This window comes from Xyrauchen texanus, chromosome 19 (genome assembly GCF_025860055.1).
Source record: "Xyrauchen texanus isolate HMW12.3.18 chromosome 19, RBS_HiC_50CHRs, whole genome shotgun sequence".
In the NCBI taxonomy this organism is placed as follows: Eukaryota; Metazoa; Chordata; class Actinopteri; order Cypriniformes; family Catostomidae; genus Xyrauchen; species Xyrauchen texanus.
Genome location: NC_068294.1, coordinates 7,883,284 through 7,955,372, shown reverse-complemented (window position 1 = coordinate 7,955,372; position 72,089 = coordinate 7,883,284). Strand labels below are relative to the sequence as shown.

The 72,089-nt window shown below is 42.3% G+C and overlaps 1 long non-coding RNA gene across 2 annotated transcripts; it reads left to right on the top strand.

Moving 5' to 3' along the window:
- Positions 1-34,691: 34,691 nt before the first annotated feature.
- Positions 34,692-65,427, top strand: LOC127659485 (uncharacterized). Of its 2 annotated transcripts, none has more exons than XR_007972544.1 (3): positions 34,692-34,742; positions 63,173-63,303; positions 65,283-65,427. It is a non-coding gene; the product is annotated as an uncharacterized LOC127659485 (long non-coding RNA). The 2 variants fall into 2 exon arrangements; XR_007972543.1 differs by lacking the exon at positions 34,692-34,742 and adding an exon at positions 42,399-42,449.
- Positions 65,428-72,089: the final 6,662 nt, after the last annotated feature.

Here is a 72,089-nt window from a genome sequence, read left to right as displayed (position 1 = left end):
TTCTAATAAGAAATGTTCCTACTATTGGAACAATTCAAGCTTGATGTACCACCTTGTTTTTTTTTTTAAATTGTGGCAGTTGGGGGAAGTCAGCACAACTCCAGCATTACAGGAACAATGTGATCACTCGTTATGTCGGCATGCTGTTTCCGAGAGTTCCAGTAGTATCGGACACATCACTGACTAGCGGCAACCAAAGTGAGATGCTCCAAAAGCATTCGTGAACATGACAACATAGACCAACAATTAAAAATAGAGTAGAAGGAAGTTGAACAAAAATAGAGTTATGTTAAATTATATGGAAAATAACCAAAAAATATTTTGAATTTAAAGCGATTTTTGTATTGTGTGAATGTTTTACTTGTGTTTTTCCACAATATACAGTATGCATATTATGTAATGTAATTAAATTATCTGAGTTATAATATTTATTATATATTTATAATTATTTCATTTAGTGTGGTCTATACCAGGAGTATCAAACTCCGTTCCTGGAGGGCCACAGCCCTGCAGAGTTTAGTTCCAGCCCTGCTACAAAATGCCTCCTTGTAATCATCAAGCACTCCTGAAGACCTTGATTAGCTGCTTCAGGTGTGTTTAATTAGGGTTGAAGCTAAACTCTGCTGGACTGTGGCCCTCCGGGAACTGAGTTTGATACCCCTGGTCTATACTAAATTTTATTTATTTGGGAAAGTTTCTCAGTAAATATTGATGCAGTATATGCGAATAACTCGATATATGCAAAAATGAAAACCTTTGGCTTTTTTCACATTCAGGAGATTCACATTGACCAATCACTGCTCCATTAAGAATAAACTGACTAATCGCTGCTTTCATACATAGTTAACTGGCCAATCTTTGCTCACATTCATGGTAACTGACCAAACTCACTTCTCACATTGTGCTCTTCAATGTCTGTGAGATCAAACACTCAGGCCCAGTGAACGCACCCCTGCCTTCCACATTCATGCAAAGAGAATCTTAATTCTCAGAAGAGAAGGGGACTTTTACAAACCTTTTGTTTGGGTTTTGTCTTCGTGAGGATTTGTCTCTGTCTGATGGTTCGCGAAATCCACCGCTCTTCCTCTGATTCTCAATCTTCCTTTCTTTTTCATATTATAATTGAGTGGCGCCTCCCTCTCTGGCCAGAAGGCAGGCTTAATTGTTTTATCATTTAATAAGGCAATCGTCTAAATCAGCTGTCAGACCTTCTCTGAGACTCTTTTTCTTGCTTTCTCTGTGGCTCTGTTCCAAACTCTAGTGATCTTTCTTCCTGTCTACTGCCTACATAGGCATCTGCTTATTACGGCAGCATCCTAACCGAAAGGAATCTTGTAAAGTAAGTCACTGATTTAGAACTCTCTACATAGGTAGCAACTTAGTCTGTCATACAAAGATAGCGCTCCTCACATAAAGCACACAGGATATTTGACTCACTATTGATTTCAATAGTGATGTTATGTTTTTCTCAGACTATTATCTGTCCTGTGACAGATGGATTTGTCTCAACTATGCTAAGATCCAGAGAAAACTGAGTGGGAAAATCGCATTAAAAAATATTTGGCTAGACATACAAAACTTTTCTCTCACCTAGTCTGCCATCTTGAATTTTTTCTCTGAGCTCATCGTAGTGCATTATGTAACTACATATGATACATGCAAAGAATGAATGCTATGCAGTCTTTGGCCAAAAGAACGCATTAAAATTGTGCTGCCTACGTTTTGAAACCACCTTTGTTCTGGGCCTGTATCTATGAAGCCTAAAATGCTGCCAACCTAGACAGCTCACTAGATTTTGGAACAGAGCCCGTCTCTTTCTCTCTCTATCTCTCTTTAGGCATTGGAGTGATCCAGTACTTAGATTCTCCGTCTAACCAGCCATGGTCCCTGGGGAAGCTTTATTCCACTTCGTTCTATCCACAGTCAGTTAAAACCTGATAAATGTAGGAGGGAGAGAGAGAGAGAGGCAGAGATGGAGAACAGAAGGAGACAATATAAAGCTTTTAATATGTTAATGGAGGGATGGTCTGATTCATTTAAGAGCTTAAGCACAGATATTGTTTGGGTTTATATTAAACATTTATGTTGCTGATGTTGCGGAAGATGATAGTGCAAACTTGACATTAGTTTACCCATTCTGAATTCAGACTTCAAGCTGATTCACTTTCAGAGCCACAATACTAGGGTCCGGAATAGGGCACCTTGTAATACTAGACTGCATGCCAGCCAACTGCTGTTTAAATAATGGTAACCAACTAATCATTTAAAGTAATCTGACCAATCACTATATTCTCAGTAACCGACCAATCACTATATTCTCAGTAACCAACCAATCACTATATTCTCAGTAACCGACCAATCACTATATTCTCAGTAACCAACCAATCACTATATTCTCAGTAACCGACCAATCACTATATTCTCAGTAACCAACCAATCACTGCTCACACTTAACATTTAACTAAGAACTTAACTCCCAACACCCATGCAGAACGTGGTAACGAGGTAACATCTGTGGAAGACCAGTTGTCATACAGAAATACTGGCAGGCAACCAACAAATACACGAGACAGGACTAACTAGGCAGAGAGAGTGAGATTAGTACTCAACATCAAACAACAATCTAGTCAAGATTCTGAGAACACGACAGGCTTAAGAAGGGAGTGAATTAGGGGAGAACAGGTGTTGCTTGACACGCTAATCAGTGGCATGATCAGCATTTCCCCGGGAACAATCAGCGTTCCCATGGAAACACAGATTACATGAGGGAGAGAAAATAACAAAACATACAAAACAAAATGACAAACTCACTAGAGCCATGATAAATGACTGCTTAAATTCACAGTAAACCATTCAATCACTGCTCACTTTCACAATAAATTGACTACTGCTCACATTCAACTGACCAATGACTGCTTGCAACTGTTAACTGGGCAATAATGTCTCATTTTCACAGTAAACTGACTGATAACTTTTAACTTTCACATTTAACTGACCAAGGCCTGCTTACATTTACAGTAAACCATCCAATTACTGCTCACATTCACAGTAAACTGACCAATCACTGCTCACTTTCACAATTAACTGACCAATGTCTGCTTAAATTTACAGTAAACCATGCAATCACTGCTCACTTTTACAGTGAACTGACCAAACACTGCTCACCTTCATATTTAACTGACAAATGACTACTTACATTTACAGTAAACCATCCAATCGCTGCTCACATTCACAGCAAACCATCTAATCACTGCTCACATTCACAGTAACCTGACCAATCAATGTAACTTTCACAGTAAACTGACTATTGCTCACATTCAACCGACCAATGACTGCTCACATTCACAGTAAACCATCCAATCGCTGCTCACATTCACAGCAAACCATCTAATCACTGCTCACATTCACAGTAACCTGACCAATCAATGTAACTTTCACAGTAAACTGACTATTGCTCACATTCAACCGACCAATGACTGCTCACATTCACAGTAAACTGACCAATCCCTGCTAAATTTCACAGTAAACTATGACTATTGCTCATGTTCAACTGACCAATGACTGCTCACATTTACTGTTAACTGGCCAACCATGGCTCAAATGTAGAGTAACCTGACTGATAACTGCTCACCTTCACATTCAACTGACAAATGACTACTTACATTTACACTAAACCATCCAATCGCTGCTCACATTCACAGTAAACCATCTAATCACTGCTCACATTCACAGTAAACCATCTAATCACTGCTCACATTCACAGTAAACCATCCAGTCGCTGCTTAAATTGTAGGAATGGGCACGAGTACTCGAGCACTCTGAAGCGACAGCAATGATCGATCATGAAAACAACGATCAAAAATTAAAATGCTTGACGTGACTTTTCACTGAATTTACTTCGCGTCACCTGATGACCTGTCAGGTAAACAGGAAAAGACTTTGAGTTTCCATATAAGGAACCGGTATGCCGGTCTTCGGGAGGGCGTACTCTCATTCACAAACTTTTCCATTCATTGTTGGAGTTATTGCTGACTGACTTGGAAGCACGGGGTCGCCGTTCCTCAGAGGAGTATTTCCGTGGGCTCACAGCCTGGATTACTTTTATCGGAGGACTAAAGACAGTTATCTTCTTCATTTGATCATGCTCACGGACTACACAAAGTTACCGGTGAGGCTGATCTGAACTCTGCCATTAACTCTGTGCCTGCTGGATTATACTTTTACACACACCCAAACCCACATACAGACACATCATTTACATGCGATTGTCTTGTATTATTGTACATTTTCTTTTGTTTTGTAAATACACTTGGGTTGGTTGTTTATTTATCAGTATTGAGTAATACTTTTTCCTACTCCGTAGTTTAAATAGAAACGGAACTTTTGTTCCCATTATTTTGTTAGTACTCTACATTTTAATATTGTGGAGTGTTGCAACGCTAACATTTGTTCTACAGGTTTATGATAATCAAAAGAAAGTTTAATCCACTGTGTTTTGAACATCTGTCTCTGCACACATTTGCTAAACAGGTTTTATTGCCATATAATGTAGAAACTTGGATTCATTAATATATATATATATATATATATATATATATATATATATATATATATATATATATGCAGTATGCAGTTTAAAATTCCAAGTTAAATGGGAGGACGCATGAATCATCACAGCAACAATCTCCAACAGAGTGCAGCGTGACTTTCTGTCCATTACAGAGATGGCGCTCTACGCTCTGGAGATTCGTGCACACAAGGCAAACTTTTTCTTTCAAACATCTAGATGAAGCACAGCTGAATGTAACAGAACACAGGTTCTTCCAAACTATTTTCAACTTAACACTGTATTTTAAAAATGCAATGATTATTGCATCGGGGAAACCACCGTTTGCAGATACACTGTTCAAAAACAGTGGTGCTCATTTACTAAACTTATTATAATAACCTGAAGGAATGTTACGATCCCTGTGTTCTCTGTTTTCACTGTCACGTTTATGTCACCTTTCATTGTGGTCCGCCCCGCGTTTTCCGTTAAGATCCCTGTGTTCTCTGTTTTCACTGTCACGTTTATGTCACCTTTCATTGTGGTCCGCCCCGTGTTTTCCGTTACGATCCCTGTGTTCTCTGTTTTCACTGTCACGTTTATGTTACCTTTCATTGTGGTCCGCCCCGCGTTTTCCGTTTCACTCTCGCCAGTCGCGTCCCAAGTCACTCTTCTTTGTTGTCCGTCCCGTGTTTTCCGTTTCACCGAACACGCTCCCTGTCAAGTCTTCCTTGTTGCCCGCCTGTGTTTCACTGTCTCTGTTAGAACTACACTTCCCTTTGTCCTCACTCCTCATCACCGCTGTCACAGCGTAATTGTCCGCACCTGTTCGTGATTCTGTTATCACCGAGTCCGGTCTATTTTAACCCATTTGTTTTCCCGTTCCCTTGTCGTTTGTTGAATGTTTATGTCGTTTCACGTTCGCTGTTCCCGTTCCCTGATGTTCACTCTTGGTCTTCTTATTCCCTGGATGTTAATTCGTGTTCGTTCTACTCTTCGTGGATGTTTCCCCCAACCCGTGTATCTTCTTTATGTTCGTCCGTGCTTTAGTTGTATTTTCCCATCGAGGACTGTTCTTTTGTTCATGTGTTTGTTTATTTTATTCAGTTTCTTAATAAACCCGCTTTTGGATCCACACCCCTGTCTACCTTATCCTACTTCCCATCATCACAGAACAAACGACCACTAACATGGATCCAGCGGCTTTACGTGCAAGCTGCAAGCTGCTAAGCCTCAAGCAGGAAGACCGTTCGGTGGAGGACTACACCCGCGATTTCCTCTTGATTGCGGGTGCCACTGACTTCTCTGACTCCGACCTGGTGGCGTTTTTCCAGGCCAACCTGAATGGTGCGCTCCAGGAGCGGTTACCACCGACGACGCGCGGCTGGACGCTCCGCGAGTTCATTGAGGAGACTCTGCTGGTCTGCGCTTCGCCGTTCACTGTGGGCGTCATCGAGGAGAACCCTGCCACTCCTCCCACATTGGTAAGCCTCCATTCGCCTGTGGTTCGTCCCTTCACGCCTGCCTTGGTCAGTGAGCCTGCACGGTCCACTTCATCTGCCCGGAGGAGGAGGAGAAGACAGGCTTCCGCCTCCCGGCCCACGCCTGCCATTGTGAGCGAGCCAGCGCCCACGCCGGCCACGGTCAGCGAGCCAGCGCCTACGCCTGCCACGGTCAGCGAGCCAGCGCCTACGCCTGCCACGGTCAGCGAGCCAGCGCCTACGCCTGCCACGGTCAGCGAGCCAGCGCCTACTCCTGACATGGTCAGCGAGCCAGCGCCTGCAGCCTCGACCGTCCCTGAGCCAGCGCCTGTAGCCTCGACCGTCCCTGAGCCAGCGCCTGTAGCCTCGACCGTCCCGGAGCCAGCGCCTGTAGCCTCGACCATCCAGGAGCCAGCGCCTGTAGCCTCGACCGTCCCCGAGCCAGCGCCTGTAGCCTCGACCGTCCCCGAGCCTCCGCCAGTAGCCATGACCGTCCCAGAGCCTCCGCCAGCAGCCATGACCGTCCCCGAGCCAGCGCCTGTAGCCTCGACCGTCCCCGAGCCAGCGCCTGTAGCCTCGACCGTCCCCGAGCCAGCGCCTGTAGCCTCGACCATCCCTGAGCCAGCGCCTGTAGCCTCGACCGTCCCTGAGCCAGCGCCTGTAGCTATGACCGTCCCAGAGCCTCCGCCAGTAGCCATGACCGTCCCAGAGCCAGCACCAGCAGCCATGACCGTCCAAGAGCCAGTGCCAGTAGCCATGACCGTCCCAGGGCCAACGCCAGTAGCCAGGACCGTCCAAGAGCCAGTGCCTCTCAGGTCTCTCGAGTCTTCCAGGGCTCCTTCTCCTGAGCCACCCAGGGCTCCGCCTCTCAAGCCTCTCGAGCCTTCCAGGGCTCCGCCTCTCAAGCCTCTCAAGCCTTCCAGGGCTCCGCCTATCAAGCCTCTTGAGCCTCCAAGGGCTCCTCTAGAGCCTCCCAGGGCTCCGCCCCTCAAGTCACTCGAGTCTCCCAGGGCTTCGCCCCTCAAGTCACTCGAGCCTTCCAGGGCTCTGCCTTTCAAGCCTCTCGAGCCTTCCAGGGCTCCGCCTTTCAAGCCTCTCGAGCCTTCCAGGGCTCCGCCTATCAAGCCTCTTGAGCCTCCAAGGGCTCCTCTAGAGCCTCCCGGGGCTCCGCCCCTCAAGTCACTCGAGTCTCCCAGGGCTTAGCCCTCAAGTCACTCGAGCCTTCCAGGGCTCTGCCTTTCAAGCCTCTCGAGCCTTCCAGGGCTCCGCCTTTCAAGCCTCTCGAGCCTTCCAGGGCTCCGCCTATCAAGCCTCTTGAGCCTCCAAGGGCTCCTCTAGAGTCTCCCGGGGCTCCGCCCCTCAAGTCACTCGAGTCTCCCAGGGCTTCGCCCCTCAAGTCACTCGAGCCTTCCAGGGCTCTGCCTTTCAAGCCTCTCGAGCCTTCCAGGGCTCCGCCTCCCAAGCCTTCCTGGCCTCCGCCTCCCGAACCTCTCGAGCCACCCAGGGCTCTGCCCCTCGGGCCTGCTACGGCTCCTCTCCCAGAACCTCACGAGCCGCCTACGGCTCTGCTTCCAGAGACTCCAGAGCCTTCCAGGGCTTCGCCTCTGAAACCTCCCTCGGCTCCACCTCCAGGGCCTTCCAGGCCTCCGCCTCTAGAGCTGCCTACGGCGCCATCTCCCCCGGCTCCACCTCCAGAGCCTCCTTCAGTTCCGCCTCCTGAGCCTCCCCTGGCTCCGCCTCCTGAGCCTCCTTCGGCTCCGCCCCCAGAGCCTACTACGGCTCTGCAACCAGAGACTCCAGAGCCTTCTAGAGCCCCGCCTCTAGAGCATTCCACGGTTCTGCCTCCCGAGCCTCCTACGGCTCTACCCCCAGAACCTTCTGAGCCTTCTAAGGCCCCGCCTCCCGAGCCTCCTACGGCTCTGCCCCCAGAGACCCCAGAGCCTACCAGGTCTTCGCCTCTGAAACCTCCTGTGGCTCCGCCTCCTGAGCCTTCCTCGGCTCCGCCTCCTGAGCCTCCCACGGCTCCGCCTCCTGAGCCTCCCATGGCTCTGCCTCCTGAGCCTCCCACGGCTCCGCCTCCTGAGGCCCCCGAACCTTCCTCAGTTCTGCCTCCCTCGGCTCCGCCTCCCGAGCCTTCCACGGCTTCACCTTCCACGGCTATGCTTCCCAGGCACCCCGAACCGGTCCTTGCCCTATGGCCACCTCCTAGGCCACCTCAACCAGCCCTTGTCCTGTGGCCACCTCCCAGGTCCCCTGAACCGGCCCTTGCCAAGTGGCCAGCTCCCGGGTCATCTAAACCGGCCTCTGTCCTGTGGCCACCTCCCGGGCCCCCTGAACCGGCCCTTGCCTTGTGGCCAGCTCCCTGGCCACCCAAACCTGTTCCCATAGCGTGGCCGCCTCCCAGGCCACCTAAACCGGCCTCTGCCCTGTGGCCAACTACCAGGCCCCCAGAACCGGCCCTTGCCTTGTGGCCAGCTCCTGGGCCATCCAAACCTCACACACCCCCAGAGTCTGCCTGTCTGCCCCTTGTACCCCCATGGACTGCCTAAGTGCCCCCGTGAACTGTCTCATTTCCCTTTTTTTCCCCGTGGACTGCCTAATTGCCCCTTGTGCCCCCATGGACTGCCTATTTGTCCCTTGTGCCTCCTTGATCTGTCCCTGTGTCCCTTGTGCCCCTTTTGGTCTGTCTTCCCCCCCCTCTTCTAGCCCCCCTCGCCTGGAACATTTTGTGTTTTTTGTTTGTAAGTTTGTTTAGACCGTCTGGAATCCGGTCCTTTTGAGGGGGGGCTATGATATGATCCCTGTGTTCTCTATTTTCACTGTCACGTTTATGTCACCTTTCATTGTGGTCCGCCCCGCATTTTCCGTTACGATCCCTGTGTTCTCTGTTTTCACTGTCACGTTTATGTCACCTTTCATTGTGGTCCGTCCCGCGTTTTCCGTTACGATCCCTGTGTTCTCTGTTTTTACTGTCACGTTTATGTTACCTTTCATTGTGGTCCGCCCCGCGTTTTCCGTTTCACTCTCGCCAGTCGCGTCCCATGTCACTCTTCTTTGTTGTCCGTCCCTTGTTTTCCGTTTCACCGAACACGCTCCCTGTCAAGTCTTCCTTGTTGCCCGCCTGTGTTTCACTGTCTCTGTTAGAACTACACTTCCCTTTGTCCTCACTCCTCATCACCGCTGTCACAGCGTAATTGTCCGCACCTGTTCGTGATTTTGTTATCACCGAGTCCGGTCTATTTTAACCCGCTTGTTTTCCCGTTCCCTTGTCGTTTGTTGAATGTTTATGTCGTTTCACGTTCGCTGTTCCCGTTCCCTGATGTTCACTCTTGGTCTTCTTATTCCCTGGATGTTAATTCGTGTTCGTTCTACCCTTCGTGGATGTTTCTCCCAACCCGTGTAGCTTCTTTATGTTCGTCCGTGCTTTAGTTGTATTTTCCCATCGAGGACTGTTCTTTTGTTCATGTGTTTGTTTATTTTATTCAGTTTGTTAATAAACCCGCTTTTGGATCCACACCCTTGTCTACCTTATCCTACTTCCCATCATCACAAGGAAGAACAGAGACACATGTTCTGAGCATTGTTTCATTTAATTGACCAGCGAGTCTTCGCATAATGACAAAATATTATGCATTATATTTTGTCATTATGCTCTCTTTTGTACTTATTGTAACAGACTACATTATTACAAGATACTGTAACAATGACACAATGCAGCAGCCAAATACATATGACATATATGTACATACTGTATTTGTACACATCTATGTAATTACATATTCGTGTATTCCGAGCAGACAAAATGACCAAAATGTCCATCCCTATTACATTAAATTCACAGTAACCTGGCCAATCACTGCTCGAAATTAATTGAACTGACCAATCACTGCTCACTTTCACATTTGACTGACCAATGACTGCTTAAATTTACAGTAAAACATCCAATCGCTGCTTACATACACTTTAACCTGACCAATCACAGCTCAATTTTACAGTGAACTGAACAATCACTGCTCACTTTCACACTTAACAGGCCAATGACTGCTTAAATTTACAGTAAACTGACTACTGCTCACATTCACAGTAAACTGACCAATCCCTGCTAACTTTCACAGTAAACTATGACTATTGCTCATGTTCAACCGACCAATGACTGCTCACATTTACTGTTAACTGGCCAACCATGGCTCAAATGTAGAGTAACCTGACTGAAAACTGCTCACCTTCACATTCAAATGACAAATGACTACTTACATTCACAGTAACCTGACCAATCACTGCTAACTTTCACACTTAACAGGCCAATGACTGCTTAAATTTACAGTAAACTGACTACTGCTCACATTCACAGTAAACTGACCAATCCCTGCTAACTTTCACAGTAAACTATGACTATTGCTCATGTTCAACTGACCAATGACTGTAAACTGACTGATAACTGCTCACCTTCACATTTAACTGACCAATGACTGCTTTCATTCACAGTAAACCATTCAATCATGGCTCACATTCACAGAAACCTGACCAATCACTGCTCAAGTTTACAGTGAACTGACCAATCACTGCACACATTTACAGTTAATTGGTCAATCATGGTTCACATGAGATGACTGTATTAGCCCACGGAATTCTGCTGTGCGAAGGTAAATATGATTACATTTTAAGTGCCAAGCATGGCTCATATTCATAGTAAACTGACCCATTGCTGCTTACATTCAAAGCAACCAACAAATCACTGCACACATTCATAGTAAACCAACAAATTGCTGTTCACATTCACAGTAAACTGTCAAATCACTGTTCACATTAATGAGCCGAGTAAATATGTTTCTATGTGCGACTGAATCAACAGGTTTTTCTAGTAGAACAGACACTTGTCCAAGACAAACTTTTGTGCTATTCTGGAAAAAAGGTCCATTTTTACTTAATAACCCATAAAAATATCCCAGAACTCATTAGTTTTCTTGAATAAGTGATTTTGTTCCATTTTTCCTGAGGACGCTGTTTTCATTCTTCTCACACAGGGATATTTTTAGAAAATGCTGAAACCGGAACAGTTGGGCTGTTACAGAAATGACTTGCTGACAAATTGGTGCTGGCTTATATAAAAAATTGACTCTGATTAGTTCCACATCCATCACAAATCTTAAGAGTCAAAAGGTCAATTGGAGTCTCCTAAAACTCATACAGGAAGTCTATTTACCTCCCTCAGGTGAATTTTTAGGTGTTCTCTTTTGGCTTTTTGCATGTAGCAAAATTTTCCCATTCCATTTTTTCCTGCCCCGTGAAATTAACTAACACATATAATTTTTTTTCCCAGGTATCATATTACCCAAAGCCTTAAAGTCTGAGAAATGTATCTATTATCATAAGCAAGGCTTTACCTTAAGCAAAAAGCCTTTGTTGTGGAGTGGTGGCCAACTCTTGGGAAGAGGATTATGAGGTGGGAGTACTCTCTGGATTGTTGAGTCATGCTTTTTGAAAGCAGAGCTTGAGGCTGCCATGCTTTTCCATGGCTCATAGATTTGAGTACACTGATAGGTTGTCACAGAAAGCACAGAACACTGCACTAGAGAGTTGTGTTATCAATACTGTCTACAGAAGCATATCATAATGTGTTCTTTTATGGTACTTTCTGTATTAAAACCCTTAATTAAGTCACACAATGGAAATGATGCACAGTTTCCCGCTTGACAGAGGTCAAAGTGAAGCATTTCATTGAACACAATGAGACCAATGAAATACAGAGTTGTAGATAGTTATATCACAGACTGAATCCATTTGTCTCTTCTGCTGAGGGTAGACAGTTTAGTACGTAATTTCATTTTAGTTCTGTATGACCCAGTCTAGTCAGGGAGGTATGCTTGTGAGGTTCTTTTTCTATAAGGTTTGGCCAGAGACAAGGTGTAGTCACACCAAGGAGGTCTATAATATCTGAAGAAAGCTCTCCTGTTCATTTTAATGGCAGTTATTCGGCTGGTGCAAAAATGTTCAATTCATACTTTTTAGAGCCATCCAAAAAAACAAACAAAAAAACTCTGGCACTGCCAAATCATCTACATAATATAATTAACCCTGTGTTGCATTCTGTCAGAGTATAAAATGTACTTGATGAAGGACACACTTCTCAGCCAATGAAAGAGTATGTTCTCTATTTATGCATGTGAGTAGTATGATTGGAATTTGGACATACTTCATGAATGAATAATTTACTCTAGTTTTGTTAAACAAGCACCATTTAAGCACAAGGAACAACTTTCTTGGTGTGTTTATATATACATACAGGTATATATCACTAACTGTTGAGAAGAGCCGTCCGACTCGTGGTTCACCACCTGTCATGTTCACTGTTGTCTTTTGTTTTTGTGCTTTTATGTTGAAGTTTAGTTTAGTTCCTGTTTCCTGTTTGGTTTTTGTAGTCCTTTGTAGTTTCTTTTTATGATTGGTTTTCCCCTGATTGTTTCCCCAGGTGTCCCTCATTCCCTTGTTTGTTCCTTTCTGTATTTAAACCCTGGTTGTTTGTTCAGTCTCTGTCGGTCGTTGTTTGTGAAGGTTGATGAATGTTCATGTTCCTTCTTTTCTGATGTTTGTTGATGCCCGGATCCTGTTGTTTTGCCTGCCCTGCCTGCCCTGCCTGCCCTGCCTGCCCTGCCTGCCCTGCCTGCCCTGCCTGCCCTGCCTGCCTGCCTGCCTGCCTGCCTGCCTGCCTGCCTGCCTGCCTGCCTGCCTGCCTGCCTGCCTGCTCTGTCTTGTTGTATTCATCCAGTTTCCGTGTTTCTTCGATGTTCTCCTGTTTTAGTTTTGTTTTACCCATCGTGGTTATTTCCTTTGTTGCTGTCTGTTTACCCTCGCCGTTGTTTAATAAAAAAACCACACTTATATCCTCACTCCTCGTCTGCCTCCTTCTGCTGAATGTAACACCACCGTTCTTTTAAATTTTGCATTTTGAACATGACATTTCCTCAGCTCCCGAGGGATTATGGGATCGTAAAGTGTCCAGTTGATCTTTTCAGAACCTCACCGAAATAGTAGGTCATCCAGGTATTTCTCGTTTACTGTTTAATGAATTCTGAGGGTTCAGCATACTACTTCATTGGCATACTCTTTTTTTTTTTTTTTTTTTGCATGCTATAGATTATAGTTATTTGGACGCAGTGTAAATATTTGAGATTTATATGTTGCTAGCAAAAGATGTTATTTTGTCAGAATACATGGCTACTTTCTAATGATCATCAATGGAGAAAGATGCTTTCAGGTGTAAAATGTGTAGTTATGGCATCTGCCATAAGGGGCTAACTGGGCCATGCTAACCAGCCAATTCAGTAGTCAAGTCAAGTGGTTTTTATTGTCGTTTCAACCATATACAGTTAGTACAGTACACAGCGAAACGAGACAACGTTCCTCCAGGACCATTAAATTGGTTAATTATTGACAAACCTTTTTTTTTCTTTTTTTTTTTTTACTTGTATTGCTTTTAAAAATGCAATATAAGTCTTTGAATTGCACAAGTCACCTCAATAAGTCATTGAGATGACTCGTGCAATACTTTCCATGATGAGCCATTTTACGTCACACGTTATAAATGCTTAATAACACATATTTAACATTAGTAACCTCTGAAAATGTACCTTAAAGAAAATTGCACACCTATTAAGAATATAAGGAGTTGCCATCATTAAAAAGTTCAGTATGGTTTAATGATCATCAGGCTTTGATATATGTATAAGTTTTTGCCCCATCCTGATTTCTTTTGTTTTTGTGTATACCTCATTCTAATTTTTTTTTTAAATGAATTAAAACAAAATCTAACATAAAACAAAGGCAATCTGAGTAAACAAAATACAGTTTTTAAATGATCATGTTATTTATTGAAGCAAAAAGTTATCCAATACCAACAGGGTCTGTATGAAAAATGATTTGCCCCTTAGTTACTAAATCCCCAAATCTATGAAACTGCATTGATAATGGGGTTCAGCTGGACTAGAAACACCCAGACCTGATTACGGCTAGCCCTGTTCAAATCAAATCAACACCTAAATATAACCTTTATAGCAGCACGAAGGTCTCACCCAGTAGCACACTATGCCAAGGTCGAAATAAATTCCAGAAATGACAAGGGAAAAAGTGATTGAAATACATCAGTCTGGGAAGGGTTACAAATCTATTTCAAAGGCTCTGGGACTCCAAAGAACCACAGTGAGAGCCATTATCTCCAAATGGAGAACACTTGGCACAGTATTGAACCTTCCCAGAAGTGGATGAACTTCCAAAATTCCTCCAAGAGAACAGCAATGACTCATCCAGGAAGTCACAATAAAGCCAAGGACACCATAAAGGAACAGCAAGCCTCTCTCGCATCAATAAAGGTCAAATGTTCATGACTCAACTATCAGAAAGACACTGGACAAAAATGCCATCCATGGAAGAGTGGTGATGTGAAACCCACTGTTAACCCCGAAGAACATTAAGGCTCATCTGAATTTTGCCAAAACACACCTTGATGATCCTCAAATCTCGTGGGAGGTTGTTCTCTGGACTGATGAGACAAAAGTGGAACTGTTTGGAAGACAGGTGTCCCGTTACATCTGGTGAAAATCAAACACAGAATTCCACAAAAAGAACATCATACTTACGGTCAAGCATGGTGGTGGTAGTGTGATGGTGTGGAGATGCTTTGCTGCTTCAAGGCGACTTGCAATAATTGAGGGAAACAGGAATAATGTTTCTCTACCAGAAAATTCTAAAGGAGAACATCCGGTCATCAGTCCGTGAGTTGAAGCTCGAGTGCTTATGGATTATGCAGCTAGACAATGATCCAAAGCAAAGGAGTAAATCCACCTCTGAAAGGCTCAAAAGAAGCAAAATGAATGTTTTGGAGTGGCCTAGACAAATTCTTTTTCACAGCACTGTATTTTTGATATATTTTTGTGACATAAATCATGAATTAGATAAAGTTTAAATAAGTGTATTTTTTAAGCATTTATAGCATTTATAACCTAGTCCTTTTTATTCATGTTGTTATAGCTACATATAAATGATTTATAATGCATTTGATTTGCAAATCCCTGTCAGTGTGAAAGGAAGTACAGCCTTTCAACTAAAAGACCCAGTGGCCTTATTGGAAAAGGCACGACTGCTCTGATCAACAGTCCTTCCTTTAAAATGCCGTGTGTATTAGCTGGACTAACCTAAAAATTACTTATAATTTTTTTATTGATTATTGGCTAATAAAATGTTATGATTTTTAAACATTTTTGCAGATTTCAGTCTTTTCCCATTTAAATCTGCAAAATAGCTGCTCGGAAGTACTTTGGTTCCAGCGTGTGGAGCTGGTCCAGCTTGTGAGCGGTTTGTTCTGTGAAGATCCCTGTTGGTGTCCAGAGTGCCAGGCATCATTCCAGAACATCTTTATTTCATTACTGTAGCAGCTCAGCAGTCGGTCTGTGTCTCTGAGGCTCCGTCTGTTTCTGCTGCTCTTCCTACATCTGATTAAGAGATAGCACAACAACAACATGAGTCTCTCCCTCTCTTAATTCAACACAATGCACTGGATTCTGAATGGTTATTGTTGACTAAAAGCAGTGGAATTTCTTAATGCTGTAATATTCTCTATTGAACTATTCTGAATGCAACAAATTTACAACCAACTTCCATTTTTTTGCCCATAGGCACATATTCTGACCTCATTAGTTGACTTTATGTACATCATCGGTTCATTAGTATTTAGCTTTCCTTTAGCTAGGCTGCAGTCATTTGGTCTTGGATATAATTCACTCTTTCTCAGCTTTGCATCTCTGAAGGTAAAGAGATATTTTCATTATCAGATTCATTTCTAATTTGCATAAGACTATTTTCAATGCTCTCTTTCTTTCTTTTCCTTCCTTCCTTCCTTCCTTCCTTCTTTCCTTTCTTTCTTTCTTTCTTTCTTTCTTTCTTTCTTTCTTTCTTTCTTTCTTTCTTTCTTTCTTTTGTCAAGACCAAATTATATATTATATGCTATCCAAATTAATTTTAGAGCCGCATATTGACCATACTGGAATGTTTGGAGAAACATCTCAGACAAAGTCCATATTAAATGAAATAAACAGAGCTCCATTATGTCAAGCTATGATCAAGCTTCAAAAATCACATGAAGGCATCATTAAGGTAATCCATATGGCCCTGTGGTTTAATCAATGTCTTCTGTAGTGATCCAATTGATTTTGAGTGAGAAAAGACCAAAATGTAACTCCTTTTTGACTATAAATCTTGACATCAACAGTCACATTGGCGATTATGATTTCAAACTACATTACACTTCCTATAGTGCCATCTAGCATTCTGCGCTTGCCTCAAGCATTAGGAAGTGTAATTGATCTTGAAAGCATTATTGTACATAGAGATTGCAATGGAAAGATGTACAGTGAAAAAGGTCTGTTCATTTTGATCTGTTCTCACCCAAAATCGATTGGCTCACTTCAGAAGGCATGGATTAAACCATGGAGTTGTATGGATTACTTTTATGCTGCCTGTTTTTTGGAGCTTCAAAGTTTTTTGCATCATTCACTTGGATTGTATGGACCTACAGAGCTGAAATATTCTTCTGAAAATCTTAATTTGTCTTCAGCAGAAGAAAGTCATACACATCTGTGATGGCATGAGGGTGAGTAAATGATGAGAGAATTTTCATTTTTGGGTGAACTATCCCTTTAAGACCTACATGCCAACAATCCAGATTTGACCGGGTTTGTCCCATTTTTTCATCCCTCATCCCACTGTACTCCTGATTTATAATTTGTCCCGATAAACTCAAGATTTTCTGCATCCACAATTTGCTCATGAGAATGTATTAGACCTCCAGGTAGGGTTGGTTGCCACCCGTCCCATAAAATGCGGGATCGACCCGTATTTAAATACGAAATGAATCAATACGAGATGCGATTTGTCCTGTAAAGCTGGTCAGAGGCGAAATTGTTCCAGATCATTAATTTAACACTGATATAAGTTAGACATTTTTCAAATGGTGAGCAAGGGGTTGTCTGAAAAGTCCACACATTGTGCTGAAACATGCTGATACTGTGAAGGGTGTGGTAAGGGACCATCTGAAAAGTCCACACATTGTGTTAAAATGATGGATATTTTTATTGAAATATAGAGGGTTAAAAATGACACAGATCCAACAAAGTATCAATACAATAACTGAGTCATAAAGACAAGAAGTACAGATGAAGAAAATAAATACAAATACATTTAAACCAACACAGATGTATACATAAATAATATAAAGAAGATAAATAATCAACAAAATTAAAATAATCGTATTTTGTAAAAGTCATTGGTCAGGACGTTCCAGCGTATGAGAAAGAATATACACCTTTTATAATTAATAACTAAAAAATCATTTATTGCTAAAACTGTCAAGGATGTGAAAAGGGACTATCTGAATACATTTCTTAGTATTATTCATCTTCAATGTGGAATTACTACCACTTCCTAAATGCATATTATGCAGTCTGCGTAGTGCACCTACTCTCTACAGAGGCACCATTTTTCCCTAGGTAGGCAACAGAAACTTCACCGGCCACGTACCCCCACCACCAGAATGATTAAGATTTTTATTACTATAGTTTTAGTTTTCCTGTATTATTACTATGGTTTTACCACAAATATTATGGTTAAAATATGGTTACTGTAGTAAAACCATGGCACACTTTGTGGTTACTATGGTTTTACAACAAATATCATAGTTCATCTAAGGATACTGTAGTATAATCACGGTTAATTTTTGTAAGAGATGGATAAATATATTGCGAGGGAATGTAAAACTTGTTGCAAGAGAACAGAAACTATTTGAGGGAATGTTCTCCATTTAACGTCTTTGCTTTCTATGAAAACCAACTGAAATATTAAGGAGATCTCATTTGTGATTTTTTCCTAAGGGTGGCTGAACTTGGGCTGCACTAAAACATATGATAGGAAGATGCGTGTGGAGCTTGTGGATTTGAAAAATAGTGTTTTAAACAGTATGACAATGTCCAATTATGTAATACCTGTCTTTTTCACTCTGCCTTTTTCATTCTTTCACTGTGTTTGTGTGTGCTTTTTTAAACGGGTAGTTTGCTCTCTAATGGGGCCTGTGTTTTTAATGAGCACTAAGCTCTTGCCGTTTGCAGACTCTCATATTCGGTCCCCTTCATTACTTCTTTACCCCCCCCATCACCTGAACAGCACTTTGGCACTTCTACTAGTTTAATTACACTTGTTCCTTCTGTGGGTGCATTAGTATGGGTGTGGGGTAGTAACTGAAGTCTTTCTATACTTCGATGCTCTTTTGCTGCACTAATAACAGGAGCTGCAGTAATTTATAGGCTGTTGTCTGTTTTAAAGGCATCAGCATGTTTAATACACCTGCTCCACACAGTCATGCTCGTCTGGGCATTCTCTCCTTCTGAGCATCTCTCTTTGTCTCTCTCTCTCTCTCTCTCTCTCTCTCTCTCTGATGCTCACTCATGCCTTCACCTAGGGCGCTAAAATTCTGTCTTGCTGTTTTTTTTTCTTTTTTCTCTGCCTCACGTCTGTTCATTCCCTTATTTTGCCACCCCCACCCTCCTATCTTCCCTCCATCTGCAGAACCTTGTGCAAATCTGCGCTTTTTATCTTTTCGTCTCACCATCCATCACTCTGTATTTGTGGGCTGCTTCCATCCATTTTTCTAATTCTTTCCTTGTCATTAATTCAAGATGACATCAGATCTATCGTTACCAATTTCTCTTGCTCTCCTCCGCCTTATTTCTTCTGTCAGGGGGGTCACCTCTCTCTCCCTGGGAACGTTCCAATTAGCCTGATAGTGCCTTGCAAAGTGGACCTCACAGAGTGTTCGGCCATCTTAAGTGAGATTCAAAATTGTAGGGATGTAAACTGCATAGGGAGCATAATGTATATGGATAAAGCACTTCACAATAATCTTAAATATATACACATGGATGCATTCCATACATTTAGATTAAATTTAGATTTGGGCAGAAAATAAGTTTTAAGTATATAATCATAATATTGTTTATATTTATTTGCACCAGTATAGACATTTTCAAAGAATATACACTCACTGAGCACTTTATTAGGTACACCTGTACATCTACTTATTCATGCGTTTATCTAATCAGCTAATCGTGTGGCAGCAGTGCAATGTATAAAATCATGCAGATATGGGTCAGGAGATTCAGTTTATGTTCACATCAACCATCAGAATGGGGAACAATTTTGATCTCAGATATTTTGACCGTGGGATGATTGTTGGTGCCGATCTCCTGGAATTTCCTCCTGTGTGTCTGGGTGCTCACTAAATATCTGGAAATAATGAAAATGAAAGTGTTTTGATTTCAGAAATACAAAACCCAAATGGATGCTTGGATTGCAGCAGTGAAGGTGGCAGCTGGATATGTACTAACAACTGAAGGATATGTAGCACATTTACCTTTGGTAAATTAACTAAAATTGTATTTTTATTTTTTTTTAACCAAAGCTTGCATTTAGCCTATGTCCATTAATAAAATGTGCATTGACATCACTGGCACCAAAACAGCTTTTATTTTTTGGGATTCTGTTTTTTCATTCCTTTTGTCACCATGTGATGAGAGCCCGCTTAAGAGCTGCTTTTGTGTTATATATAAAAAAAAATAACATACAGGTTTGGAATGACAAGAAGATGTGTAAATAATGACAGAATTTTCATGTTGGAGTGAACATTTTCTATAAGTGAACTTCTACAAATATCTTCTGCTCAGTGAACCCATTTTAGGGATCTTGTGAATCTGAAGAGAGCTTCTCTCTCTCTCTCTCTCTCTCTCTATCACACATCTACACCTGGTCCTGGACTGCTGCGGTGTCTCTCTCATTCTCTAGTCTCAGTAATGGAGTCCTTGAACTCGTTAGCTGTGAACAGTCTAATCCCACATGCTTTCAACCCCCAACAGGTGCGGAGTGAAATCAGACACTCGTTTGTGCAGGATGGAGGGAAAGAACGCTGCAAAGAAAAGAGAACAATCTGGAGGGCTGACAGGAAGAAAGAGGGGGCCGGTCCTCATGGGGAAACGAGAGAGAGAGAGAGAGAGAGAGAGAAGAGAGAACTCCTCTTCAGTACAATTAATCCCTCACAAAGTTCTCACAAAAGGCTTCTGTCATGACTTTTGCCACTTGTTTTGCTATTTTCTCATTGTTATTTCCTGTAGGCATTTGTTTGGATCATTAAATGTGAGATTTTCTTTTCAGTAAAGCTTTATTAGTAATGTTTGGCTGAGGCTACATCATTTTACTGCAGCCTGAAAGGCACATGCAAATATAATTTAGTTTAGACTAGATACTTTATTGTCCACTACTGTGATTTATCTTTGACTTCTAATAAAGATGAACAATTGCAGCCAATAAAACTAGCCAAAATCAACCCAATGACCAATCAGAACTAGCCCACAACCCGCCCAATGACCAATATATCTAGCCCAAACAAGCCCAATGACCAATCAGAGCTAGGCAATATCCAACCCAATGATTAATCACCAAAACCAACTCAATAGCCAAACAAAACAAGCCTAAAACCAACGCAATGACCAATACAACTAGCCCAAAGCCAACCCAATGACCAATTGGAACTTCCCAAAACCAGCCCAATTAACAACAAGAACTAGCCCAAATCAGCCCAATGACCAATTAGAGCTAGACCAAAACAACCCAACTGCCAATCAGAACTAGCCATATAACCAACCAAATGGCCAATCACAACTAGCTCAAAACCAGACTAATGAACAATACAACTAGCCCAAGCCAGCTAAATGGCCAATCAGAACTTGCCCAAAACCAGACCACAGACCAACAAAAACTAGACTAAATCCAACCCAATGACCAACAGTAACTAGCCCAAATCCACACCAATGACCAATCCGAACTAGCCCTAAACCAACCAAATGGCCATTCAGAGCTAGCCCAAACCAGCCCACTGAACAATACAACTAGCCTAAACCAACCCAATGACCAATCAGAGCCAGGCAATAACCAACCCAATGATTAATCAGAACTGGCCCAAAACCAACTCAATGGCCAAACAGAACTAGCCCAAAACAAACCTAATGACCAATAAAAAAAAGCCCCAACCAGCGCATTGACCAACAAGAACTAGCTCAAAACCAGCCCAATGACTAATAAAACTAGCCCAAACCAGCCCAATGACCAACAGGAACTAGCCCAAAACCACCCCAACGACCAATCAGAACTTGCCCAAAACCAACCCAATGGTCAATCAGAACCAGCCAAAAAACCAGTCCAATTAACAACAAGAACTAGCCCAAACCAGCCCAATGACCAATCAGAACTAGTCCAAAACCAACCCAATACCAATCAGAATTAGCCATAAAATGCAATGGCCAATTAGAACTAGCCCAAAACTAGTCCAATGATCAATCAAAACTAGCTCTAAATCAGCCTAATGACAATACATCTAGCAAAGACCAGCCAAATGGCCAATCAGAATTAGCCCAAAACCAGCACAATGACCAGTGAAACTAGCCCAAACCAGCCCAATAACAAATCTGAGCTAGACAATCACCAACCCAATGATTAATCACCAAAACCAACTCAATATCCAAAAAGAACTAGTCCAAACCAGCCCAATGACCAATCAGAACTAGTCATAAAACCAGCCCAATGACCAAATAGAACTAGCCCAAAACTAGTCCAATGACCAATGAGAACTAGCTCAAAACCAGCCTAATGACCAATACATCTATCCCAGACCAGCCCATTGGCCAATCAGAACTAGCCCAATACCAGCACAATGACCAGCGAAACTAACCCAATTACCAACCCAATGATTTATCACCTAAACCAACTCAATAGCCAAACAGAACTAGCCCAAAAACCACCCAATGACCAATAAAACTAGTCCAAAACCAACCTAATGGCCAATCAGGACCATCCCAAAACCAGCCCAATTAACGACAAGAACTAGCCCAATCCAGCCCAATGACCAATCAGACCTAGCCCAAAAACAAACCAATGGCCAAAAATAACTAGTCATAAAACCAACCCAATGACCAATTAGAAATAACCCCAAAACAGCCCAATGACTAACCAGAATTTCTCAAAACCAGCCTAATAACCAATAAAACTAGAACCAAACCAGCCCAATGGCCAATAAAACTAGCCCAAACCAGCCCAATGACCAATCAGAACTAGCCCAAACCAGCCCAATGACCAATCAGAACTAGCCAATAAACCAACCCAATGGTCAATCAACACTAGGCCAAAACCATCCCAATGGCCAATCAATACTAGCCAAAACCAACCTAATGCCAAATCGGTATGCAGCTTTTCCTTTATATATAGGCTTATTACCCTTGTTACCTTATTTCTGCTAATATATTTTTCCATCTTTAAATGAACTGTATTGTCATGATAACCGCAGCTGGCCAGTCTGTTTCTTTAAAGAATGTTATCCATCTTAATTGTTTTGAAGAGTGTCAGTTGATTATTTAAATATCCTTATATTCAAATGCAATATATTGATATGATTTTTCATTGTTAAAATACTTATGTTTGTCTCTGCTTAATATGCAGAGACAACTATTAGCAAGCCACTTCTTGGCTGATTTCCCAGAAAAGAGTAAATACTGTGGGTCTGGGGCAAATTCAAACTATTGCGCCCGACAAAACAACATTGGCTCAACCAATGGTGGAAGTTTGGGTCTGGACTACTTGTTTGTCCAAGCATTGTGGTAGTCTAATTGCAGAGATTATTAATACATTTTGTATATTATATTCCGATGGAACAACTGAAAAATTAGGGTAAAGTGTAAGGTAACATTCCTTGCTGTGTTCAGAACTGCACCTTGATACTGTAAGTGCTAAGCTGCAACTGTTTTACAATAGCTGGATAGTTTTACATTTTTCAATGTAAAAAAAGAATTTTTTTTTTTTTTTCAGATTAATCTTTTAAAAGAGCGAATTCAATTGAAAGAACTGCAGTTGCGAACCTGAGGATGACTCATAATTCTCAGATGGAGTGATGAGCTTTGTGAAGAACATGCTTTTCATTCTGACACAACAGGAGTCAATCTCTGGGGCTCTATTTAGATACCTCTCCCTCTGAGAAACAATCAGGAAGGAGACATTCGCTGTTCAATAGAACTTTGAGAGGTAAATGGACTGTCAATCCTGGGCTTCTGAATAAAACACATTATCCATCTCTTATGTTCTGTCATTGTCCATCAATTTCTCTCCCTTGTCATCACATATAACCCTGATCATGGAGTAGATGAGATTGTGACTTATAATGTATCACACACACACACACACACACACACACACACACACACACACACACACACACACACACACACACACACACACACACACACACACACACACACACACACACACACAGTTGTGTTTCCATGTTTTATGGGGACTTTCCATAGACATAATGGTTTTTATACTGTACAAACTTTATATTCTATCCCCTAAACCTAACCCTACCCCTAAACCTAACCCTCACAGAAAACTTTCTGCATTTTTACATTTTCAAAAAACATAATTTAGTATGATTTATAAGCTGTTTTCCTCATGGGGACCGACAAAATGTCCCCACAAGGTCAAAAATTTCGGGTTTTACTATCCTTATGGGGACATTTGGTCCCCACAAAGTGATAAATACATGCTCACACACACACACACACACACACACACACACACACACACACACACACACACACACACACACACAGCAAACCCTTCTTTCTGTCAGAGGGAAGTGCCTGAGTGAATCTCTTAAAGTTGTTCAAGATCTTGTCTAGGTCAAATTAAATAAATAAATAACAAAATCGGATTCTCATTGCAGTAATGCAAAGAAAGCTCAAATTTAAATTGTATTCAAATTGTGTATTGTATAATTTAAAGTTGTAGTGATATATCATTTTTCTTGTACTGTATATATATTTAAATTGTGCCTCCTTATATTATGCATATTTTAATAAAAAAAATTATGTCTGTATTACATAAATAAGAATCACCATTGAAGAAGAAGCACCCTTGACAATAGTGCTGTGCATTATGGACAAATGTATTTATTTGTAATCATTATTTGCAATTTTTTGATAGATATTACAATTGCGATTTTGAAATGTTTTTCCTTATTCACACATTTTACATTCAAAGGTACAGTTTAGTGTTCAAAAACACATTTAAGGAGGGACACAATTGCTTTGCATATATCATAGAGTCTGTTATTACTTTGTGCCATTTTTTTCATTTTTTTATTAACCTTGCCAATTTATGTTCTGCTCTCTCTCAACATGTTTTGTGCACTGCATTCTGATCTCATCATTGTGCATATAATGTGAAGCAAGAAACATCCTGTCACATTACAATAATAAAAATTGGGGAGAATAATAGGTTTTACTTTCCATAAGTATTCCCTTTGTTAAAGGTTTATAAAGGTGTTTATTAATAGCTAATGATTAATTTTCAAATTCATTATAAATAATTGATATGCGTAATAAAAACATGAACAAAATGCCCAAATGTCATGGAATACTTGACAAATAGTAAGCCTTTTTTCTGGCATGCTTAATAACACTTATTAGACTTATTAAACTTAAAGTTTATGTACTGGCCTCACATTTTCTGCTTTTTTTAGATTCTTTTAATTTTCTTCTGGATAATATTGAGGCACCAGACACTTACAACACTAGTGAAGCTGACCTTTAGCTCTCTGTCTGACTGCATATTCTTCCTCCCTCCATCAGCTGGTGTGTTGGAGCTGACAGCCTGAGATGGAGGTGTAGTTTCTGTTAGACCTGCATCACTGAGGATTGATAACAGCTGATGGTTCGAGGACGGTGTGTGTGTGTTTATGCCTGTGCGTGTGTGCAAGTTTAATGTCCTTGGACCAAACATGCAGTCATGTATAGATTTTGCTGAGATTTTGAGAGGGTTTGCATACGTGTTGCTTCGGTTTATCCCTGCGGCAGAGATTTGGAGAGAGACCTGTGAATTAAATATGTAACACAGTGAAAGTTAAATGAGAGAGACAGAGACAGTGAGAGATAGAGCGAGAAGGTACCAGCTGGGAGGAGAACAAAACAAGTTAGTGCAAAAACAGTTGTGATTAAAAGGAAAAATTTACCTGAAAATGAAAATTGGAATTTTCAAGCTGCTCTTTTACATACAATGACCATTCACAGTTAAACAGTTAAAAAAAATTGAGCATGTAAACTCAAAAAAGGACAAAAAACAAAACCATAAACCAAAAAAAGCTGGTCTTCTTTTTCTTATATTATGTCAAATGCTGGGCTTCACGTTTATCAAGACATAGTAAAAGTTCAAGACAAGCTTAAATATCTTTGCGGGAGGGCGGGGCCGGGTCATGATCCTGCATTGTGTGTGTTAGGGTAATTAAGCCTCCGAGAGGGATAAAAGTCGACTGCAGAGGATCGTGCGGGAGAGAGAGATCGTTTACGGAAATGTCTGTCGTGTGTGTTTGTCTTCTGTTTTAGTTTATTATTAAGCTATTATTTATGTTGAAAAGCCTGTTCTCGCCTCCTCCTTTCCATTGATCCCTTTACACTGGTGCTGAAATCCGGGAAGGAGGAGGGATACGCCGTAGTAGAGTTCTCGCCACTACCGTCCACCCCAACGGAGCAGCCGCGGCCGTCTGCCGGGGGACGAGGAGCCCAGCCTTTCTGGAAGAGGACGATGGTCGCTGACCGCAAGGGGAGAAGGCGGTCAGGGCCGCTGCCAGGGGCGCAGGAGTCGCCTACCGGCTGCTGAAACGCAGCGGGTTTTGAGACCGCCGACCGCGAGCGGGGAGGGGCTCACTGCCGACCGCCTGGAGCGAGAGAACCGCCGCCAGTGGCGGGGGAGACCCCTTCTGTTCCCCGAGAATGCAGCGGGGCGTTCCGTCCACCAGGGGCTGAAGGTCTGCCTCTGATCCGCCCGGAGATGCGTGGCTGTCGTCTGATAGAGGGTGGAGGAGTGGCCGAGGAACAAGCTGTGGCATATCGGAGAACTGGCGAGTTTTTTTGTTGTTGTTTTTTAATCTCTCTCTCCTCTCTCTCTTTCACTGCCGCTCTGCGTTGGTCTTTTCCCTCTCTTTTAAATTTTACATTGTTTTTTTGGGGGGTACTACACTGTCACAGGAAGTACCCCCGCAGTTTAATTATTTCTGTTTCCCTCCCCTTGTCCCCTCCCTCGTCCAGGTAGACGGGGATGACCTGCAGGCAGATGGGGCTTAGGGCATGTGTGTGTTTGTCTTTTGTTTTAGTTTATTATTAAACTATTATTTATGTTGAAAAGCCGGTTCTCGCCTCCTCCTTTCCATTGATCTCTTTACAATCTTACACTGCATAACATTCCCATTCTTAATTCATTTTCATGCTATTTTAACTGGTCTTCAGTCATTTTTACACATTCATAAACTGGGGATTATGTTCTGTGCATACCTATAAACTTGTCTTAGCGCATTTCATTTCACCTCTTTCTCTCTTTCTCTCCTTGTTGAACGTGGTTTACTCACATGCCGAACTGAACAAATGACATGCCTCCTATCATTCAGTCAGTCAGCAGAGCCTCGTTCACGAACCAGATGATCGAGTCATTCATTTAGTTCACGAACGAGTTTGCCAGCACATTTAGTTCATTCATGAACAAGATGTCTCATCTCATTCAGACTCAAACGACCGACTCGACTGGTTCAGTGAAGGGTGTATTCGTTCAGTGGGTGAAACCAGTGATATGCTCCCTTACAGCCCTCACTCGAATGCTATAGTCAGTCTTTATAGGCATGAAAAGCCACCAAAGCAGTCTCGCACTTCAAACAAGACCTCAGTGGCTTTAAAAGGAAGAGATGCCAGTGAATGAGAAATATAAGTCAGTATATGGAGGTAAACGAGAACGATTCGTTTAATTAAAAGATTCGTTCAAAAAGACAAATTTGTTCACAAATGAAACATCAGTACATTAAACCTAAATCTAACTGATGTAGTGATACATTTAACATTCTGCTAAATATCTCCTTTCATGTTCCACAGAAGAAAGACAGTCATGCGGGTTTGGAACGACATGAGGGTGATTAAATGATAAAGGAATTTTCAATTCGGGGTGAATTATCCCTAAGGCAGGGGTAGCGTGAGTAAGCTGTGATGTGTTTGTTTGTGTTTTCCTTAAAGAAAGAGTGACAGAAGAGGAGAAATGTAGGCCATGAAAAATTCGCACCCTGCAGAGGAATCTACACGATCGATTGTCATATTCATTTAATGTCAGGCACAATACCAAAGTTAAAGGCCTGTATAAATAATCATAATTACAGAAAGCCCACAGATTGCTTTCCAATACACCGATCATCCGCTCCCTTCCGCCGGGCTTTGACGATTGATCTCTTCAGATTATTTGTACGCTTTCTCTGTTTGTTTTATTTTCTTATGCTGTTGTACATCGAGCTATATATTACATTTCCTGCAATATTACAGACCTTTGAGTAATGTGTAATGAGTAATGTGTGTGCATGTGTGTGTGTGTGTGTGTTTAAATGAGAGCTGGTGTATCGCCAGGGGGTGTGAGTGAGAACAGGCTGCTGTAATTGAATCTCTGTCTCTGTGTCTGATATAACCATTATAAAAGTATCACACACTCTCTCTCACACACACACTTGCTCATCTGCACACAAACACAGATTCAGCCTAATTAAATTTCTAGCACACATCACTTGGTTTTGTTCGTTTTTACTCCTCAAATGTAATTTTTCCCTGAGGACGATAAAATAAACATTAAACGTGTCTAACACACACAAATTGCTCCATTTTATAGGACATTTTGTCTCTGTGTTTGCAGGAAAGAGAGACTGCAGTAGAGGACACAAGAGAAGACTGGGATGAAGCGGCGCAGTATGGCTGTTGCGTGCTTGCAGTCTTGAACGTGTGTGTGTGTGTGCGTATTTCCACAGGTGTGTGTGCTGTCTAAATGTGTTAGTGTAACAGGTTTTTGCCCCAAGTGGGTTTCAAATCTTTGAAATGGCATGTTAAACCAAAAGATCTATCAGGAGCCCTAAAAATCTGTCTGCCTGTCTCTGTCTGTCTGTCTGTCCGTCCGTCCGTCCATCCATACATCATCAGCCAAAAATAAATTAGCATTGGGAAGTCTGATTCATTTAACCAAATTGGTTTGTTCAGATGGTTTGTTTCATTAAACAGTTTCAAAAAAGGATTTAGTACTCACTTAAATATGTTCTCAGACGTCCTGCACGTTACCTGTATTTTAAATTTTATCATCCCAGCATTATTGTTAACAATATTCTTAAGAGCATTACTAACAATTCTGCATTAATTGGTCATAAAATGTGATCTTGTCTTCATCAGAATCACAAGTGTAGACAAACACAATGTGCTTAAGCTAACAACACACAAACAATTAAAATGTTATGTCTTTAATAAACATTCACAGTGCTGTGGAAACAAATAAGTGAACCCTTGGGTTTTATAACTGGTCAATTAGGCAGCAATAACCTCAAACAAGCATTTCCGGTAGCTGCGGATTAGACCTAGACAACTTTCAGAAGGCATTTTGGACCATCCTTCCTTACAGAACTGCTTCAGCTCAGCCATATTCTCAGGATGTCTGGTGTGAACGGCTCTCTCTCAAGGTCACTTCACTGCATCTCTATTGGGTTATGGTCTGGGCTCTGACTGGGCAACTCCAAAAGGTGGATTTTCTTTTTTTAAGCAATTCTGTAGTGGATTTCTTTCAATGTTTAGGGTCATTGTCCTGCTGCATCACCCAACTTCAGCTGAGCTTAATGCTGGTGTACAGCAACCCTGACATTATCCTGTAGGATATCTTAATAAACTTGGTAATTAATTTTTACTCAGTGATGGCAAGTGGTGCAGGCCCCGAAGCAGCAAATAGGCCCCAAATCATGATGCTCCTCCGTACTTCACCATTGGGATGAAGTTTTCATGTTGGTATCAAGCGTGCCGCACAAGCCCTCAAATGCGAAGCCAAAACGTCTCGATCGCCCCCCGGTGACTGGTCCTAGTATAGGTCATAAACCCCGCCTCTCCATTTTATTCAACGGGACGTGAGACCAACTAAACAATTAAATTACACTTCACATATCTTTTTTCCAAAGATAGTTTCTGTCATTTACTGTAGTTTCTATCACGTTGATGTCATTTCAAGTGTTTGTTTTCAAAATAAGTTTGTTTTTAGTTAGTTATTTGATGCTATAAAAACGGTGCTGTGACATCATGATTGACAGCTGTGATTGACAGGTTCTCTGAGTGAAGTAGTCACTGAAGCACCAGCTGACTTTTTTTCGGGATCTTCGGAGGACTGAGGAGATTGGAGCTTTAAATGTAATATCTAAATTTGGATAATTAATTATTTCATAATTAATTATGAAAGTCAAAAGTGCAGGGGCGTGTGCTTGCGATTGATTCAGCGAGAGTGAGGGCAGGGCCTTGATTTCGCGGCTTTACTTCCTGTTCACTACTGCGCAGGTCTGGTCCCGAAATCGCAACTGTGCAGACTCAAGTCCCAAGATGTCAGCGCCATATCGGGACACTGGCGGCTTCAGTTCTCACCAATGGAAAAGAGCGAAGGGGCGTCGTTCATCTTTTTTTACAGTCTATGTTTGGTATGCAGTGCCATTTTTACACCATACATAGTGCTGCGTGTTCTTCCCAAACAATTCAACCTTAATCAGTCAACAAAACATTTTCCAAGTAGCGTTGTGGAGTGTCAAGGTGGTCTTTGGCCAACTTCAGGTATGAAGCAATGTTTTTGTTGGACAGCAGCGGATTCCTTCATGGGCACCATGCCTGTTTAATATTTTCCATATAGTAGACTCATAAACAGAGATGCTAACCAATTCCAATGATTTCTTCAAGTATTTAGCTGTTACCTCATTGAGCATTCTGCGGTGTGCCCTTTGAGTCATCTTGGCTGGACGGACACTTCTAGGGAGAGTAGCCACAGTAGTATATCATTATATCATCTCCATTTATAGACAGTTTGTCTAACTGTTGACAGATGAATAGCTAACCTTTTCAAGATAACTTTTTTAAACTTTTCCAGCATTATGCAAAGCAACAATTATTGATCGTGTGTCTTCTGAGATGTATTTTTTGTGAGGCATGGACCATGTCAGCAGATGCTTCTTTTGAATAGCAAACTCAAAATGTTTGAGTGCTTTTTATAAGTCAAAGTAGCTCTAACCCACACCTCCAATCTAGTTTCATTAATTGGATGCCAGGTTTGCCAACTCCTGACTCTAATTAGCTTTTGCTGTCATCATTAGCTTAGGGTTTCACTTACTTTTCCCTACCCACACTGTCAATTTTGGAATAATGAATTCAATATGTACAAAATCAATACAATAATTTGTGTGTTATTAGTTAGAACCGATTGTGTTTGTACATTATTGTAACTAAGATGAAGATCAAACCAGATTTTTAAACAAATTCATACATACTGTAAATGCAGGAAATTCCAGAGGGAATTGTAGCAACAAAAGCTAACACAGTACTTTCATTAACACCTGTTTGTCAGTATGCACTGCAAAATGTTCCTGATCCATATTAGGGCTAATGGGCAAATATCTACTAGTGTCCATCGTTTTTGCTTAAACCGTTTATGACCCTTACACTGATAAGGGAACACTTTTAAGTTGTTTCTGTTCATCATGAACAGAATGAACAGAATCTACTTAAACGAGATTATTATATTACGTAAACGTGATTATATGCCTTTTACTATTTTCTGTTTTGCAATTTGCTATCGCTTTAATCTAAAGTGGCAGTCCATTTAATAGAAGGACAGACCTTTTGAGAAACCTGGGGTTATGTTATTCATGCATGGGCATATTTAAACATGGCACATCAAGACACATCGCAACAGGTGTGATGTCAGTGACAACAAACGGCAATAGTTCTGACATGTCTCGCACACCAAATTTGAATATGTGGAAGATCAATTTGTCTATCCCTAAGTATCAATACTTCAATACTGATGTATTTTTATATACATATATATATTTTTACCCTCACATAAAAATATATATTCTAAAGTTGGGAGAAGTGAGTTTATCATTTATTTACCATGAAAATCAATGTGTATTATAAGCTTCAAAATAATTATATTAGAAAATAGTCACAAAGTATACAAACTATTTCTCTTTCCTCTCATCATAAAGATAAGTAGTCACAGACAGCGGTCAATGCTCGTTCAATCGAGAGCAGTGTTTGGCTGATGTAATGACTGAAAAGTTTTACATAAAAAGCTGCTAAAACATTGATAATGTTCTGTAATTGTTGTTAATAAATGATAAGCAAAAAACAGAAGTCTAATAATTTTCTGTTTAGTCCAATACATGTTAGAGATATTGGTATCCAAAATAAAAAAAAAATATCTGATTTTCAGTGACTGTTCTGTGTTGACAAGACCAGCTTAGACATGAGTTATCATGCTGGCTTATGCTGGTTTGGAGCTGCTGAAGTAGGTTGGCCAACGAAACCTTGCTGGTTAGAGGTTTGGTGGAGATACCAGCACCCCAGCATCCCAAGCTGGAAATATATAGTGTACAAACTGAATGGACTAGGCCAGGGGTTTTCATGAAATGTACAAGATTTCATTCTGGACACTTATTTGAAGTTTTATCAGGTATTGTCCTCTAGTGTTATATTATTAAAAAAAACCATATTTCAGGCGTTAGAGCAATTCACCATTAATGATCAATAATCTTAAATTCAATCTGACACTCATTCAGCAATGTGTCATATGCAGGATGAGTGATAAATATTTGGCAATAAATATTTATATAATAATATGAGTTAACATGATGAATGAGTTTTTATAAAAAAAAAAAATAGCCTACCTGTTTGTCTTTATGACAATGGGATTATTTAATTTTTTCACCACAATTTCAGATTTTCTACGTCCTAGATAAACTTGTGCAGCAAAGTTTTCCACTGTGGTGACAGAAGACGTGAGTCGCAACAGATGTTCTTAGTTGACTGTTTATGTCATTTGATTTGCTCAAGTCTCATCAGCGATCATCAGAATGTCATTCTCATTCAATACCAATTTAACCATGTATTATACTGCATTTCTTGTAATCGTTACCGGCCAAATGGCGAGTTGATTCCTCAATATCCGGTTTGTTTCTTCCTCAATATAACACGTCTATAGACGCTGAATATTTGGATGAATGAACAAAGGCTTTAAAATAGATTTGTTGAGACTATTAAGCTGGACTATGGTCTATTAAGCCAATAATTTTCATTAATCTTCACAATACATTTTTATTGTATTTATCTATTTATCTTTTATTTTTATTGGTGAATTTATCATAATTCTCAGAGCTTCCCCTGACATGCCCTGGCGCCCACCTGGGGAGGCGCGCCTCCCGGTTTGAAACAATGGGACTAGGGCAACTAGGACCCCTTCTGTATGACCCCTGGTTATTTTTGGTTTGGTGATGGGCTGATCAGAATTGTTTTCTGATTAAGCTAGTTAAGAAACTCAGCAAATCTGCATCCAAAACATTACCAGCGATGCAGGTCTTTCCAGCAGGGACATTCTGCAAAATTTCTCCTTTTGTGTTCCTTGGAAGAAAGAAAATCATACAGGTTTTGTACAACAGTAAATAATGATAGAACTGCAATTTTAAGGCAAAATATTGCTTTTAGTAGACTCCAACCACATCACTCATACCAAACTCTGGAGTTTAGTCGTCCTGCCGCGATTCCCTCATCCAGCACTAGAGCATTCATCTCCTTTCAGTATGAATAGGGAACTTCCCCTGGGCCTGTGTCAATGCTGTGAACTCTACGCCAAACCAGAGCACAACTGTCTGTAAAAACCACAGCCTTTTATTCCAAACCATTTCCATTAAGGCACAATCTCACATCTTTGAAAGAGAATTTAATCAACTAGAACACAAACCTGAGCTCACGCTGGGGCTGAACCAGAAATATAATGCGCACTGATCAGAGATCCATTGGTGTAGACTATTCATTAATGACTGGATTAGATACAAAGAGAAGAAAACTGATCCCAGGTCAGGACTGAGGGAGAGACAGTCAGACAGGTGCTGCTCATTAGCAGACTCGTTAGATGCTGACACAGAGGAAGTAAGGCACAACAAAGATTCTCACAAATCAGGTTCAGAGCTCCAGGCAGGTGGCAGATACTGGACAATCACTCAACGTCAACCTCATTTCTGTCATGACTGAGATGGATGCCTGAGGATTTGATAAGTGTTCTCGATATCTGTACAATGAAAATGAACTTGAGTTAGTTACTTTTTAGAAGTTTATGTGACATTGTGAAGAGTCTGCAAAGGGCCGTTTTAGTACAACAGGGACACTGAAACTAACGCTGTCATTAGATACAATGAGGCATAATGACAGAAATTAACGATGGCTGGATACTGCAGTGTGTGTGTGTGTGTGTGTGTGTGTGTGTGTGTGTGTGTGTGTGTGTGTGTGTGTGTGTGTGTTGTTCTGTGGGTAAAACATTTCTGAAAATGCCCTCAGAGGAACATCAAAATGTGACAAAACCACCTTGTACAAAAATTTATTGATCTGGCAAACTTGCAAATGAGCTTTGCGGCAAACTCTTCATTGTCGCCAAAGGTTTGCTGCAGGTTCACCATTACCGGTGCAGAGTAAATCACAAGCTCAATTGGAAGTGAAAATAATGAGTGGGAAATTTGTTGCAAGTTTGTCAGAACTCACAACAAAAAGGGTTTATGAAGAGACAAAACAATCGTATCGTAAAATGTGTATTCTGCGGCTAAATTCAGTGGGTGAAATACAGTCACCTCTATAGGAAAACACACGATTGTGAATTTTGAGCGATGGAATTTGGGTGGTGAAGATTTTTCCCTCACAAACTTAGCGTGGAGTTCAAGTTTGGTGAAATTTGACAGGCGAATTTGCGGCATTGACCAATAGGAAGTTGCTTGGCTCGGCATTGACATATGTGTGAGCGGTGTTTCAGCTACACTGAATATTCACAATGGACAACAATATAATTTTGTGGCAAGTTTTTTAACTTCACTCTCACAGAGTATAAAGTGCAGTATTAAAATTAGGCTGCTTGGCAATTAGTTTTTGCTAATTATTTTGTTGTTTTTGTTGATAGTTTTTGCAATTAGTTTCACACACATGCAATCACAGAGAAAATGTCAGAGAGAAGCGAGACGAGGGTGTCTGACATAAGTGAGTGTGTGTGGGTGAGTTAAAGCAGTGTTTCTCAACTGGTCTATTCGGACTGGGTTGCGGACAGCAGGGAAAGAGCAATGCCATGGTAACTTCTTCCACTGAAGATATTTCGGCGGCCGCCCACGTGATAGACTATTTAAGACTGCTGAGGCAGATTGAATGATAATCTCTGTGATGCCCAGTAAATTGTTATCACATTTGTGGTAGATTTTTTTGTAATTTTATAAAGAAATGTTTTTGAATTTTGTGCAGGGGTAATTAACCTGTTTCTACCATTCATTTGCACTAATATATTTTATATAAAGGGCAGGAGTAATTTTGGAGTTCGTCAGCAGTGGGCAGTGTAGCGCTTATTGTGTTTCCGGGGCGTTACGTCAGTTTGTCCCGCTTTGCGATCTTTCTCTTTCTGCTGAGCTGAGATGAAAGACGGACGCAGACTTTGCCCTGTCTCATTTATTTCTCCTGTTTCAGGTTGGTAGATTTGTAAATTAAGTTAAATAACTGAAATCTAATATGTTTACATGTCTCTGAATGTTTGAAGGGCCATGTAACAGGGCTGTGTTATGAAAATGTGGACATATATGGATATAACGTTACAACAGTGTTTGTATGTTCGCGCCCAGTGACGCCATCTGTGATTACCAAAGTCACGTCGAACGGAGTTTTATTTTTAGTTCTTTGAACATTTTTGTAAAGTTAGATAGTTTGGAAATGTATGAGATTGTGTAATGTGTGAAAAGCTAGTGTTAAAACCAAACGTTTTATATTCTAAAAGTGGTTTTAAAAACAAGTTAGAAGTCTGTCAGCTCATGCATTGTGGAAGAGTAAAAAAATGATGCTAGTTGAAAAGGCATTTAGGAATTATATGCAAGTGATAACATAAGCTAGGTTTTATATTAAGTTGGAAAGAGACAACTTACAAGGTAACAGAGGTTTTTGTCATTTTGATTTATTTGATCATACACAATTTATATATCAGTAATTGCTGAAAGATGAAAAAAAGACATTGTATTTTATTTTTGAAACTGTCTATTTCATGAGAAAACATTGTGTGTTGGTAACCAAGTAGGATTTTAATTGTGATTGTGTAATAAATCCTCTTGGCTCTCTTTCTGCTGAGCGAGATGAAAGACGGACGCAGACTTTGCCCTGTCTCATTTATTTCTCCTGTTTCAGAGCGAGAGCATATAAGCCGTTTACATGATACCAGCCGGTACCTGTAACAGTTTATTGGGGGCTCGTCCGGGATCACTCCCACCTGGTGGCCGGAAGCTGATCCAGTGATACTGCAACCTCGGACCAAAAGGTGACCTGATGCAACCAGCGAGCTGCAGCCAGTGAAAGAAATCTCCAAATAACACCGATCCTGTCTACTAATGAAGAGGTTACCGGTTATGAACAACGAATGGTAACTGTGCAGTGCTGAAATCACTACTCGTCAAGAACAGTGCGTGAATTGTAATCCTGGACCAAGTGCGTGGAATCGGGAAGCAGTTATGGCGGATAATGAGAGGAAAAGGTTGGTGTGGGACATCAAAAAGACCCTGCTCACTCGTTCCGTAGATGAACTGTTCCAGATTGCCAAGTCAGTGGGTGCAGTGCCAGGAACGGATGAGTCTCGCGTCAATCCTACAGACGAGGAGGGTTGTTTTGAGTACATTTGCAGTTTCATGTCCAGTGGGCTTTTACTAGAGTTAGAGGATTCTGGGATGGCACATTTATTAAACTTAAAGGAGGTAATCAACACAGTCATTCAGGGTCATGCTTCACAAGTTGCTGTAGCAATTGATGTATCGGACAGTGAGGATGTAAGTCATTCTAATGATAATGTTAACCCAGCTGACGATAGTGATGCTACTGATTTTGGGATTGCTAGTGCAACCCACATGGCACTTTCTACGGCTAGTGACACACATGACACAGAGCTGCAGAAACTACTTACTAGTTATGAGGAGCTGAGTCAGAAAATTATGCAGTGCAAACACACACCCCCTCCACGGTCTGTACCTCAGTCATCTGTAAAGATAGGACTCACCTCACAGAGTAGTAATGTAGCAGGCCCCAGAGGTTTAAGTGAAAACTCGACACCATTAACACATGACAAGTTGCTCTCCTTAAGAGAGTTGTCTTACCTTCATCGCAGGGAATTGAAGATTCAGGGGGTCAGATTGGGGACCAGGGTCAGATCTCAGCTATAACAGTGTCTGTCGGCAGATGGAAGACGGATTAAAGGAGCAGTTCAGTGATGCAGAGATTGTAAGAGCTGTCCTCAAAGTCATCAAGCCAGGAACCTTTAAAGACATGTTGATGAATAAGGATGATCTGACTGTCGAAGAACTGAAAGCCTTTCTCCATTCTCACCTGGGTGAGCAAAGCAACACCGAGCTGTTCCAGGAGCTCATGTGCACCAAACAAAAAGACAGTGAGACACCCCAACAGTTCCTATACAGAGTCATTGGACTTAAACAGAAGATCATGCTAGCTTCTAAACATGCTGACACAGGTGTCAAGTACAGTGCAAGTACAGTGCAGGATGTGTTTCTTCATACCGTGTATCAGGGCCTAGGTCATAAACATGATGATGTCCGCAGAGAGCTGAAGTCATTGCTTGGGGACACCGGAGTATCGGATGAGGCAATCCTGAAACAGATGAAGAAAATAATGTGCGATGAAAGCGAAAGGCAGCGAAGGCTAGGTCCAGCCACCCGCCAAAGACCAACAAATGTGCACAGTGCTCAGTCTGAAGTCAACGCTGCACAGTGTCCTAGTGTAAAGGAGAAGGTACCAAAAACAGATACGATCCAGCAGTTAACGGAAAAACTTGAACAGCTTACAAGTATGGTTGAGCTCATGAGACAGTCAATGCAGACACAGGTGGCAGGACAGTCCAACCACAATGGGAAAGGCAGAGGAGACCGCAGGAGAGAGAAACCATATGGCTGTGACAAGTGTGTGGAGCAAAATCGTCCCGACTGTCCTCACTGTTTCCACTGTGGTGAAGAAGGCCACCGGGCAGTGGGCTGTCTAAAGAGACCAACACGTCAGGGAAACTGGAGCCGGTCCCTGCCGAGGGACAAACAGTGACCGGGTCTCAGCGATCGTCCCAACCTGACACTTGTCATACTGTTCAATCTGAAAATGAAAGACTGGCAAAAGACTCAAACACTCACACAAAAGATAGAATCACGGAAAAGAAACAGAAACAACCAAACAAGACAACCAATCCATTCACTCAGGACTTACCTCACAGCAAAAGGGAACGCCTAGCCAAACTCATTGGAAGGAGGGCTCTCACCCAATGTAACCTAAATGGATTAGCGGTCAGTGCTCTGCTAGACACTGGTGCTCAAGTAAGCATGATTGATAGAGACTGGAAGAGTAGATATTTACCTGACACTCCTGTAAGGCCCCTCAGTGACATTACTGGTGACGAAGACGAGTTAAGGGTGTATGCAGTAAACGGTGATGTCCTCCCATTTGATGGCTGGGTTGCCCTTACAGTCAATTTGATGGGGAATGAGGACCCTAATCTGTCAATCACTGTGCCTTTTCTTGTCAGCAGTCTTGTTCTGGAGAGACCACTGCTGGGTTTCAACGTGCTGGAAGAGATGATAGAAGAACAACCTGAAAAGTTGATTTCAACCCTCGTCGTCCTACTCTGTAATGCCTTGTGTATACCAGCAGAGAAGGCAGAGCTAATGGTGAGCTTCATCCAAGCCAGCAAACCCGCTGTACTGTGCGGACGCTTACGGACAGGCATACAGGACATTGTTGTCCCAGCAGGTCAGGTAGCCTGGGTCAAGTGTCAACTTCCTCCTCACATGAGTACATCGGACACAGTCATCCTATTTGAGCCTGATGACAACAATGTGCAGTTGACAGAACTGGACGTGGGTGAAGGTCTGTTGGAGGTACAAAATCCAAGAAAACCCTATGTAGCTGTACCTGTGGGTAACAACACTAAACATACAGTAACTCTGCCGAGAAAGACAGCACTTGGCAGCATCCACGGTGTTAAAAAAGTGATCGCGACAGACTCACCTGAAACACCCAAGCCCACAGTGATTGTTAACAGTACTGTATCAACACCTGTGAACGCCCCTCCAACGCCATGGCAACCTTCCATCGACCTCAGTCACCTTGATGGGACGCAAAGGGAAAAAGTCAACAAAATGCTGTGTGAAGAAGCCGGAGCTTTCGCACGTGACAGCAGTGATATTGGATGTTTACCAAGCCTACAAATGTCGATCACCCTCACAGATGAAATTCCTGTGCAGAGAGCATACTCAGCAGTCCCGAAGCCACTGTTTAAAGAGGTAAAGGAATACGTGCAGGAGTTGCTGATGAAAGGTTGGATAGTTAAGTCCAAGTCCCCATATGCTGCCCCAGTTGTCTGTGTTAGGAAGAAAAATGGCAGCCTACGGCTTTGTATTGACTATTGCCTCCTGAACAAAAAGACTGTACCTGATCGACATCCGCTGCCCAGAATACAAGACCTGACAGATACACTGGGGGGCTATACCTGGTTTAGCATCCTCGACCAGGGAAAAGCTTACCATCAGGGTTTCATCGCCGAGGGTTCACGTCACTTGACTGCCTTCATCACCCCGTGGGGCCTCCACGAGTGGGTCCGTATCCCATTCGGACTCTCAAACGCCCCAGCAGCATTCCAGCGGAGCATGGAGGAGGCGCTAGGCACACTCAGGGATGAATGCTGCATCCCATATCTGGATGACGTGCTCTGTTATGCCAGAACATTCAATGAGCATGTGGAGGCTCTCCGTAAAGTGCTCCAGGCTCTTCAACAGCACGGAGTAAAACTGAGGCCTGAAAAATGTGAACTGTTCAGACAAGAAGTCAGGTACGTCGGGCGCCTTGTGTCAGCTGATGGTGTAAAGATAGACCCAAGGGACTTTGAGGCAGTCAAAACCTTGACAAACAAGACACCACAGACAGTTGGTGAGGTAAGGAAACTGACTGGTTTCTTAGGATATTATCGCTCTTACATCCAGGATTTTTCCAGGATCGCAAAGCCAATCTATGAGTTGCTCCAAATCAAGCCAGGGAAAGCCCAGATTCCAGAACGTGGGAAAACCACCAAACGCCCACAGCTGCCTTCCCGAGAGCCTGTTGACTGGACTCCTCAACATCAGGAAGCCTTAGAACAACTGGTAGATCTTCTTATAACTCCACCTGTTTTAGCCTATCCTGACTTCAACCTACCTTTCACGCTGCATACAGACGCCTCAGACCAGGGCCTGGGGGCTGTCCTCTATCAGCGCCAGAATGGAAAGCTGAGAGTCATTGGCTATGGCTCGAGAACGTTGACACCGGCTGAACGTAATTATCACCTGCACAGTGGAAAACTGGAGTGCCTCGCACTGAAATGGGCTGTGTGTGAAAAGTTCCGGGACTACCTGTACTACGCTCCCCATTTCACTGTGTACACGGACAACAACCCCCTGACCTATATCATGAGTACAGCAAAACTCAACGCTGTTGGTCATCGGTGGGTGGGAGAACTCTCAGACTTCCGGTTCGACATCAGGTATAGGCCTGGAAAATCAAATGGAGATGCAGACACACTGTCTCGGCTCCCGTTGGACATGGGGAAATATGAGGTGGTTTGTACGGAGGAGTTCTCGAACGAGGCAGTACGTGCTACATGGGATGGGAGTCAGGCAGCAGCACGGAAGGATGTGGCCTGGGTTGCAGCACTTAACATGCGTTCCCCGGAACCTTCTCCGCAACCTCATTGTCACCTGCCAACCATCAGCCATGATGATCTTGTAAAAGCTCAAAGAGAGGATCAAGCAATAGGCAAGGTTATAGAGTTAAAGGAGTCAAACACAAAACTGATGGATGACATACGCCAAACTGTAAGTGGAGCCACCCGAAAGCTGCTGCATGAGTGGAGTAAGTTGCACCTTGAAGACGGACTCCTGTACAGAAGGACGACCCAGCGCAAGCAGTTAGTCCTCCCTCTGAAACACAGGTCAATAGCTCTGAAGTACCTACACAATGAGATGGGTCATGTAGGCACAGAAAGAGTACTCCATCTTGCTCGGGAAAGGTTTTACTGGCCCTTTATGGCGAAAGAAATTGAAGACCATGTCACCCGAAAACGTCCCTGTATCAGATCTAAGAAACCCACAACACACACTCGAAGCTCCTATGGGCAGTATCACATCTAATTTCCCTTTAGAGATTGTGTGTATTGATTACTTGCATCTGGAAACCAGTTGTGGAGGATATGAATATATCCTAGTAGTAATTGACCACTTCACTAGATTTGCTCAGGCATACCCCACGAAGAACAAGAGCGGAAAACAGCTGCTGAGCGCATCTTCAATGATTTCATACCCCGGTTGGGATATCCATCCAAACTACATCATGACCAGGGTCGTGAATTTGAGAACAAGCTATTCCGATCATTACAGCGGTTGGCAGGGGTTGGCCACTCGCGGACGTCACCCTACCACCCACAAGGCAACCCAGCCGAGCGGTTGAACCGCACCATCCTCCAGATGTTGAGAACATTGACTGACAGTGAGAAACTACGGTGGAAGGACCACCTCCCGCATGTTATACACGCATACAATTGCACCATACATGAATCCACGGGCTACTCACCGTATTTCCTCCACTACGGCCGTCACCCACATCTCCCGATCGACTTGCTGTTTGGATTGGATGGAGAAAGGGAACCATACTCACCTAGAGGATTTGCAGAGAAATGGGCTGAAAAGATGACAGAAGCCTACCGCATTGCTAGCGAGAATAGTAGAAAGTCCAGTGCCAGGGGAAAAGTGACGTATGACAAGAAGACAAGAGGGGTGGTACTGCAACCAGGGGACAGAGTTCTGGTCCGGAACCTTAGCGAACGTGGAGGACCAGGGAAACTAAGGGCGTACTGGGAGAAGACTATATACATAGTCGAACGTCAACTTGGCGAGAACCCAGTGTACATTGTCTGCCCTGAAACTGGAAACAAACAGAAGAGCAGGACACTGCACCGTAATCTCCTGTTGCTGGTGAACGACTTACCTGTCGATGTTTTTCCATCTGACACCAGACCTATCCCTGAGAAGAAAACACATAACAGACAAAACCAAGACAGAATTACAGACACTCAGAGACAGGCAGACACGAGTGAGGATAGTGAAAATGATTCAGACGATGATTCTGGCTCGGGATACTGGTTAAGGAGACCAGTCGTAAGGACAGAGGAAAGGCCTGTTATCTACCAGGAGCAACTAACCAGCTATCCAGAGATTCGGGGGTCAGGACCAACACCTGTAAGAAGAGAAAGTCATACGGTACCTGAACACTTACCAAACCCTATTGAGACAAGACACAACGGTGATGAAAACCTACCTTTATGCATTGAACCTGTGGAGGAAGAAGAAAACAATGGGCACCAAGACTCTGACTCAGAAGTTCGACCTTTGGCCCCTCCTGTAGAAAACACTCAGTCAGACATTAGAAGGTCAGCTCGTGAGAGAAGGGCACGCCGTTTCCTCACATATGAGTCATTAGGTGAACCATCAGTTCAGACACACGCCACAGTTAATTCAATGACTGGTTACACAACACCGTATGTACCTGTCATAGAAGCATCTCACCACACTACACCTGCACACTCACTCTTTCCATACATACCGCCTTATTGTATTCCATATCCGTATCCACTCCATTACCCTCAGACACCATACTTACCATATCCTTACCAAGCTCCAGCCACATACATTCCACCTACTATGCTTGTTCATTGAATAGAGATTTGAGAATCAAAGTTAAGAGTTAAAATGGTTAAACAGTTTAGAGATAAAGATTTTTGGAAATGTCAGAAGCCATTTTTTTTTGTCAGGGAGTGTGTGTGATGCCCAGTAAATTGTTATCACATTTGTGGTAGATTTTTTTGTAATTTTATAAAGAAATGTTTTTGAATTTTGTGCAGGGGTAATTAACCTGTTTCTACCATTCATTTGCACTAATATATTTTATATAAAGGGCAGGAGTAATTTTGGAGTTCGTCAGCAGTGGGCAGTGTAGCGCTTATTGTGTTTCCGGGGCCTTACGTCAGTTTGTCCCGCTTTGCGATCTTTCTCTTTCTGCTGAGCGAGATGAAAGACGGACGCAGACTTTGCCCTGTCTCATTTATTTCTCCTGTTTCAGGTTGGTAGATTTGTAAATTAAGTTAAATAACTGAAATCTAATATGTTTACATGTCTCTGAATGTTTGAAGGGCCATGTAACAGGGCTGTGTTATGAAAATGTGGACATATATGGATATAACGTTACAACAGTGTTTGTATGTTCGCGCCCAGTGACGTCATCTGTGATTACCAAAGTCACGTCGAACGGAGTTTTATTTTTAGTTCTTTGAACATTTTTGTAAAGTTAGATAGTTTGGAAATGTATGAGATTGTGTAATGTGTGAAAAGCTAGTGTTAAAACCAAACGTTTTATATTCTAAAAGTGGTTTTAAAAACAAGTTAGAAGTCTGTCAGCTCATGCATTGTGGAAGAGTAAAAAAATGATGCTAGTTGAAAAGGCATTTAGGAATTATATGCAAGTGATAACATAAGCTAGGTTTTATATTAAGTTGGAAAGAGACAACTTACAAGGTAACAGAGGTTTTTGTCATTTTGATTTATTTGATCATACACAATTTATATATCAGTAATTGCTGAAAGATGAAAAAAAAGACATTGTATTTTATTTTTGAAACTGTCTATTTCACGAGAAAACATTGTGTGTTGGTAACCAAGTAGGATTTTAATTGTGATTGTGTAATAAATCCTCTTGGCTCTCTTTCTGCTGAGCGAGATGAAAGACGGACGCAGACTTTGCCCTGTCTCATTTATTTCTCCTGTTTCAGAGCGAGAGCATATAAGCCGTTTACATGATACCAGCCGGTACCTGTAACATCTCGCAATCAGCTAAAGGTTTCTCATCTGCACTTTCACAGGAGTGTAATGGAACCAGCTCGCGATCGTGATCTGCTCTTCTCTCTGGTGCACGCGTGCAACAACCGGGCTTCACTCGATATAGTGGCGCGCAAACCTCAAAACTGATGTGACCAATTTCAATTCAAGTGAGACTTTTCTAGTTTAAAGCGTTAGAGAAGAAGTCAAGTCGAACCTCTTAAACAGTACAGAAACAGCTCTGACATGCCAAACAGTACTGAGGAAAAGGAGGAGGATAATAATGGGCTCATATAAGTAAATATGCTCTTCAATTTTTAAAGGGGGGGCTTCTGTAGATTTTGTTGACGTCAACAACAAAAATAATGTCACTTGAGCAGAATATGTTTATTATTAATAGTCATAGGACATTACTTTAAAAGCTCACTCAGCTGATGTTATTTTTCATTTAGTAGTTAATTTAACAGGCTATGATAACATGTAAACTAACATGCTTTAGTTATAAAACACGTTATAATTACTTGCTATTTTTTTCTCATTATGTCCGTCGTGTGTGTGTTTGTTTAATATTTGTGTATTTTGAGTTCAGTTTGCATTAAATTATGATTTATGTTGACAAGCCGGTTCTCGCCTCCTCCTTGCCCATCCTTAACAGTGTTACAGTTATGCTTATAATTCGGTTTATTATTATAATTATGTTAACTTTCTTATTTATTCTATTTATTTTCAAAAGGGAGAATTTTTTTTTACACATACTTCCATTGAAAAAAATGGTTTCAAGTTTCAATTATAATAAAGAGTTTGTTCAACCAAAAAAAATGGGTCCATGTAACTGATAATAATAATTGTGTATTATCATGACAGTCTTTTATTTTATTATATTCTGCCTTCATTATTTTTATAATTATTATTGATGGAATTGAGTAACAGATATTTTTTTCTTGGGTTGTTAATCTCATACCGTTGCAACCCTAGCCTCATGACATACTCTTTATATATACAGTATATATAATTTTACTATCTTCCCTGAGGTCCTCTTATAATGTTAGCCATTATGTTTTATGATATGAGCCGGAAACATATACATTCCACGCTGAAATGCTCTGAATACGCAAACGTAATACAATCCACAGTGATTTTGGCTTCTTCAACCGGCTTCAATAGGCCAAAGGGGAGATGCTGGTCTTCACCAGAGCGACATCTCGCATTTCCCCTGTTTGCTTACACACAGAATGGCATGTGTTTCGCCCAGTCATTGGCAGCAGAGGAATGAGATGCATGTACTTGCGATCACACTGCTCTTAAAAACGCAGCACACGTCAATGGTTTTGTGGGGTAAACGCATCATGTCTAGTGCATGTTTACAAAGACCAAAAATTAAAAATATCACAGATGGGTGCAAAAATGGTCCAGGACAGCTTCAGGACAGCACAACAGCAAACAGCAAGATGAAACAAAATGGGGGTCTCCTTTTTAGAGTGACTTAACTTGACATTGCGACATAGGCACAAAGCAGAAAGTAAAGCAGATATCCACGAGCAGAGCTGCATTTTCTGCTGTGTTTACTAAGTTATGTCTGTGAAATACTCTGTGATGAGGTTTTGTGTACTGTACTTAGACTCTCTACACATTTTCTGCTATTTTCCCATGTGTTTTCTGTGCGATCACTCATGGAGACTCGAGCGCCATTATATAAATTATATCTTTCCCCATGACAGTCTTTTATTATGGAATGATATTATGGAATCTCTGATACTGTGCCCCTAAACGGCACGTGATGACTAAACCAATTGTGATTGATCACTTTGCATGTCAGTTAGAGGGCTTTTCCTTTCAGCTGGGTGGTTCTTGGCTAATTGAAGCTTCTATAGATCCCAGACCTTTGTTGTTTTATTCAAAGATCTGGCTACACAAGACTATACTGTAAGTAGCCAATGAAAATCAAGCATGTGGGGCAATAAAGCTCAAGAAAAGATGTGAACAAGCACTCAAAGTGGAGTTTAACTATTAACTTCACTCACCTTCAACTCGCATTCTATTCTCTAGAGTCTTCACACCTAGGAACGCACCCAAATGCGCTTTGCGTTTTAGAGTTCCTAGAATGTGAGGGCATGTGTTTCCATGTTAGTTTCTGATTGGATCAGATTGACTTCCCAGTCGGAGAGGGTGTGATCCTCAGCCGTTTGGTGTGTGATGTCCAGTTTTATTTGTATCCATTAACCATTTACATAGTTGGTGTAATTTGACCAATGATTGCTTAGCCCCAAGAGATATCACTCACCAGCGATGCCATACACTAATCATCTACAGTGTTCCAGTACAAGTGAGGATTGCTGTGAGAGTTGTCACGATAATGTTTTTGTGTAAAAATGTTCTATAAGACGGAAAAGGCCAGTGTGTGTGTGTGGTCCCAAGGGGAAGTGTTGAGTCTCTTTTCTCACTCTCTGAGCATCAGTACACCTCCCTCTCTCTCTCTCTCTCTCTCTCATCCCTCAGGACAGACATCTTTATAATATATCATATCTCTGGGGCAAAATATGTAGTGTGTGTGTGTGTGTGTGTGTGTGTGTGTGTGTGTGTGTGTAATGAGTGGAGAGGTTATTTCATTATGCTGGGGTATAGATTGATACCTCTCATCGGTTGGATGGAAAGAGCGAGCGAGAGAAGGATGAAGCACTTTATATGTTCAGCACATCAATCTAAAATAACAATTCTACTAAGAGCATTTCGCTATCAGCACATCTGCTTTTGTCTGCCTCCCTCGTTCACTCTACACTTCTGTGTGTGATATGTATACTCTCTCTCTCACTCTCTGTTCGGGAGGTTAACAGTAACTGTGTGAAGGTGTGTGTAACATGATGCATTCATCCACCCATTACACACCTGGTTGACACAATACACCTACCTACTACACACACACACACACCAAACACACACATACCCAACTCAGTCATATGACAAGTTGTAATAATAGTACGAGATGGCAAAATCTTAAGAAATCGTACACACAAATAAATATAAACATATTTCAGTTTTATTCATTTGATTTTGTTAAAGATTATTTAATTCAGTTTGATGGAAATGCCTAAATCGTAAAAATAGACTGAATATTTTTTGAGTGTACAAGTTGGCTCGTACAAAAAAATATAGCTTTTACACCCATAGAGAAAAAACGAACTAACAAACAATGCTATTACATTACAATTATTCAAAGTTAGAATGAAATTGAACCCCTAGCCCAAACCTAAACCTAACCATGATTCGAATAAGAAAATAACTTTTGTGTACCATGAAAGAAAGGAAACTTAAGGTTTTGGAACAAGATGAGGGAAGTGTATTACAGGTTATTGGCATACATCTGTCATTTGTTTTGCATTAAAAAATGTGAAATGGGTGACCAGATGTGTTCACAGATGTTTGTACACACACACAAACACACACATGTAGTGTTTCCATGTTTTATGGGGACTTTCCATAGACATAATGGTTTTTATACTGTACAAACTTTATATTCTATCCCCTAAACCTAACCCTACCCCTAAACCTAACCCTCACAGAAAACTTTCTGCATTTTGACATTTTCAAAAAACATAATTTAGTATGATTTATAAGCTATTTTCCTCATGGGGACCGACAAAATGTCCCCACAAGGTCAAAAATTTCGGGTTTTACTATCCTTATGGGGACATTTGGTCCCCACAAAGTGATAAATACACGCTCACACACACACACACACACTCACAAAGCCACTCTACCCCACACACACCTCCCAATGGGAGTAACAAGACCGAATGCTGACATTGCTAATGACATCACCAGATGTATCCAAATCCAAAGGAAAGCTTGTGTTGAGTGTGTGTGTGTGTGTGTGTGTGTGTGTGTGTGTGTGTGTGTGTGTGTGTGTGTGTGTGTGTGAGAAAGAGAGACAGAGATAAAGATGCCACGTTTTCACTGGATCACCATCTGAAATGGCTGCATTCTTCTGTCATGCAACAGAGAAGAGCTGCTGCATTCTCACAATGTCTGTAGACACAGAATGAAAGTTAGAGAGAGAGAGAGATACTGTGTGGCAGATAAGATTGAATGGAGAGAATAAAAAAACAACAATAGTTTGTGTGCATTTTGTTCTGCAAATACATATTTTGACCAACGTCCCACAGTGAAGTGTTTGTGTGTGCAAGTGTTTCGCCTTGTATGTGTGTGTGTGAGTGTGTGTGATGAAGAGGGGCCACAGAGGTAAATAGTGTACTGTGGGATCTCTAGACGACTATATAGAGCGCACTATGGTCTCACAGGTCACAACACAATCGATTCTTCTGTTCCCTACTGACCACACAAACACACACACACACACACACACATATATATCATAAACACACTTTCACACTGTCACCCCCCATGAAAACTGTGTATCTCATGGGAATCCCATGGTACTTTGATTATACCTTCGTACTGAAAAAGTATACAGTACATGTACCATGGTATTCACATGGTACTACAAGGCATTTTAAAGAATACAATGGGAATACGATGGTACATGACAAAACAAAAGACTGGTATTATCATGTCACCATGCCCAAATAAATCCTCACACATACATAAACACACTATCACACTGCCACACACTTATTACAAAAAGTATAACACTTCACAATAAGGTTCAATTGGATCATTGATCATTTAACAACATTAGTAAATCATTAAATCATTGGTAATTAGAATACAGTTACATTCAAAAAGTATTTTGATTACTGAAGAGATTACTTTGCATTTTATTGTCATACATTCAATGTAATATTTAGTTTATTCAGTTGGAAAACATTTATTCAATATAAATGATGCGACCCAAAGTGCACATGAACAGCGGTGAAACACTTTCTTATGATGTGTTACATTCATACGAGCAGACAGAGAAGTACGTTTGAAGTACGTTTGAAGGAAGTTTGTGGCACAAGAAATAGAAATAAGCCTGGTTTGTCAAGTGAACATTTAGCTTTATGCTAAGCTACAATTATATTTATAGACATTTTACATGTTACCAGGTATGATAATTTTTTTATCAAGAAAATACACATCAGATCATATAAATCTAAAATCTAAAAGAAATCCTTAAAACAAGATAAATGTTCTTTGTTGTTATAGAAACAACACTGCATTTCGGTTTTTCAGAGAATGTATTTTTAACATGTTTACATTGATGCTTAATGTGAATATGGTAAACCAGATCTAGATCAGATGTTCTAATATTATCCTTCTTTCTAACAGGGTTAAATATTTAGCAGCAGCCCATAAACCTGGTACTGCTCAATTACACTTATTAGTAGAAATTTCTATTAATGCTTTGCATTCCAACATTCAACATGGAACCAGTTATTTAAAAAATATATATTATCCTATGTCTTTAGCAGGGTAAACGTAATGGTGGATTCAACTGCAAAATACAAAATCAGATTCAAAATTGAGAAAACACATTTCTGACCAGATGGAACACTAAACAAAAATAGCACTAGCAGATTGTTTAAATATTTCACTGCAGTCTAACTGTGCCACACAACAAAACAGGAATATTAAGAACAGTTGAGCAATAATCCTACTTAGTGTCTTACTAAATAAGCTGACATTTCAGGTTTTGAAGTTTGGATTATAGCTCACTTTTGTCCAGGTTTAGCATGACCTGCTGAATAAAGTTAAAGTGTTTTTCATGCACTTTGGGAACTCCAAGTGCAATGCATAAGTTAGCCCAAACAAGAGACACATTGCCTGAGGTAGGTTCTTAAGGTCATCAATGACAAGACTGGCCTTGAGGATAACCCCTACTCTTGATGGGTTCAGCTGAGGAAGTGCCGGGTTTTGGGACACATTTTCCTCAAGGCAGAGGAGTCCCACTGAAATGTTTAAGAGGCCTGCATTATTAAGATCCTAACAGAAAAGTAAAGGATTTGTCTTAGTTCTATATTAGAGGTTTGTCTGAATTTTTTCTGGCAGGGCATGACTATAAAGTTTTGGTTAAACCAACAGTGACAATAGTGACTAAATGAATGATGCTGCTTACAATACTGTATTAATGCAATGTCGATGGTAATATTCAAATGCAGTTTAACTTTTCAATTTCATTAAATTCAAACAAACTTAAAAAAAAATTATAGTTTACATAAGCTTTAAACAATAAAATAATTTCTTCCCATTACTTCAGTCTAAGCTGAATTTGTAAAACAACTTACCAGATTTCAGAATGTGAAAAACAGGTTATGGCAGAAAAAGGGTGTAGTCTTCTTTACTTCAGCCAACTGTTGAATTTACTGTGTATTCGGTCTTGGCATCTAAAAATACAAAAACTAAATAAAAATGTAAAATCTCATCACTGCAAATAACTTGCAGTCTAGTCCAGAGTATTTGTCAATGAATAAGGCATCTTGATAAAAGATAGGAAACACTAACCATGGGAAAGTGCCATTTTTTGTTATCATCCATCAAACAAGCCCATGCTCGTCCTGAGTGAATTAACCAATGAGAATCTGAATAGGGGATGGTCCTTGCAATACAGTGACATTTTAAACTTATTCAATATAAATATACTAGTGCATCCAGTGATAATCTTATAATAGTACAATAGACTAAGATTGGTTAAGTAATGCAATAAAACTATTTTGAAAGTAAAATATACTTAAATTGTTTGCATAGAAACAACTTTTGGGCTAACAGTGAAGAAGTAATCCAAAGTATTTAGATTACATTACTGACCTTGAGTAATCTAAAGGAATACGTTACAAATTTCATTTTACCGCATGTATTCTGTAATCTGTAGTGGAATACATTTTAAAAAATAACCCTCCCAACCCTGATGGTAATACAGAAAAAAAACAATGGTAATACCATGGCAATAAAATACATAAATCTTGGTAATACTATGGTAATATATGACCAAAAAACACGGTAATACTATGTAATATAACATAAAAAACATGGTAATACTATGGTAATATATGACCAAAAACATGGTAATACTATGGTATTGTAACATAAAAAACATGGTACTACTATGGTAATATAACATAAAAAACATGGTAATACTATGGTAATATATGACCAAAAAACATGGTAATACAATGGTAATATAACATAAAAAACATGGTAATACTATGGCAATATATGACCAAAAAACATGGTAATACTATGGTAAGATAACATAAAAAACATGGGAATACTATGGTAATACAAAATGGTAATCCTCTAAGCGATGATATTATCATTGTGCCATGTCCCAAAAGAAGGGTAAAACCATGCTACATGTCAAAAAAACAAAAACAAAGGAAAACAAAAACAAAAAATACAAAGAAAAACGTTTAGGTTACGGATGTAACCTCCGTTCCCTGATGGAGGGAACGAGATGTTGTGTCGAAGAAGCGAAACTAGGGGTCTCTCTTGAACGCCGAATATACCTCTGATCTATTAAAAAAGGCCAATGAGAAGCTGGCAGACAGAATTTGCATGTCCCGCCCCCGGACATACGGGTATAAAGGCGGGGAAATACGTCTGTTTCATTCAGGATTTTTCTGAGGAGCCGGAAATGGTCCGGCCACAACAGTGGCTCGGCTAAGCGACGTGGCCGGGAGGACACAACGTCTCCATAAGGGAACGGAGGTTACATCCGTAATCTAGACGTTCCCTGTCTGTTGCTCGCTTCGACGTAGTACTTGACGTGCCAAAACTACGAGCTGTATCAGACTGCACGTACCCTTCCCCCAGTGCCCCATCTCGCATAGAGTCAATGGCTGGGGCCCTTACACGCATCAGGGAAGGGGTCTTACCCAGTTTCCTATTCTTACAGGGGGAAAAGACCCTGTACAGACAACACCTGCCCAGAGAGGGGGAGGAAAGAGTGGTGACATACAAGGGCTTTTAGGTCATATGTGGGAAGTGGCGTGGTGGTAGATCCCGCCTCTTTGGAGGGAGGAGTTGCTACAGACTCGACAATCGGGGGGCGGTGGGAACTGCCCAAGGGAGATGCGGGTCCACTCGTAAGGGGACTGTACCGCGGAAAATACACACAGGGTGGAAGTCCACGTAGGAGCCCAGACATGTGGAGCACCTATTCCAGTACAGGGTAGATGCACAAATGCAGGGAGCCGAGTGATTGGGATCGCCTGGAGAAAAAGCGCACGATTTTACCTTTAACGAAGGGATCTAGGTGCAAGCGATCCACCCGGTCAGTCCGTCAGCGTGTTACTGAGTTCTACTGGCTCGGACCTGAGAAAACACAAGACGAAACGGACTCTACCCTGAGATTGTAAAATCTCGCAAAGGTATTAAGTCTAGCCCAACACGCTGCTCTGCATATGTCTGCCAGGGAGGGGCCTCTGGCAAGTGCCCATGAGGACGCAACACTCCTTGTTGAGTGTGCTCGGACCCGCGCGTGCACGGGGGGGGCATGGCCTGTGTGCGATAGGCCAATGAAATGGCGTCCACCACCCAGTGGGAGAGCCTCTGTTTGGAGACACTGTTCCCTTTCCGCTGTCCACCAAAACAGACAAAGAGCTGCTCAGAACGTCTAAAGCTCTGCGTGCGGTCCAAATAGGTACACAAAGCACGTACCAAACACAGCAACGAAGGGGCTGGGTCTGCCTCCTCCCGGGGCAGCGCTTGCAGGATCACTACCTGGTCTCTGAAGGGTATGGTAGGAACCTTGGGCACGTAGCCCGGCCGTGGTCTTAGGATCACATGTGTGTCTGCCGGACCAAACTCCAGGCAAGTGTAGCTGACAGAGAGCTCTTACAGGTCCCCGACCCTCTTGATGGAGGCGAGCGCGATCAGCAGGGCCATCTTTAGGGAGAGTCCAACTGATTCTAGCAGCTCGAAGGGGGGTCTCTGAAGGCCCGTGAGGACCACTGAGAGATCCCAGGAGGGGAACAGGCTTGGCCAGGAGGGATTTAACCTCAGGGCTCCTCTTAGGAAACTGATAATCAAGTCATGCTTATTCAAAGACTTGCCGTCTACTGAGTCGTGGTGGGCTGTGATAGTAGCTACATACACCTTCAAGGTGGACGGGGACAGCCTCCCCTCCAACCTCTCCTGCAGAAATGAGAGAACTGACCTGACTGCGCACCTTTGTGGGCCTTCGGCCCGAGAAGAACACCAATTCGCGAACAAGTGCCACTTTAGGGTGTAAAGTTGCCTGGTAGAAGGGTCTCTGGCTTGGTTGATCGTGTCTACGACGGCAGGTGGCAGATCAGCTAGATCTTCCGCATTCCATCCAGGAGCCAGACGTGGAGGTTCAAGAGGTCTGGGTGCGGATGCCAGAGCGTGCCCCGTCCCTGAGAAAGAAGGTATTTCCTTTGCCAGGGAGGGGCTGTCGCGAGGAGTACGAGGTCCGAGAACCAAGCCCAGGTGGGCCAATAGGGAGCCACTAGAGTGACTTGTTCCTCGTCCTCCCTGACCTTGCACAGCACCTGTGCAAGAAGGCTCACTGGGGGAAATGCGTATTTGTGCAGCCCCCGGGGCCAGCTGTGTGCCAGTGCGTCTGCCCCGAGTTTTCATGTCTGAAAAACCATGGTACTTTTTCTTTGTTAGAGATACACTCTCAGGCAGTACACAAACACATCAACACAACGAACATACAATCACACTAACTCTTAAACACATCTAAACACACAATCAAACATATTTTCACACCAACACAATGAAACGTGTCTTTGTTCTGGACACAAACACACACACACACACACACACACACACACACACACTGCACTATTTGTCATTGTTAACTCCATCTGTTTAGTTCTCTTACGAGAGGTTCTCTCGTATTGCGTAAGCTAGCTTACGCTATGGGAAAGATTCATCTTTTCTGAGATATTGAAGCCAAAAAATTATCCTTAATTTTTGTATCCATTGTCAACGCAGTGCGGCAGCTGCAGACCTTGAGCGGGCTATCTAGCGAGCTCATAGGTTGCTCTCTGCAGCCTATAGACGAGCTTGGGCGAACTCGCATCCAATGAGAGGCGTCCGCGCGCTCACTGCATCAAAGCCTGCCAAAATGGGCGTGACTAGAGTGCATATAAGTGTAGTTCGTAGGCTGGAACCCTGATTTTCATCTCTTCAGCGAAGCTCTTCGCATCACTGAACTGGAAGCCGCGTCGCCGTTCGAGAGGCATCAAGCAAGCGTGGACAGCGCTCGAAGAAGCCGGCCGTCTTTACCACCTTCAGCCGTCCTGCTAGCTACGCCATCCGGCGACGTATCCTTTTTAAAAGCAAGCTAGTTCTTAAGAACTTCACAAAAGAGTACGAGCATCTTTTTTAAGATGCCTCGCTCCACTTGCGCCTCATGCCGCGCTCCTTTCAGCACCGGAGACCGCCACATCATCTGCGCTCTCTGCCTGGGACTGGGGCATGCAGAGCTCGCCCTCGCCAAAGGCGGATGCGATCTCTGCGAGGAGCTGCCGATGTCGACCCTGCGGGCTCGAATCGAAGCGCTCAGGACCAAAGCCGCCGTGCCGCCTTCCGTTCAGCCGTGCAGAAAAAAGCGCCGCTCTCAAAGGCTGCCGGAAACAATGGTAGAAGCGATTGCCTCGCCGGAGCCCATCCCTCGAGCATCGCCTTCACCCTCCCCGCCCACCCGGACGCCGCAATTGCCGCCGAGCGGCTGCTCTGCTGCCATCTCGAGGACGAGGCGGAGGATAAGGGCTGTTCCATCATGGCTTCGACAGCGAGGAGTGGTCAGGCTCACACACTCCTCCTCGCCCAGGAATCCAGCAGGACCCGCGCCGAGTCGAAGGGGAACTAACACGCCTCCTCACACAGACCGTCGACCGCCTCGGGCTCGAGTGGTCACCGCCCTTGAGCAGGCATCCAACAGACTTGACGGCTGCTTTCTACAGAGCCGCCGCCAGCAGCACCCGCTACCCGGCCGCTCCCTTCCTGCCGGAACTCCACGCCGAGCTTTCCAAATCATGGAACGCGCTTTCTCGGCCAGGGTCCGATCCCACGTCTCCACCTCTCTTGCTTCGGTGGACGGCGCCACTGAGAAGGGCTACGCTTCCATCCCTCCGGTCGAGGATGCGGTAGCAGCACACCTTTTGCCCGCCCTCCGCGAGATGGCGGTCTAAACCAGTGCTCCCGTCTAAGGCCTGCAGAACAACTTCCGCCTCTGTTGGCCGCGCCTATTCCGCCGCCGGCCAAGCTGCATCTGCTCTGCACTCTATGGCCGTCCTACAGATGAGGAAAGCAGGCATCCAGAGGCAGTTGCAGACATACGGAGTGCTACGGACCTCGCCCTCCGCGCTACCAAAGCTGCAGCCCAAGCTATAGGGAAGTGCAGGGCCGTGCTGACTGTGACCGAGAGACATCTGTGGTTAACGCTAGCCGACATGGGAGAAGCAGAGTGCTCTACGTTCCTCAACGCACCGCTCTCTCCATCCGGTCTCTTCGGCTTCGTGGTGAGTGGTATCATTGACCGGTTTTCAGAGGTCCAAAAAGCCACACAAGCCATGAATCTCTTTCTGCCTCGTCGCGCTAGCTCCTCTGCAGGCCGCTCACGTGATCAGCCTCCTGCACGAGCCTCTTCACAGCGCCCAGCTCAACAATCTCAGACTTCTCCGCGTCGACAGGGCGGCCGCCCTCGATCGCGCTCAGACAGCCGCCGCAGACCGCCGCCTCGCGGGCCTCGATTTAAGGTAACGCTGAAACCAGAGCAACCGAAGTCTTCCTAACTTTGTTGAACAAACGACGGCTCAGTCCCGCCGGCCGGACCACCGTCAAAGCTTTGCCCCTGTCAGTCCCCTTCTCTCAGGCTACTACAGTGGTGAATTTAGCAGCCAACAAGCCGGTGACACTGCCCGCTTGCCTGCACTCAAACGCCATTTTCACGGCGACCCAAATAAATCTTGTAAAGAGCAAACATGTCTTATGTGTAGAAAATGTGCCCACAACCCAGTGTTCGCCCCTACACACAAGCATAACACTTCCCGTGCCCCTATCAGAGCACGCTCTCATAAAGCGGTTACGAACCGCTCGAGCGTCAGAGTCAATGAAGGCGCCCACAAATGCATGCGCACGCCCATTCTCTGGCCGCTCTGTCACACGACCAGCCCTATGTGTAGAAAATGTGCCCACAATCCAGTGTTCACTTCTGCACACAAGCACTGCATGTCTCGTGTCCCCACCAGAGCATGCTCACATAAAGCGGTTACGAATCGCTCGAGCGCTAGAGTCAATAAATGCGCCCGCGAATACGTGCGCGCGCCCATTCTCTGCCCGCTCTGTTACACGGCCAGCAAACATTCCTCTGTGTGTAAGTCCCGTGCCCATGACCATGATTGTGCATCACGTAACAGATGTGACTCTTTCCCCATTCATTCCAATCGGGAAGTCACTCACAAAACAGCCTGTTCATGCTGTCTGCGAGCAATCATGCATGAACACACTAAACGCGCTCACACATTTTGTTCAGCGCTCTGTGTGCGGCAATCAGAGTGAATTGGCCATTCACCCTCTAGCGTTATGCTTCAAAGCATGGAAAGCTATTCCAGGGATATCCAAGTGGGTGTTAAGCACAATACAACAGGGCTATTTGCTACAGTTCGATCGCCTCCCTCCTCGCTTCAGAGCGCGGCTCGAAACCACTGTGAACACGGAAGCAGCGTGCATGCTTCGTTCAGAAATAGCAAGCCTTCTGTGCAAAAGGGCCATAGAGAAAGTGCCACCCTCTCTGAGCGTAGTCGGGCTTTACAGACGTTATTTTCTTGTTCCCAAGAAAGACGGCGGCCTCAGACCCATATTAGATCTCAGGGTTTTGAACAAGGTGCTTGCAAAAAGACCGCTCAAAATGCTTACAATCAGGAAACTCCTCGCGCATGTGCGCCAGAGGGACTGGTTTATTTCTCTCGATCTGAAAGATGCATACTTTCAGATTCAGATAAATCCCCGTCACAGGCCATTCTTGAGATTCGCCTCGACGGCCAGGTTTATCAATACACCGTCCTTCCGCTCGCCTGTCCTTAGCACCACGTACTTTCATGAAGTGCATGGATGCGGCGCCGCACCCTGTGGAGTCAGGGTTTGCGAATTTTGAACTATTTGACGACTGGCTGATTATGGCACAGTCACATATGGAGCTTCTGTCTCACAGAGCAGTTCTCCTCAGCCATCTGAACAGTTTGGGTCTTGCAGTCAATTGGACCAAGAGCTCACTACAGCCCAGTCAGACAATTTCCTTCCTTGGAATAGAACTAGACTCCGTGGCAATGACAGCTCGCTTATCTACACAGCGCACGCGCCGTGTTCAGCGACTAGCCGCATCTTTTCAGATGAACAGCCTCACACCTCTGAAGAAATTCCAGAGAGTGCTAGGTTACATGGCCTCAGCCGCAGCAGTACTTCAGCTGGGTTTACTGCACATGCGCCCGCTTCAGCATTGGCTAAACACCCGCGCGTCTTGCCGGGCTTGGGCCACAGGCCGCCAGCCCATCAAGGTGACTCAGACCTGTATATCAGCTCTGCAGCTGGACAGTGGCCGAATGGTATCAGCGGGGAGTGACAATGGGAGCTGTATCTCGCCGAAAAGTCATCTTGACAGACGCGTCCAACATGGGTTGGGACGCGGTCTGCGCAGGGCTCTCCGGTTTTCGGCCTATGGTCAGTTCAGGAAAAGCTCCTTCACATAAATTGTCTGGAAATGATAGCGGTCGAGCACGCCGCGGCGCTTTCTCCCGGTCATTCAGGGTCACCACGCCCTGGTCCGCTCGGACAACAGATCTGTGGTATCCTACCTAAACCGCCAGGGAGGTGTCAGATCCAGGAACCTCTTCCATCTGACGAAACGCATACTGAGTTGGTCCCAGTGCCACCTGTGCTCGCTGAGGGCGACGCGACGTGCCAGGCCACCTGAACGATGGCCCGGACAGACTGTCCAGAGACAATATTCCCCAGGGAATGGTCCCTGCACGCCAAACAGTCCAGACGTTATGGCACCTATTTGGCAGAGCAGAGATAGACCTCTTTGCGCCCAAAGAGAACTCTCACTGCCCAATATTTTTCTCGAAAGCGAGGACGCGCTGGCCCAGGACTGGCCCAGACGCCCGCTTACGCCTTCCCACCCGCCTCGCTATTGCCACAGGTAATGCAGAGAATCAGGAAATGCGCCACTCGGTGCTCCTCATAGCCCCGCGTTGGGAGAATCAGACATGGTTCCCGGAGCTTACGCAGCTGTCACTGACAGCGCGTGGCCCATCCCAGTGAGAGCAGATCCCTCTCTCAAGCTCGCGGCGCAATCTGGCATCCCCACCCAGAGCGCTGGGCTGCATGCGTGGGTGATCAACGACTACCCGCCGCTCTGCCAGAAGGAGTAATAAACACCATCATACACGCTAGAGCCCCTTCCACGAGAAGACTCTATGCGTCAAAATGGTCTGTGTTCTCAAAATGGTGCACCGACAGAGACCTGGACCCGCGGACATGTGGGGTGTCGTCGCTGCTCAGTATTCCTACAAGAGCTGCTGGATAAGGGCAGATCCCCATCCACGCCAAAGTGTATGTGGCGGCCGTTGCGGCGCTCGCTGAACCCCTGCACGGCCAGTCATGGGGTAAAAACGAGCTGGTCATCCGCTTCCTCAGGGAGCTAGAAGGATGAACCCCCGCGCTCCCATCGGTTCCTATCTGGGATCTTTCTATAGTTCTCGAAACTATGAAAGCCCCCTTTCGAACCACTTCAATCCGTGGATTTGAAATACCTTTCACTCAAAACCGCTTTTCTGACTGCCCTGTCATCAGTCAAACGTGTGGGAGACCTTCACGCGCTGTCTGTCAGCGCTGCGTGTCTTGAGTTTGGACCAAGTGACTCCAAGGTCATTTTAAAGCCTAGACACGGCTATGTTCCCAAGGTGATCGGTACTCCTTTCAGAGCACAGGTCATTTCCCTATCGGCGCTGCCAGCACCCGATAGCTGAACGCGACGCCAATCTCCTTTGCCCGGTCAGAGCACTGAGATTGTATACTGCGCACTCCGCGCTTTCAGACGCTCTGAGCAGCTTTTTGTTTCGCTCGGAGGGCACACCAAAGGTCTCGCCGCTCGAAACAGACACTATCTAGATGGATAGTGGACGCTATTGCTGCTGCATACGCGTCAAAGACCTGCCATGCCCGTTGGGCATTAGGGCTCACTCCACTAGAGGCATGGCATCCTCGTGGGCATGGTCCAGCGGGATTTCCATTCACGACATATGTGTGGCAGTGGGATGGACTTCCCTCCACCTTTGTCAGATTTTACAATATGGAAGTGCCCGCTCTGCAGGCAAAACTACTAGCGGTTTAATACGCTACAGCTCCCCTGGTGAGCTGCACTGATGGGTCACATTCCACACAGACCGCACCGCCGCTCTGTCGCTCCCTTCCCACTATGTGCTTATGTATTACACAATCAATGACCCGCATTCTTGCCAGCCAAATATTATTTCCCCACTCATAAGGGCTCCCCGGTCCCCCTTAATTCCCTGGGGCTCATACAGTGGATGCTTGACGCGACGGCGCTGACAATGGGTTCCCGTGAGCGTAAGCTAGCTTACGCAATACGAGAGAACCTCTCGTAAGAGAACGTATCGGTTACCTAACGTAACCTCGGTTCTCTCTAGATGAGGGAACGAGTATTGCGTAGCCGGCCGTGCTCGCGCCACGGCTGACTTTTCGCTTCAGTCAATGAAAACCAGGGTTCCAGCCTACGAACTACGCTTATATGCACTCTAGTCACGCCCATTTTGGTGGGCTTTGATGCAGTGAGCGCGCGGACGCCTCTCATTGGATGCGAGTTCGCCCAAGCTCGTCTATAGGCTGCAGCAGTTGCCGCAGAGCAACCTATGAGCTCGCTAGATAGCCCGCTCAAGGTCTGCAGCTGCCGCACTGCGTTGACAATGGATACAAAAATTAAGGATAATTTTTTGGCTTCAATATCTCAGAAAAGATGAATCTTTCCCGTAGCGTAAGCTAGCTTACGCAATACTCGTTCCCTCATCTAGAGAGAACCGAGGTTACGTTAGGTAACCGATACATTTTCACCAAATAATTAACAACACCAATTTAATAAGTGTAATTTTGTCATTTCATTGTCCAACAACAAAAAAGAAGCTGACAAAGAGGTTATGCACACATACACACTAAAAAATAAAACTCATTCTCTGTCTCTCTTTCTCTTTTTCTCTCTCTCTCTCGCACATGCATGCACATTTTGGACTCCCCATCAGCTGCTCTCTGCTCTCTGTTCGCTGATCAATATTTTAATAAGTAGAAAGGATGAGGGTTTAATTTTAATCAATAAGGGCCATATGCAGTAAGGAGGGATGAGAAGAGAGCAAATCTTCCTCACTGACACTTCATACATTATCCGTCTGGTGTTATCAAATGCGCTCTTCAGAATGCAGAACACTGCATTAACAGACATTACCTTAACATACATCACCAAACACTACACTTCAACCACATTTCCCAAAACAGTATATTAATTTATTTATTCCTTACATTTATATAGTGCTTTTCTAAGCACCCAGAGTGCTTTACATGGTAGCTGGGAAATCTGCTCAACCACCACAATGTGCAGCATCCACCTGGATGAAGCGACGGCAGCCATAGTGTGCCAGAAAGCCCACTACACACCAGCTATTGGTGGAGCGTAGAGTACAGTGATGTAGCCAATTCATATATAGGGGTTATTAGAAAGTTATAATGGGTAGAGGCTAATTGGCAAATTTAGCCTGAACACCAAGGTTAAACTCCTACTCTTTTCGAGAAATGCCCTGGGAGTTTTAAAAACCAGTCAGGACCTCAGTTTAACGTCTCATCCAAAAGAAGTATTAATTAAGAAATGAATATTATTTCAACAAACATTGAGTGTGTTTACATAAGCAACACATTGCAGATACAGTAATTACCAGCTTACTATTTTCAGCTTTTTATAGCTGATTTTATTTTAAAGGTTTACAAGTAAATCAATAAACTGACAATGCAAGAAAGTATGGTTATTAACATCAAAATGTAAACAGCATTGAATTAGCTAAGAAAGTTTATGCGAAGAGAAATTGGGGTAAAGGGCAAAAATCTAGTTGCTTAAAACATTTAAGTCCTTTTTCTGATAAAAGAAAACCAGGTGTTTAAATGCCCTTACATGTTGTCAACATATTAAATTTACTCGCCATCTTATAGTTATGCATAGCTGCCACATGCAATGTTCCTTTACATATAACCTTAATTGCTAATTAATTCATATATCATATATCCAAAGTGATAACACTCATTATAACTGAAGACGACAGGGGTTAAGTGTCTTTCTCAAGGACACAATGATGCTTAAGCAGCTCTTGTAGGATTTGAACCTATAACCTTTGACTTATTAAGCCTGAGAATTGGCCACTAGGTTATACCACCAGTTTAGTTAAGCATGATGTGATTTTTCAGGACCCACATCCTTTCTTTGTCCTGGAACAACATTCCTACAAAATACCCACCCAGCCCTTACCCTAACCTACCCCTAAAATCAGAGGGAAATGATGTGAATATGTATATTTCCACCCCAGCCCTAAGCCCAACCCTAAACCTTACTTTAACCATGTCCCTAAAATCAAATCAAATTCAAACCAAATCTGCCTGATGATAGTAACGAGAGCTTTGGGTTTCCTCACACACCACCTGGTGTACATTTTCTGGAGGCAGGGAAGCTCACCTCCAATGACGTGCTAGGTTGTTCACACCACGCTCTGCAGAGCTTTGTGATTAAGGGCGGTACTGTTTCCATACCAGGCAGTGATGTAGCCAGTCAGGATGCTTTCCAAGGTACAAGTTTAACAGGATGTAAGGTTGTGGGGATGCAGATCATGGAGGCGCTGATGTACCTTCTTCACTTTGGCTTTTGTGTGTTGATCATGTGAGATCCTCAGTAATGTGAACACCAAGGAACTTTAAGCTGTTGACCCATTCTACTGGCATCCTGTTGATGATGATGGGGCTGTGCTCTTGTGTCTCCTGAAGTTCACAACAAGCTCCTTGGTCTTATTAATTTTGAGAGAGAGGTGGTTCTTTTGGCATCCATGTGTTAGTATGCGCACCTCCGCTCTATAGACTATCTTGCATTGTCGTGATCAGGTCTACCACCGTCGTGTCTTCAGCTAATTTTACAATGAATTTGGAGCTATGTGTCACCATACAGTCATGATTGTAGAGGGAGTACAGGAGGAGATTTTGCATATTTTTGCTGCCTATTTTTCCAACCTGGCATCTGCCTGATGGGAAATCCAAGTTCCAGCTGCATAAAGAGCTGTTCAAACCCAGAGCATGGAGTTTCATTTCAATCTTGAAGGTAAATGTAAGTGAATCCTGAGCCGTGGTCCCCAAACCTCATTCTCACACATGTGTTCTTTTTGTCTAGCTGTGGGAGACTAATGTGTAGGATGTATGCTATGGCATCATTGGTGGAGCAGTTGCCCTGGTAAGAAACTGCAGCTGGTCAAGTGAGGCAGGTAGCACAGAGCAGATGTAGTCCCTTATTAGCTTCTCAAAGCACTTGCTGATGATGGAGGTCAGAGCAACAAGGCACCATTCATTTAAGAAAGTTACTCTATCTTTGTTTGCTTTGGAGTAGGCACAATAGTGGACGTTTTGAAACATGTTGGGACCATAGACAGTGAGAGGGAGAGATTGAAAATGTCATTGAAAACACCAGCGAATTGGTCAGCGTATGCTTTAAGGACTTGGTCACCTGTTTGAAGTATCGGATTACAGAGTGTGAGTGTACAAATCTTGTAATGGTGGCGGTCTCCAAAATAAATTTTGTGGGGAGAGAGAGAGAGAGTCGATTGGGGAAACTCCAGAGGTTAGGTGGATAAACTGAAGAGCCAAATACCTGGTTAACACTGCACACTTCTCCACAACTTTTCTGCCAGCACAATGAAGAGCAGATTCCAGTCAGTTACTTTCGTCTCTGAGTTGCAACATGATCCTCGGAGATCTCACTCACCGAACAGGGACGCCGGGTCTGAGTTGAACTGGACAGTGCATTGGCAACAAACTTTGATCAAATACTCCTGTAAAGTTTCCACCGCCTCCTTTGTTTTTGCAATCAGCCCCTATACCTGCATTTCGTTCCACTCATTCTCATCTGAATTATCTCCCCCCTTTTAATTTTAAACCACCATCTTTTAAACTCTCTCTCACAGAGTCACCATTCAAGGTGATTAAGGAAAGGTGCAAATGTACGTGCACGTGTGCGGATTTCCGTACCACCACAATCTCGGCAGCATCGGCCGTGGGGGCTCTGACAGTGGATGCTATGTTGTTTGCCTCGAAACGAGCATAAAATGTATTCAAACTAGAGTTGTCAAAATAAAGTTGAATTCTGAACACTGCTGAACCTTTGTGATGTGTCTGGGTCATTACACTGATGCACACATCTCAAGAACACAAACAACAGCGATTCCTTGTAAATGATTAAGTGATGGAGAAATTACCTCTTAACCATATTTTTTGTACAAAACAAACCCAAACGGGGCGTGTGATAAGCTGCATTCACATAACATGCTGGAGTGAAGTATCAGCATTTCTCTGGTGTCACATTCCAGACAATTTGGATGAAGTAAAAAAAAAAAAAGCAAAACAAGATATTCTCTGCAAGCGCTTTTCATGTGGAGTTCAAAGTGGCAAATCATGTAAATGCAGCTTCATGATTCCTGTAGGACAGTGGATAGCCACTATTAACATTGTGGAGGATGAGAGTTTAAGAGATTTAAAGTGCATTGCAATGCAAATGCAAACTACAGGACAGATATTTCAATTAGTTAACCTCCCACTTAGATTTTCGGAAACGTATAATTTTATTTGAATTTGTGCTATTTTAGTGCATTTCTATCATTATATTGTGGAATGCTTTGTTTGAAAAATTGTTACATATTCCCTTTCATAAATCAAGAGTTCTCAAGTTTGCAGCTAATTTATATTTTTTTTAAGGGCAACTGTCTGCAACTGTCTACTCTCACATTAATGCTGCCACATCCCTTCGATCGCCGGCCTGCAGCAAAGCTCCCAACTAGCGTCAGGGTGACAGAGGAAGGGCACCATAACAATCATCACTGATAGAGGTATGCTAACCAAGTAGGCTAATTGGTTAGTGGTATGCTAAGTTAACATGCTAAATGGCTAGTGATATGCAAAGCTAGTAGGCGAATCAGTTAGCTTTTAAACTAATGTTTAACTGTAAGAAATTTGTAATTTGTCTATTTAATATGATGTGATGTGTAATTTAAAATGCATAAATGTACATAATTGCCTAGCTAAGATAACATACATCATCAAGCAATTTTGTTGGATTTCTGAATAGACTGAATAATACAACTGAAAAGATTACATTTCGTGATGTCACACTGCTGGTAACCATGCTTCCGGGTACTTCAGAGCAGCGGTTATAAATGGTGTATATGAGGTGGATTTAATTATCTTAAAAAGTTTAACTTCTAAAGACATGAATTGTAATTTTGTAATATATGTTAGAAATCATGAGCACTCACATTAAAATGAAGACTCCAGTCATCTCAGTAACCTTATAAAAGCCGTTTTATTCTACATGGAGAGGGTCAGCATGGGGGCTGCCATGTTACAATCACATGACCAGCTGAACACTACTCACTTAATCTCATTAACCATCCTGTTATTGGACACTTTCACTCACTGATTAAAGTAATAATGGCTGACTGTGAATACATTTCTACAACAGCATCTGAAACAGGAAACTATTGATTTTAAATGATGCTGCATCAGAGCTAATAGGTGTCAGTGTAAGTCCAAGATGACACAAAGACAAGTGCAACTTTAATGTTAATAAAAGTTATTATAAAGGGATATATATGGCTTATAGTGAAGAAATATTGTTACTTCTGAACTATCGACAAAACTAGTTATAACTTGGTTCAATAGGCATGTGTGACTTTGTCATACATGTAACAGGTTGACGAATACACATTAAACACACTTCTAAAGCCTGAGAAATGTGGCATATAAAATGAAAACTACCATCAGTCATGCAATATGTGTATTTACTGCTTACATTTTTGGTCCACATATAGTAAATAATATTTGACTTATTCAAAATTCAAACTTGACAACAGCCTGTTGAACAAGATTGAACTAGTTACTAGCATTCATAAATAAATGCAAGGACGTATTTTAGTAAATACTTTTTATTCGCACATCCGTTCATAAACAGTATGCGGTGGTGTATACAGGGTCCACTTCATCCCGTTAGATCTTACAGTGCATGGCCACATAACTGTCACAGCGATTGGGCTTTGGAAATCAAAAACAGCCTTTTGCAATCAGCGTTTGTGCTAATCATATGTGAAAAGTTTGAATCTACCAACAGCAGCTATTGGGCGATTGGGTTTTATTAGAACAGACATGATAACAATGGCTGTGATTCGTGAACTCCTGAGTTTGTCCTGACCTACAGATCTTGTTGGAAATCTAAAGAAGTCCAAATCTCCAATAATATTTCAGAAACAGGCTGTTTTAACCCCACAAACATGAACTTTTTGGGCATTTCCAGCTCAATTTGATTTGACCTTTTTTGGGGAGCCAAAAGAACACGGAAGTGCCACATCCAAATGTTTGTTTGGAAACAGTAACATCATTTATTGATTATTGATTGTGGGGTGGGGGGTCTTGCATGACAACGGACTGCCATGCTACGCACAAGATGCCCCACCCACAGTGTCTGTCTTCGCTCACCACACCAGGTTAACCTTAAATTGAGGTGTTTGGCATTTTCCTTTTGATTCAACCCAACAAACCTCAACTGTGTCATGGCATCTTGTTTAACATTCAAATAAATAGTGTAGGTCAAATGCAAGTCTTTACTAATCAGTGTCTTACAGTAACATAACTGGATGACAATACTGACATTCCCATGGCAGACAGTACTTATATTTTTCCTGTTAATTAGCCCCTTGTTAGCTAATTGACAATTAAAACACTCTCAGTAACTTGATGATGTCTCTATCTAAACGCTCAAACTGAGTTATCTGTATACAGATAATTAATCCTATTGTTTCTGTCATGTTTGTAGCAGCGGACAACGGCAGTAATTGGTGTGTGCGTCCACGCGGGATGCAGAACAAGTGCACGCTCGCTGAAAATTCCATCCCGGAATGCTGCATTGGCAAGACAGGCTGAAGTGGTGCCAGAGCCATAATGAGATCTGTCACAGCCATACAAATGAACAGGTGACAGAGAAAGACGTGAATATGAGATATGGTAGGCGTATAGTGCTCTCTCTCTCTCACTCTCTCTCTCACTTTCTCTCTCTACACAAATGCAGTCACTCGCAATCTGTGAGTGCCCCCTTCGACAGATGTGACCACAGAATGTTGACATATGGTTGGCGCTATACAGCGGGCATAAATACATTTAGGCAGCAAATCACAGCTCTATCTCTTTTTATTTTTTCTCTTTCTCAATTGGGTTGCAGGTTCGTTCTGATAGGGTCATGGACAGCAGAAAAACAGCAACACTTTTTCTATAAATGCAATTAAATAACTGTAAAATGTTGCATTGAAAAGTTGCTCAATATTAATTTATTTTAAGCAGTAGGTCTATTACACTCAGAATTGTGCTGTTGTACTGAATATCAGCACTCCTGCTTATGTGATATTGCATTATTGTTAGGGCTGGCATTTGATTACAATTTTTATTGAATTAATTATTTGATGTGCTGATAAATTCATCAAATTGAGTCACAATTCATCGAATATATCAGTATTTACCTATAATAATTAAAATAATTATAAGTATATACACTCACTGAGCACTTTGTTAGGAACACCACTACATCTACTTATTCTTGCAATTATCTAAATCAGAAAATTGTGCAGCAGCAGCAGTGCAATATATAAAATCATGCAAATACAGGTCAGTAGCTTCAGTTCATGTTCACATTAACCATCAGAATGAGGAAAAAATGTGATTGCAGGGATTTCGACCGTGGCATGATTGTTGGTGTGAGATGGGCTGGTTTGAGTATTTCTGTAACTGCTGATCTCCTGGGATTTTCACTAACATCAGTCTCTATAGTTTACTCAGAATGCTGCTGGATGGAAATGCCTTGTTGATGAGAGAGGTCAACAGAGAATGGCCAGACAGGTTCGAGCTGACAGAAAGGCTACGGTAACTCAGATAATCACTCTGTACAATTGTAGTGCAGATTAGCATCTTAAAATGCACAACATGTCAAACTTTTTTTTTACAACAGCAGAAGACCACTTTTGGCACTTTATTAGGATCATTGTGTTCATAATAAAATACTCTGTGAATGTAGGCCAATACAATAAGTGCTGTCAGTCAATTAAAAAGTTTAATCGCGAATAATCGCATAATTTTTCGTAGCAAATCGCGATTACTCACAGATTTTTAAAATGCTGAAATTTGACACCATATATACTTTTTTCCTGTCAAAATGCATTTATTTCCATCTTAGGAAAGAAAAGAAAACAATACAAAACAATAGAATGCTCTATTAACATCTTTTAAACAAAGCCTTCCACAGTATAAAGATAGAAATGCACAAAATTAGCACCAATTCAAGTTACATTAAACATTTCCCAAAGCCTAAAGGCCAAAGTATACTTCGGTGTCCATGTTGCAGATCAAACAGTATGTGTGATGTGAATTCTTGGCCGTGCACTTGACTCGTGCACACAGTCCTCATCCTTAAGAGGGAGTTGAAAGAACTAGTCCTCACATAGGTTGCATATTCATTGCAATGGGCATTAAATCTAAATCTCAAATTCTCCACAATATTAATCAGCCAGAAGACTGTAACTATTCGCTTTGTCACAGCAATCGTGAAGCCGTGTTCATGATTCGCATTATGGCGTCAACACCAGGGTCAATGCTTTGAACTCCACTTGAAAAGCACTTGAGAAAGTCAATATTGTATCATTCTGTGATAGTTTTGGTGATAGTTAAGATTAAGATTCAACTTTATTGTCATTGTGCAGAGTACAGGTACAGGGCCAATGTAATGCAGTTGTTTTCGCATATCCCAACTAAGCTGGGGTCAGAGCGCAGGGTCAGCCATGAAACAGCACCCCTGGAGCAGATAGGGTCAAGGGCCTTGCTCAAGGGCCCAACAGTGGTATCTTGATGGTGCTGGGGCTTGAAGCCCCAACCTTTCGGTCAGCAACCCAGAGCCTTAACCACTGAGCTACCACTGGTCCCCATGCCTTAAGAAAGAGTCTTACTTAGGCTGAAAAATACTTCTGTCACAATGTCCATCTAGGCTTGTTTTGTACAACAAATAGCATTAAAGGAATAGTTCACCCAAAAATGAAAATTTGCTGATATGTTACTCAGCCTCAGGCCATCCAAGAGAAGAGTTCCTTTTTTCATCAAAACTGAATTTAAGAAATATTTTTAGGATTTCATTTCAGGCCTCCTCCTTTAAACAATGCAAGTGAATGTACTAATTTTTTTAACGGTCCAAAATGCATGTTTAGGGTGCATCAAAATAATCCACACGACTCCAGTAGACAAATAAAGTTCTTCTGAACCATACATCTCTGTGCGCGTTCATGTTAGGGATGACGTAAGCTCGTTGGTAAGGTCACGCGTCAAGTGGAGGAGGAGGCAGGAAGCGCATCATTGTTTACAAAAGAAACTTTGGTAAGAGCCGTTCACAACCCTAAACAGTCCAAAAATATTTATTGGTTTGTTTCTAAACATAATCAAATATTTGGGTTCTGAAGAAGTCTTTTATTCATCTTGGATGTATAATTATCAGCAAAGTTTCATTTTTGGGTGAACTATTAATTTAAGAGCTCCTTTCTCCATCATTTTATGACAGACACTGAATCACAGCTGTATGGTTTGTGGTGTGTGTTTCAGTGAAATGACTCCAGATGGACACAGAGGTTCAGCCCAACCAACCAGTGTTTATGCTGGTTTATGCTGTATTACCATAAATGTGTTAATCACGATTAAGTAAAATTAACAAATTTTTTTAATCACATACATTAATGCTTTAATTTGACAGCTGTTATTATAATTCAGATAATCCAAATGCATTACAACATATACATATGTTAAAGTAAAAGTAAAAAAAATTCTGATTCAATGCCTGTACAGCTAGAGTTGCGCTGACTGCCCCCTACTGCCACAGATTCACAAAAACATCAAGGTGGTTTATCGAGCTTGAAATGCTGATGGCAGGAACATGGATCGGGGGCATGATTAAATGCATTAATTTATTAAACTAAATATTTTTCATAAAACTTATTGTGCTAAATGAATACATTAAATTGATTGCCCTAACTGGACTTTTAAAAGGGAGGAGAAAAGCTCTAAAATTTAACTTTAACTAAATGTCAACATGGACAGCTTGCAAGACCCTCATCCACGAAAAGCATGAACAAAAATACACAAGGTAAACAAAAACATCTCAGACAGCTTTAAAGATGGGTGGAAACCAGGACCAACTAGATTTGTGTTGACCACAGTGTATTTTTTTCTGTTTATTATTGGCTGCCAAGAGCATGAATCCACAAAATTTGAAGAGACAATTGGAAACCACACACTAAAATTATTCCACACTCAAAACCTTAATGAGTTTTTCAAGTTTTTCACTGTGATTTTAATAAATGACCATAAATAAATAAAAAAAAGGTATAAATTAAACTTAAAAATAAAGATAAAGCTGAAGTATGTCAATTTTAAATGATATAGTACTCCTATCCCATCTTAATATGCAGACACAACTGTAAGTAACCCCATCGTAGGTTCATTTCGCCCAAAATTGTAAACTCTGTTGCACTATCGAAACAGCTCTGTTTCTGTAAGAGACCTGACCAGCATAGCAACACTGGTTCAACCGTGAGTTTGGGCGGGCTTTCCTGCAACATGATCACGTGGGAAATCGACATGTTGCTTCCGCAAGTGTATGCTGAAATCAACCCCACTGATGTAGTCAGCCTCCGAGACACTGGTTCTGGTCCCATGGAAACCTGAAAATAGTCATGTTCACATAAACAATGGTATGCGTGATTCAGAGCTTGCAATTTCCCTATAAAATAAAATGTTTACCCCACTGATAGTTAGGTGTAGGGTTGGGGTTTGTGTTAAGGAAAGAGTTAATAATTACATTTACAACTAAAAATACAACTCACTTTTGGTGCCACTCTGTGGACATTTCACATACTGGAGCTCACACGTGCCCACATGTTCAACAGCATTTCCAGCTTCGGCCACTGGGGGCAGTGATTAGATTTTTGGAACTACTGTTGCCAAATTTACAGTGTGATCAGTTTGTTAACTGACCAGTGGAAGATGGGTGAAATCTTTTTCTGCCATTCTGTTTGGTGACGTTAGTGACAGAAATTAAACACTATTAGCCATTGCACTAATTAGACTCTTGTAGCTAACATCAGTCTGTCAGAAGCAGAACTGATGTTTTCTGTTGTGCGTCTGATTGATAGCCACTGGCTGATGGTCTCTTTGGGGTTTACATCCATCACTGCCGTGAGGGTTTTACCGCAGCGCCAAGAAACTGTCACCCATTATGATCTACACATTTACGACTCGCGCATACAGGACGACCAGACGGACTGTCACATGATGTGTTAGCACAGTTGAGTGCGAGAGGTGATGAAACTTTAGCCGTACAGCCATCAGAACTGAGAAGTGAGCAGGAGTCAAGATGGTAGAGATTGCCTGATATTGGTTAAATAAGGTGTCAGTCAACCCACTGGTGTGATTCCTCAAAGTCATGTGATCACATTGGTTTGATGGGTAAAGCCATCTGTGCTGCTTTACATTTTGTTTGAGGGCAGTGCAGCAACCTACTAAAACTACAGTGTGAAACATGCAGCACGTACAGTGTATTCTGATTCCAAAACTAATGACTCTAAGAGCTGATTCTTTTGAATTTGCTGCATGAAACACACAGTGCATCCAGTGCAGTTTGATTCCTAAACAAGTGACTCTTATGAATTGTTTCTTTTCAGTGAATAACAACACTTATACATCAGTCAAAGCAGTTACTGAATTAATCTTAGAAACAATACTGATGCGCAAGTTGTGAACATTCGACTCGAATTGAAAAAATAATTGTTGAAGTCTCACAAGTGTGAAGAACAACCTTAGGCTACATAACATGAGACTGTCTATGGATCTGTTGCTGTGTTTATTTAATGTTGAAATTCAGACCTGTGAGACTTCAATCAGGCAGTGCAGTTTCTATCTGGTTGTTTATACGACAATGTGCAGTTAACAATACACATGATGCACAATGCACATTTATGCTTAAGAAATCTGAAATTATCTCATAATTTGGCAACAGACTGCTGAGAGCAGTAAATTCATTAAGAATTGCATGTCTTATTTCCAAATAAGTCTTCCTCGACATTAGTGAAATAGTTGCTTATAAGAATCAGAATTTTGCACGTATGATCAAACCAGTGTGATTCGCATTGCATGTAAACTATGGTGGCACGCATAGCTGGCAAGCGCATTCATGATCACATCTTATCTATCATAATCAGTCATTATAAACATCTAAACACCACTTTAAATGTTTGATCACATATAATCTGACTTTCAGTGTACCTGCTGTGATATAATCTGTGCTTCAGTGCATTGTTTTTTAATTACAACGTGCATTAAAGATCTCACGCTGAGGGGTCTGTCAGTACAGGAGAAACTCACGTGCGAAAAGGTTAAAGGGATAGTTCACCTTTCATTTTTTAAATAAGTGTGTTTATTAAGCATTTATAGCATGTAAGTTTAAATGCTCACTGTTTGGCTAGTATTGCAGTCGCCCTTTTTATTAATGCTGTTTTAACGCCATATGATTTATAATCCATTTTTAAATGACTTATTAGTCTTTAATGAAAAGGGACCATTAATATAATGTTAACAAAAAGGAATGACGGTTTATCCATTGAACATTTATTGGATCTGGTCTCTATATGACAGGTAGATGGAAGGAAGGAGTTGAAAATTTTCACCCAATTTACACCTCATTTGACATTTGTATTTTCAAGTCAAACAGGAAATCTAACATGAACTTTTTTTTTATTTTATCCACCAGTAGTATTGGGTAAATTACTCAAAAACGTAATCCATTACATATTACTAATTATTTCTCTAAATTGCAATCAGATTACTTTACCAGTTACTTCATAGAAAAATTCATCACTTTACTAATTACTTTGCGTTTTAGCTACTTTCAATAATACATTTCAGAGAAAAGTTCAAAATAATAAACAAATTCAAAATAATGTCTAAATTATACCCACACCCTTCTGCTGTCTCTGAAATGCAAACAGACTTAAATATGAACATATTTATTTTTAAATGTATCTACATAAAATTATTACTTAACCCAAGTAAAGTTGTTAAAAGTAATTATCTTAATTGAAATTCAGTAACTGTAATCTTATTACAAGAATTTAAAATGCAATGTATTACATTACTCGTTGATTTAAGTAATGAGATTATAGTACCTAACTACTAGTAATCGGATTGCACCCAACAATACCCACCGGGAATTGATTGGATGGTGTAATGTAGTCCCTAAATGACTGCTGGTTGGAGGGGAGGATAAAAGATTACAGACAAAACAAGAAAAGAATCGTTTTACTTTGGAATAGCATGCACTGATGAATTGTTCAACACAAGACCAGTAAACATATACACTCACCTAAAGGATTATTAGGAACACCATACTAATACTGTGTTTGACCCCCTTTCGCCTTCAGAACTGCCTTAATTCTACGTTAATTCTTGTTGATTCAACAAGGTGCTGAAAGCATTCTTTAGAAATGTTGGCCCATATTGATAGGATAGCATCTTGCAGTTGATGGAGATTTGTGGGATGCAC